This window comes from Chaetodon auriga, chromosome 18 (assembly GCF_051107435.1).
Source record: "Chaetodon auriga isolate fChaAug3 chromosome 18, fChaAug3.hap1, whole genome shotgun sequence".
Classification (NCBI taxonomy): Eukaryota; Metazoa; Chordata; class Actinopteri; order Chaetodontiformes; family Chaetodontidae; genus Chaetodon; species Chaetodon auriga.
In genome coordinates, this window is record NC_135091.1 from 10,587,993 (window position 1) to 10,641,044 (window position 53,052).

Genomic DNA, 53,052 nt, shown 5'->3' on the forward strand with positions numbered 1-53,052 from the left:
ACTTTGGGTCTTAAAAGCTGCCGGTTCGGGACGGAGGGACAGAGTTGAGGGTTTCAGGTGCGTGTCGCTCCTCGCTCTGTGCCTTTGTCCCCGCTCTTTGTAGTGCTGAGAGCTTCTCCATCTACCCCTGGGGTGAGTGCACACCTCTGACCTCGTATTGTTGCCGTGAGAGAGGAGCTAGATCACTCAAAGGCAGGTGAACATAGAGGGAAGGAGCTGTGTGTGTGTGTGCGTGTGTGTGTGTGTGTGTGTGTGTGTGTGTGTGTGTTGTTTGTGGGGGAAGTTGCACTTGAAGCAGAATTAATGAACGCCTGTGTTTCATCTTACATCCACCGCTCTCTTCGCTCTTATCTTCCTCCCTGTCATGCTTCTGTTTGTATGTATTCAATTATCCATCGTTTCAGCGACGCTGTACTTTAGATTGCCACAGTATTCTGATATATTCAAGTATCAACTGCTTTTGAAATAACTTCATAATGTCATTTACACCTTGTCAAGGCTAATCACGCTAAAAGCCTGACATAAGAACAGGCTGACTTCATCTCACACGAGCTATTCAGTGAACAGTGCCATAAAAAGACAAAAAAAAAACTATGCATTTTTGTGTATGTTCACCAATCCTGAACAGGTAATTAGACACGTAAGATTCATGTCACGCCTGGACAAGTGGCTCTTTTAGTGGTAGCAGTTTAGTTGTGAAAGCTGGAGTGGCTATAGAAACTTAGCCGTTTTAAAAACAGCAAGTCACACACCTGAAGGCCACACGTCTTCTGCATATTCCTACACTTCTGCGCCGTTTACTTCATGTGTTTCTGCAGCTCAACTCCTTTTCCGGCAGTGTTGCCAGACTCGATAGGCTAATCACTACAGCTGTATAGAGAAGCCCACTCTGATGGCCCTCCATTAAAACCCCAAATCGAAACACTTTCCAGGCAAGTTGCCCCAGACCCCGACCACAAAACACCCAAAATGAAATTAACAAAACCAGAGTCCACCTCAGAGGCGGACCAACATAAACAAGAGTAAGGACAGGGATGGGAAATAGGGGTGAAATATTTCAGAATCTAAACTCTTGTGGAATAATATTAATAGCAATAATTTATTTTTTTTCTGCAACGGCATCAAGGGACAAACAAATCTCGAAGTGCCAATCTTCAGCAAGCAGTGATGACAAATAATCATAAACAACAATAACAATAATAATAATAATAATCAAAATAATAATGTACAGCCAATAAACACAATGCCCTACTTGCGGGGAAAACACACTTCAAAACATGGTAGAGCTCAGTAGCTATTTGAAACCAGTCCAAGTCCCACAGACTAGTACAGACCAGTACCACGAGTCCAGTCTTAGTCCAGTCAATAACCTCACTAGGCCTTGTTTTTGTGTGCGTGTGTGTGTGTATGTGTGTGTGTGTGTGTGTGTGTGTGTATGTGAGACTGTCCTGTTGGGGACATCTTCAGTAGCACAGTCTATTGGGCACCCACTTCACAGGGACAGTTCATTTGGACACCCACTGGGTTGGTGGGACCCCTCCTGGGTGAGTAAAGTCTTTAGGGGACCCAGCCTATGTTCTTAGCAGTGCCAATGGGAGCTCCTTCCACACGCTGAGGGCTTAGTTAGTGTTGATCATAAAACAGGCCAAAACGGATGAGGGTTCACGCGGTCCAAAAAACACCCAATAAGATGAGAGTCTCTTCAGTTCAGAATCATAGAAAAACAAAACAAATTATAACCGTCATGGTAATTATCATAGAAGAACAACAACACAATAGCTAGGTCATTTAGGAACTGCCACAGAGGCTTCAGATTGGGAATGCTACTTCATAACTTTCATACATTCAAAAATTTCAAAATAAAAAAAACAGGAAATCAGAAGTGAAGTTGGGCAAGAGGAAAAACAAAAGAGAGTATCATTTTGAAATTCTATGAAATCAGAGAAAATAAAAAAAAAAAAAAGCGCAAAGCGTCGAGCGAGGAGGAGGAGGAGGAGGAGGAGGAGGAGGAGGAGGGGAAATTTACTCGTGTAGAAGCTCTTGGAGACAGTTGGGGGACTTGAAGACCTCGGGGACCTCGCTGTCCAGTTTGCAGATGACCTTGTAGATGGCCTTCTTCCAGGACGGGTCCACGTCTTTGCCGGCCACGATGGCGTTGAAGAACTCCCTCAGTGTGATCTCGGCCACTTCCAGGAAGCGATCGGGGACCTTTAAAGACACGAGAAGGACAGAAGTGTCAGATTTAAGAGTCCAGTCCTGATGATGCGCCCGAAGGTTTCTGAGCGTGATCTCAATTTTCTCTGGCTGCTTCTGTTTGGATAGTTCATAAAAGCGGAAACAGAGGAAAAAAGAAAACCCAGCATTTGGCACTATGATGATTTTTTTCCCCACTGTAATCAATATATCACAACATAGAAACAAAAGAATGTCACTGATCACTTAGAGATACTATAAGTTTATATTATGGCCATTTTTCCTGTCAGTTTGATATAGTGGATACATCTAAACACTACAATACCCACAAGCCTCAGCTGCCAGCTAGATGAATGAATCAGAGCTGTATCGTATTCAGGAGGCTTTGCAGGTACGAATATGAACAAAACACCATGTGACAGTTGCCAAAAATCATCTTGAATTGACTCAAAGCTGGAAAATGACTTGTTCAAAACTGCAGAAAGTTTCAGCCCAGCAACTGAATATTTCTGAATTTCTTCTTGGGAGTCGTAGTTAACTTTTCCCTTTACTCGTGCCTTTGCCGTGTTATCAAAGAAGCAGACATTTTCTCACACAGCTGCTCATCTTTTGTACTGATGAACCAGGAGAGTTTCCTGTTGGAGCCTTCAAAGTGCTCCAACATCGAACGGGACTCTCACATCTGGAACCCTGCATGGCCGGCAGAACTCCTTCCTCTTCCCAGCTCTGTCATTTTGCAGCAGTATTTACTTGCATCACACTCAACACTCCCGTCTCCTCCCTTGTAGAATACGTCGATCTTTTCACAGTGGATGTAAAACCATAAATCTCCTTTCTCTTGAGTAGCTACTTCCTGAAAAGCCAATTGAGGCGTCGGCCTGAGAAAAGTCACTTCTTGTGATTTCTCAGGTTTCTCACACCTCCCACTTCCCTCCCCACAACCCGGTGAGCGTGACATCTTTACGAGTCCTACTGTAAATCTGTGACCAAACAAGAAAGCGGAGCTGAGTGAAGAGCGGCAGAGAGATGCTGGCGAAAGAGGAAGTACTAAATGCTTTGGGAACGGGGAGACACGCCGCCTCTTTAGTGTGCCTGACAGCAGCGCTCACCGACACCATGGAGATGATTAGTCTGGCAAAGATCTGTGACACCTTCCCCCAAGCCAACACTCTGTCACACACACACACACACACACACACACACACACGCACACACACTCATGCAGGCGTGAGCACACACACCAGTGCACACACCTCCTTGTGCCAAGGAGATGACACATCCTGTACTGTTACAGAGCTCTACATAATGCTTGCTACACACACACACACACACACACACACACAGTAGCTACCCTGGTGTATTTGGCTGAGTCTCTTTCCTCGACTCAAAGCTCCAGGGCGACGCAGCCTTCAGGGGTCACCTGCTTGGATAATGCTGACTGTCTCCCTGCCCGCCTCCCTTGATGCTCACACACACACACACACACACACAAACACACGCACACACACACACACACATATACAGCAGCTTGCCCAAATGCCTGACAGTGCGCACTCCGCTCCGCTCCTCTCCTCCAGTGTCCTGCAGATACTCATCAGGAGTGTCAGGACACAGCAAGGTTAGTGGCCACTGGAACACGCGCACACACACACACACACACACACACACACACACACACACAGCCAAGCACACACGTCTCTTCACATACACACTTGCGCACACATGGGACAGCCACCCACCCCCCTCAGGGTGATGAATGGAGGCTAAGATGCCCGTGTGTTTGGTGTGTGTGCATATCTCTATCCAGCGCTCAAGTGAAAAGGTGAGTCGTGAAGAAGTGTGTGTGTGTTTGGCAGAGAGAGAGTGAGAGAGAGAACACACAGGCTAACCCAATTCCCCAAATATTGAATTCCCCTCTGGTACGATGGAAGTGGATTTAATTCATTGTTTGGACTGCTGTCGTCTCTGAAATACTGGCACAATGACCCCGACGTGAGGGCAACTTTGTGTGTACACGCTGTAAGTGTCTGTGTGGGCATGCGCACCCTTTTCCCAAAAGACTAACGGGCTAACGGGCCGGCGCAGCGCAGCGCCCTGGCCGTTAGACGCAGGGAGTGCCGCATTACTAAGAATATTCCTGCATGGAATTTCTCCTGACGTTTTGACTATAAAAGGACAGCAAAACGCTGACTGCAAGGAGAAAGCAATGTCAAGGAGAAAAGGGTATTGGTATTTCAGATCCTCTTGACTGAGAGAGCGAGAGAGTGAGAGCGGGAGGGAGGGAGAGAGAGATGGCGAGAGAAGGAGGGGCTGAGAAGAGTCTAAGGAGAGAGAGCGGAGCGACAGAACAGAGGGAGTTATTCCTGTCCCACAAGCCTTTGTTTTGCGAGTGTGTGTGAGTTGTGTATGTGAGCAAGCTGCCTCCTGACCAGCAGTGAGCCTTAACTGTTTGTAACCCCTCCCTTGTCCCACACTCCCCCCCCCCCCCCCACACCCCCTCTTCATCTCTCTCTCTAGGGTCAGCTGTTGGGCCTTTGTTCCAGAGGCATTGTGGGGGATTATCCAGTGTGGCCGTTCATTCGCTCGGCTGTCCGGTAAATGGGGCCAATCGCGTGGCTCACAATCCTTCATACATATTTCATAGGGCTTTTTAACAACTTCTCAGCAGAGCCCAAAATTAAAGGACAGATGTACAAAGAGGGGAGGAGAGAGGGAGGGAGGGAGGGAGGGAAGCAGAAAAAAAAAAAGAGCATAGAGCGATGGATGGAGGGTTGTGTGTGCGTGGAATGATGCCTGGAAAAGGCAAACAAGGTGACTGAGAGTGCGTCCACACTGCTGGCTAAATGTGAAAACGTGCCTTTTTCTCGTTGGCTTTTGGTCCACACAACGCCAGAGTTTTCCTCATCTGAAAGGAGCTTTTTAAAAACTGTCTCCAGGGTGGATAAATCTGAAAATGCCAGCTTTGCCTTTTAGTGAGGAGCTTTTGGAAAACGATGACGTAACCTGCTCGGTCACGGTCGGCGGCTGCGTGGCAGTAAAGGCGACTTTCTGCCACCTCTAACTTTCTCTGTGATCGCCCATTTTAAATGTCAACAGAGACCGTCACGTAACACAGCTGTTGTCATTAATCTGCATTTGTGTTTATTTATGACTTCGCAGTTATGAGATCAGATCAGCGTGGTAGCACAGGAGGCACTGTTCGTGGTCATAAGAACATTAAAATAACCAACAGCATTTTCGACTTCAGCGCGGATGAGCCTGAATTAAGGAGGACGAGCAGAGCTGAGGTCGACCTCTTCCACACTATCTGCTGATAAAATCATATGGCCTTCAGGAAAATAGTGGTTTTGTTTGAGAGAAGTTGTGAGAAACACGGAGAGGATGGAAGTGTGTGTGTGTGTGTGGAGGGAGGGGGGGGGTGGGGGTCCAAAAAAAAACAAAAGCTTTCATGAAAAGGGATATTACTGTTGCTCTGCCCCTGAGTAACATAATATGAAAGGAGGAAGACAGAGAGGGAAAATAGAGAAAAAGAATCAGCAAAGAAAAAGCTGGACTCTGATACACACACGTTTCCCTAACCTTTGCATTGTGCTGCGTGTTGGGTAAATGCCAATCACAGGGAAAGAGAGAAAGACAGAAAGAAAGAGGGACTTCTCTGACAAGAGGCAACGATGAGGCAGTTAATCACTCTCATTCACTGACTCCCCCCACAACTCTCTCCTCCATTCTCTCCACCTCTCTCCATCTCCCTCTCTCGTGACAGGTCGCTTTGAGACAGAAGGATAAGCTCTTTTTCAGAGAGAGGGAATCGGATTTCCTGCTTTTTGATGAGATAATAAAATATGACGGAGGACAATAGGAGCCTGTGGACGGCTTGCTGGGAGCTATTCACTCCAGCAGCGGCTCCTGTCTTAAGACTGCTTAGACAAACGTTTAAAAAGGTAGCCGGAGGCCCAAGCCCTCAGATAAAGGCTACTGTTACACACACTGTGTAAGTGCATGTGTGTGTGTGTGTCTTTGCCTGTGTTTCGGTGAAGCCTGAGAAATCTCCTCTCTCTCGTTGACTCAGGGTTGGCTGTTTGTTTGGCCAACGTGTTTCTCCCCCTTGCTTTTGGGAACTGTCAGGAGATGTATTGCACCTTCTATTTGCACAGCGTTGGCCAAACAAGACGAGACCCTGGAAGATAAGGCTGTGTGTGCAAGTGAGTGTGTGCGCTAGTGAGCTGTAGCCTTGAAGGATGAAATGCAGGGACACAACAGAAGCCCCCGCTGCCAGCCAGGTTAATTCCTAACCCCAGTTCAGCCTGGGAATACCAATGCTTCCCATGCTTTTTCGGTCATTGTGTTTGTTTGTGTGTGTGTGGGTGTGTGAGACAGGGAATTTATAGATTTTGCAATGCTCCGAATGCCACAGATGGGGGTCATCTGGCATTGATGTGTAATGTGTTTGTTTGCAGTTTCTTAAGAATATTCTCACTTCTGCTGGCAGCGAAACACACATTTCAAAACAAAAGTTCAAACTGAAGTTGAGCAGGCCCGTGACATTTCAGTGAGTCAAGCCAGAGCTTCCCGAACCACGAACACACACACACACACACACACACACACACACACACACAGGCCCCTGTGCCTCACGTATCTGCTCTGATCAATAATCTACAAAGGCCTTGATAAGCCCTTGGCCCACACTGTCACTTTAGGCAAACACAACCCATGTCCCCTTTCTTCCTACCCCTCACAACGCTTGTCCCCAACCCCCTCTCCCGCTGATAAGACTGTGCCATGGCTGAAGAGTCCAAACGACTAGCGGGGAAAAGAATGGGCACAGTCGCGGTGGGTCCTGCTTCAACCATTTCCTTCCCAAGCGCCTCATTTTCTTCATACTCTCAATCATCCGCTTTTCCTGATTCCCCCTCAAATCTCTCATGAGGTGTGCGTTTTTCTCCGTGCTTACGCGGCTACTGGGACGGGAAACGGGCCTCAAAGCTGAGCAAACACCAGCCACCCTCACTCCACTGATAGCCTTGAGAACATGGAGCCTTGAGGGGCTGTTGCATACATATGTGTGTGTGTGTGTGTGTGTGTGTGTGTGTGTGTGTGTGTGTGTGTCTTGCTGTCTGGTCTGAGTACGTATTTGAACGAGAGCACTAGCGTCACATGGGCTCTTCTCAAGGTGCACCTCCGCCGGGGAGTCAAGGACGGGACAGGGTCAAAAACACCGATGAAGTCGCTCTCCTATCCCGTCTTCCTCGCTCCTCCCTCCACCTTTCCTTGCCTCAACCCCCCATCCTTACACACACACACACACACAGAGGCTCAGAATTCATATCATATCAGGGCCTCTTTGACATGTCTTTCCTCTCCTCTTGCCATCCCCTCTCCTTCCCTTGCTTCATAGAAATTGGGGGTCGTTGCGAGGGTGTTAGCTTTATATCAAGTCAGACAACAGACTCAGACAACGGACAGAAAAATAATCTGGACTCAGAAGAATTGCAAACAGCAGGGGAAGCCAGAAATCACAGTTCAAGCCCTTGTTTAGAGACTTAAAAATTCATCGTCTGAGCTTGTATGGCGGTCGCAGGCTGAGAGAAAGCGATCTGAACGAAGGGGGGTCACAGAGCGCTGTAACAGGGCCTCTGGAGGTCAGGAAGTCAACCCAGCTCAGAGATACCGAGAGAGCAGGAGGCAGAAGGGAAAGAAAAGAGCAAGGGAGTCTGGAAGATAGGAACAGGACATCTGGAGAGGAGGAGAACAGAGGGAGGGAGGGAGAGGAAGAATAGAGGGGTAGGAAGAAGGAGGGTGTGGGTGGGCGGGCAAACAATGAAGGATGGAGAGCAAGGAGCTGCAGCGAAGGAGGGAGGATGGAAGATGGATGGATGGATGGAAGGAGAAAGGAAGGAAGGGCAAGTGAGAGAACAAGATGGCAGGAGAAGAAAGAAAAATAATAAACTGCAGATTGGATTCGAAGGAGGGAGAGTTTGGCATCGGCAAGGGAAACGGGAAGTGTGTGCGTGCATGCGTGTGTGTGTGTGTGTGTGTGTGTGTGTGTGTGTGAATGGGGGGGTTGCTTTGACACATCTGCAGCTCTGATGCACGCCCTGGTCATTTTGGCATGAGTCCCTTTGCCACGCTTCATTAGTCTCACACACACACAAGCACACACACACACACTCACACACGGAGGGAGACCAAAATGGTCCAGAAATAATGACATAATCAGCAGCTGTGCCACAGAGCAGGCTGCCCCTCACAAGGTGACCAGGGACAGAAGGAGGGAGGAGGGGGGAGAAGAAGGGAGGAGGAGGAAGAGGAGGAGGGGGAGTACTGGTGGAAAAGCAGGAAGGAGGGAGAGTGGAGTGTTGGATGAGCACAGTGAGAGGAGATGTTTGTGTGTGAGCAGGTGAGAAAAGGAGAGAGGGGATCATGTAGTTCTTTATGTTTAAGTGATTCCTCGCCACCCCTGGTGCCCCAGGCTCTACACACAGCTCTGGTCATTTAATCAGTGCACAGAATAAAGTGGCTTATTCTCACATCTCACACACGTGCACACGTATGAGCGCGCGCACACACACACACACACAGACACACCACGCGGTGAAGAAAAGACCTGTCAGACTACGTCAAACGGGGGCCCTCAATAGCCCCCGGCTATTCACTGAGAAGCAGATGATCCTGCTCTCTATTCTTTTCTCCCCCTAACTCTTCTCTCCAAGAGTTCTACAAAGCCAAGACAAGTCGTAAATGACGCTCACATCACAGCAGAAATATCAAATAATGTCAGATTTGTTTGAATCTTTTTTTGAGATGCATCTGACACAGAGACCAGCGGTGTACAGTGAGCCAGTGTTCAACCTTTCTGTCTTTAAAGGGCCGGCTCACCCTCCAAAAACACAGTTTTCCCACTAACTTCAAGTAATATCTAGCCTTTCAGATCGTTTGTATTATTCGCCTTGATTTTGCTCCAAAGTATGCCGTCAACAACAATTTTAATGGGGATTATTTCCTGCAGAAAATAGTTCCAATGACAAACGTTGACAGTGTTGACATTGTGTTAGGGTGGCGGCAGAAATTCAGAGACGGATACGCTCAAACTTTGATAAGTAAAACTGACACTGCATAAAAACCAACCGTTCAAGCCTTTAAGCATCACAAAATTCTGACTTCTCACAGTGTCATGACTTATAGTAAAACAGCGGCACGTGTTTGAATGAATGTCGCTGAACTCCCCGTATCATCCATCACATCTGTGATTCAGTTCACGTTGCCAATGATAAATATGAGTTCACAACATAAGACGGCTCCTCTCCTCAGGTCATCATTACTGCCCTAATTGTACCATCTCTGTAGAAGCTGGTGTGTCTGCTTGTTCGCACACACACACACACACACACACACACACACACACACACACACACACACACACACACACACACAACTGCATGTGGGTATACAAGGACGGCCAGTGCTCTGCTCATTATCTGTTGCTGCATATGATGCTGTGCAGCTGTAGAGTGCATGCATGATGAATGCACATGTAGGGGAGTTTGGTGCAACCTTTTCTCAATGGGAGTGATAGAGATTAGGGGACTGACAGCAGATACTGTAGATATGAGGGGGAGTAAGCGAGTTAGGGGAGGTGTGTGTGTGTATGTGTGTGTGTAGTTGACATAAACCCACTGGCAAATTGTATCGGTTGTATTTTTGGCAGCTCTGAACCTAAATCTATACCGCCAGCTTTTCATCTCTCTTCTCTATCTTCTACCTCTTTTTGTCTTCAATCGCCCTTCAAAGAGACCCCTAGAGCCTTTTACTGAAAACATCACACCTGTGCGCAACTAGGTGTTTGTAGGCACTCATGTATGTTTACACGTGTTTGTGTCTGTATCTTTGCCGGTGCATCCAGTGCAACGGCCGTGACCTTTTCACCTCAAACCCCCTGAGGGTCAGGTCAAAGACACACCCCACACACACACACCGTGCCCTATGTGGTGAGAAACACCCCCCCCCCCCCCCCCCCCAAAAAAAAAAAAAGGACAGGAATGAAGGAGTGCAAGGGAGACAGGGAGGGGAAAAGGAGGAGGAGGAGAAAACAGACATTAGCCTCTCTGGGTGGAGAACAAATGGAGCCCCGAGAGGGACGTGAAGAGGAGGAACGAGGGAGCGAGGGGGGAAGGAGAGGTGAAGCACACAATGCTATGGGGCACGGCGGTTGGACAGACAGCATCTGCTCTCAGCTCTCTGTGGCTCTGGTAATGGATGGAGAGTTGGAGAGACGCAGAGAGAGTGGGAAGGAGGGAGACGGAGAGATAGCGGGAGGAAAAGCTGGGAGGAAAAAGAGGGAAAAGGCAGAGGCTGCATGCGAGGGAGTACGAGAGCTCGGGAGCGAAAAAGTCAAACTTTCTTTTGTTATTTCCTGGTCAAGACACAGCGGATAAGTGCGTCTGTGGAGGGGCGTCATCAATTCAAATAGAGGGATGACAGACGGATGGACAGACAAAAGAGGAAGAGGGACAAAAAGAGTGAGACATCTTTCCAATAGGAGAAAGAGCAGCTGATAAGAGAGGACACACGATACCCACATGTGTGTGTGCGTGCGGACGAAGGCTTGTCACCGTGTTCGCTGGTCCCTCCCTCTCACATAGAGATCATAGGGACTTCCTCTTTTAAATGCCGAGGTGTGTGTATGTATGAGTGTGTGTGTGTGTGTGTGTGTGTGTCCTCTGTGGGAGGAGTGGTCACTGACAGAAGAAACTTGGCCTAGTCTGTCTTATGGAAATCTGAGAGTTTCCCAGAGCCATCATAAAACTGCCTCTTTATCAGACCCCACCTCTCTCTCTCTCTCTCTCTCTCTCTCTCTCTCTCTCTCTCTCTCTCTGTTTCTAGCCCATTACCAGGTCACACACATTCCTGTCGTATGAAAGATGATGTGTGTTGTCATTGGGGGTTCAAAGACAGACAGAGGGGGCTGCGGAGTAAAAAAGAAAAGGACACTAAGCGAGAATTTTCACTTGAGTCCTCACATTAAAGCGCTGCTCGCTCAAAGTCAAGGCTTTGGGAGGCCGGGTGTGTTTTCGGAAGACTTTGATGGCAATGGACAGAGCGAATGAGAAGCGGAGAAGAAAGAGAAGAAGAGAGGGGATCAGGAGGGGGGCTGAGAAAAGAGGAAAGTAGAGCCGGGGTCTAGGTAATTAACGGCAAGCTCTTTAATTACCGCTGGTGTTCATTGTGCCAGAAGGAATGTGACAATTATGCCATTAAAACTTCCTAATGGGGGGAAAAAGCGAGGGAGAGGACGGAGGGGGGGAGTAACGGAAGACATGCAAAAGAGGAGGATGAAAGAATGAAAGGAGAGAGGCAACAGAAGGAAGAGAGAACGACGAGAGGGAGCGAGGGAGGAGGGATATGAAAGGAAAAGGGGAAACAATCGCGACAAAAGAGGAGCTGGGAGGGAGATGGGGAGCGTATTAGGGCAGCACAGTGACAGAGCAGATTAGCATCAAACAAGAAAGGCCACAGACGTGTGTGTGTGTGTGTGTGTGTGTGTGTGTGTGTGTGTGTGTATATGTGTGTGTGTGTGTGTGTGTGATCACTGAAACAGAGGACATATTCATTCCAAAGACGCCACCAAGGTGGATGGAACTTTGATGATGCAGAATCTGGCAAAGGGAAAACTCGGTGTGTGTGTGTGTGTGAGTGTGTGTGCGTGCGTGTGTGTGTGCTTGCTGAATCTGCGTAGGCTCCTGTTTCAAGTGGTGGTGCAGGCAGGTAGGGGAGGAAGAGGAGGAGGAGGAGGTGGAGGAGAAAGGGGAGAGATCCACAGAAAAGGGCCTTGGGGGCATCCTGATACACATCCAGTACATTTCCATCTCCATGTTACCTCTATGACTCACACACACACACACACACACACACACACACACACACACACACGCACATTCAAGACGGAAAAACATTACAAATGTGTCCATGCACATGCATAATACACACAAACACACCATTCCCACACAAACATCAAACAGCGAAAAACACACAACCCACGCACCCGCACTCATAAACACACACACACACGGTCATACACACAAATAACTCCCACACACACACACACACACACACACCAAAAGCCACACACAAACACTTACACGCAGAGTCTTCGTGCTCACCAAGGCGGTTGGTTTGTCAGGGGGGTTAGAATTTGCATGGCTGGGCAAATTTTCCTTGTGCTAAACTCTAATCAGCTCCTGTATCTCTCAGACACCTGCCCAGCAAAAAAAACCTTAATATGCAAAACACCTTCCCTCCCTCCTCCACCGCTGCAGCTCCTCAGCCAACAGAAGACTTATTCACCTGGCCTCTCTCACTCTTTTCCTCTCTGTCTGTCTTCTTGCAAATTTTCACATTTATGTATGCAAATAGGCTGTTCCCCTTAAGCCCATTTCAACAGTAGCTTCCTGGTGCCAGGAGAAGAATGATAGTTTTGTGCGAGATATGACTCAGAAAAGAAGGGGCTTATCTGGGGGGGGGGCGGCATGTTGGACACTTTTGTTGGGCGCAAACGGTTTTTGGGAGTTGCTGTTCCTAGAGGTTGTTCTGTCCATACGCGTCATGCAAACCTGGAAATCATTTGGACGCATTTAAGTTTCTTCAAAGTGAAATGCGGCGTCATCCAAAGACATATGCTTTAGAGTGGTGTCGTCCAATTTGCACTTGGCCCCACTCTGCTGCAGTGCAACCCTCATGTAGTTCGATTTACTGATTTTTAAGGCACGAGTACGCTGAATGAAAGTCCACCTCTGCTCAAAAATGTGTCTTGCTTATTGTTTCTTCACTTGTCTGAGCTTGTGCAGAATGATGCACGTGCACAGTCTGTTGAAAGGGCCTAATATGCAACTTACACAAGTGTAATGTCGAACCTCTGCTCGCACATACACTGAGGATGGACTTTTAAGTTAAGTAAGAGAAATCTTGTGTCCAGCAGTGAAGCTTCTGAAATCACAGATTCTGGATTGTTCTGTGAGGGAGAGAGATACGTATACATCAAGCTTTATGAAGCTGTGTGTTTCTGGGACATTATTTCCCAGCTGGGATGTCTATTTCCTGTTGTGGGTGTCAGGTGATTTACCATAAGCAGAGCATAATTTGATATGAAGACAGACACAAGCTTCTGTAGGAAAATAAGCTCCGATTCCAGGACCAGGAAAAATGAAATCTGAATGATCAGGACAAACTCAAAGAAAAATATTATTATCCTTTAACAGTGTCCTCTGTACTGTGATTGGCTTCTAAATGGTGGTGTAAAAATCTGAACTTTGCCCCTTTGCGCCCCTTTGAGCTCACTCCATCTTAAACGTATCCCCCGGTCTCTAAACACATCATTGCTGCAGCCGCCGTAGAAACTGAACGGGGGGGAATCGTCTCATTTTTCTTTGTCCTTTGCTCTGATGGACTTTGGGCTTATTGAGACCTCATATATACAAGTGCTTCTGCCTGCCAGAGTCTTTCAAAGCCTCCCTTAAGAGGGCTGAAGATGGATGTGGGGAAGTGTGTGTTCGAGTGCGCGGGTGTGTGTGTGTGTGTGTGTGTGTGTGTGTGTGTGTGTGTGTGTGTGTGTGTGTGTGTGTGTTTGGGTGCACACAGAGGAGCCCCAGTGGACGAATAACGGACAGAGAGCGATAGACGTCAACAGAGAGAAAGCGAGTGAAGCACTTTAAATGTGAGCCCTGCAAAACTCCCACTGCTCGCAAGGGCACTTCTCTCCTGCACGTCATCTCTCTTTCCCCCGCTCTCCTTCTACCCTTCTTTCTCCCCTTTCCATTCCCCTCCATTCCCTTTCTCCTTCCCTCCCTTCATCGCTCTCTCCTTTGTCTCAGAGCTCTCACCCTCTATCCCCTATCTATCCATCTCCCTCTTCCCCCTCTCCCCCTCTTTCTCTCCCCTTCCTCTCACTAAAACAGTAGGACGCTTAACCTTGATAACAGTGAGATTTTTTCCCCCCTCAAAGTGACACACACACACACACACACTCACACACACACGCTGGAGAAGTGCTTTGCCAGCATGCCAGGCCGGTCCAAGGGACGGCTGTACCCTTCGAGGTGAACAGGACACTGGGAAATGCAGCAACAACAAAACACTCACACACATACACGAACACACACACACACAGACTCTCTCTAACAAATACACACACACACACACACACACACAAACCCAGATCACTCCAGGTCCTTCTTAACACAAGCCTTTTAAAGGTCTATTGTCAGCTGACATTGAGAGAGCACTGGTGATCCTGAAAGGCTTCACATACACATACACACACACACGCGCACACACACACACACACACACACACACACACACGCATTGACCGTGGCAAAAGGAGGAAGTGTGAGAAATGAAACATATTAAAGGTGAAGTTGCCTGCTGAGAGTTTATGATTACAATACATTGGAAGACGGATGATAGGTGAATGAGGACGGGGAAGTAAATTGTGGTTTCTCAAAAACACAGCCGTACACACACACACACACACACACCCATGCAGACAATAACTGAGGGGAAATTTACAGTGAGGAAGAGGCAAAACGAGCGAGGTGTCAGTCAGGTTTCTTCCTCATTGGATGAGAGTTCCTCACATCTCTATAAGGCTGAAGAAGAAAAAAAGATTTTCCTCATATTATTGCTGTCCAGTGAAATTCACCTCTCTCCAAATTTGGTGATTTTGAATTTTCCAGATAAACTGAAGGATGAAGTGGAGGAAATTCTCAGAGATGGTTTTCACAGGACAGCGATCATATACATTATAGTGCAGTGCGTCGAGTGCACAGGATGTATAAGAGACTTGAACTCAGCATTGAGCGCAGTCCCTGCGAGGCAGTGTCAGAGAGGACACAGTGAGACGGTGTCACACTACCCGTCTGCATCACGAGGTATCAGGTGAAAATCACCGTTTTTTGCCTTCGCTCTCGGCTCCTCCTCTCGCTGACAACTTTTACGATGCTGCATGAAATCGCTGAAGGCGTTGGCGTTTACCTCAAAGTCGTTGGCCTTGTTGTAGTGCATGTTGAGGGCTCGGAAGAGCTCGCAGTCGCGGCTGACGCTCAGCTCCTCGGTTCCAGTGACACCGTCGTTGATGGCCTGGCGGGCAAACTTCTCCATCTGGATGTAGTAGAACTCCCTGAAGTTGCTGAACCACTTGATCAGCTGGGAGGTTATGCAGCGGTTGAACTGGAATGAGAGATAAGGGAGAGTTAGGTGGTTAAATCACTTTGAATCCAAAGACATTTTGAGTGGAAATGAATGGGATCTGTGAATATTCTTCATGCAAGCAGTGTAGAGGGAAGAAGGTCGTGTTTAAACCTTATTAAGTATTGAATTTGAGTGTGAACAAGAAGGAGAAGTGCAAGGATGACAGCGTGTCATTTCACATCAGGGAGTCGAGACGTGAGGTGAGAAGTTAAAAGCTTGGTAAAATAAATAGAGAAAGAAAGATAAAAGACTCCACATAGATTGTGGAGTGAAGGAAGATAATAGAGACATTAAGTAAGACAGCTAGCAGGGAGGAGGGGGAGAAAAGAGAGTGAGGGTGTGTGTGTGTGTGTGTGTGTGTGTGTGTGGTTCATCTTCCCCACTGGGAGCAGACCTCCCCCCTATCATAACCCTGAGAGTGGAGAGAGAGAGGGGGGGGGGGGGGGGGCGCGAGACCGCAAACACATAATTGACCAGAAAAACGATTAAGTCATCATCTGAAGCGCCCTGGCCCGCAGGGGGCTCAAACATGTACTTAACCCCGTTCACCAATTACACCCTGATTCTCCTCCCCTCTCCGCACCTCCCAGGCAGAAAGAAAGAAGAAGAAAAAAAGCAAAAAAAAAAAAACAGGAGAGAGAAAGACAGAGATGATAAGCGTTGCGGAGAAGACTGTGGCTATCTGATCTGTGCCGCTCGGCTGGATTCAATAGGACGAGGTAAACCTATTAAGAGCCTCGGCTCTTTTTCCGCCTGGTCTCAGCAGTGAAAACACTGTCTAAACATCCAAACCACTAGATAAGGACCTCGGGGGCTCGGGGTAGCCGCCTCGCCTGCCCACCCTAAAATGACCCACTGTGAAAACTCTGATGGAAACCTTAAAAACGTACAAATAATCCCTTTTTCCTGCAAGACTCCCAGAAATTACATCTCACAAATTCTAAATTCTAGCCTGTGAAATGCTTGATACCCTTAACTATCACCCACACCCTTCATTCACACACACACACACACACACACACACAGACACACACACACAGACACAGGCCTTCACGCCTCCCTCCCCTCCCCTCTGCTCTTTTTGTGGTGCTGGAAGAATGGGGGGACAAAATGCTACTAAACGCTGAGCGGACTGCTCGCTGGGGAGGCAGAGCGGTTTTGACATGGAGATTAGGCTCCGGCTATTGTTCGACAACACACAGACACGCACAAACATGCACACACACTCTTCGCGATCTGGGATGGCAGTCAAACACACGCAAGCACACGAAGACGGGGAGGGCGAGGCAAGGGAACGGAAAAAGACAGGCAGAGAAGTTGGCGAATCACGCGGAGTTGGACCAAGGTGGGACAGGGGAGGCTAAAGGAGAGCGCCGTGCCTTTCTGGAATGATCAGCAGATGACATAATGGCGGAGTGGAAGAATAAGTCCGCTTGACATTGTTTGGCAGGGGTTTGGGAGGGTGTATGTGGGGGGAGAGGAGGGGTAGCATGGTGGCTGTCGTAAAGTGCAGGGTGAGCATAAATGGGGAAATGAGGGAGGGAAGGGGGGGGGGGCAGGGAGGAGAGGAGGATGGGTGCAGGTCAGTGCCGTCGGACAATGGCGTTTTGCTGGAGGGGGGGGGGCAGAGGGTCGGAACGTGAGCAGTCAGCAAGCTGGGGTCGTGACATCGGAGTGTCAAACAAACAAACTACTGACACTTACAAATACATCAGCTGCACGGGGCTATTCTTAAACACACACAATGCAGCAGACAGTCGGAGTGTGACAGCACAAAAACACTATTTCACTCAAGTTGTCGGTGTCGTCCTCGTGTGTAAGATCAGAACAAGTCTTACTGGCTGTGGATCGGAGACATTACCCAACTGGTTGTCCAGCGATGCAAGTGTGCCCGCATGCATCTGAGGCGCGTGCAAGATGGAGCGCTACATCCTGAGATTAAAGTCAGTGAAAGAGTTACCATCGCTCATGCAGGAGACCTTTGGTGTCACTGCAGCCGGGTGACGGATAGATTTGTCACTTTGGACAAGGATTACTTTATTATACTGGCAGCTCAGAGGAAGATCTATTAGGGAGGGTCTGTGCAAGTGAACTGAACTGTCGCTCAATCACAGCAGGGAGCACACAAAGCGTACAATATTTACAGTACATGCAGGTAAATGCACTAAATTACATTATATCTGCATCAACTTGGCAAGTCCCCCTGCAGCTTCCTGCAGTCTTGTTTCATTAAGCTGCTGGTGGGGGACAGAGGACCCCTGGTAGCGGCTAAGGACGGGTGTGTTCAGTGTAAAAGGAGAGAGCCGGTTCAAAGGAGCACATCACTGCAGCTCCTTAATCAGAGCTGGCAGGGGTCAGCCAGCACAGACATGAGATGCAGCGAGGAAAGCGTGTGTGTGTGTGTGTGTGTGTGTGTGTGTGTGTGTGTGTGTGTGTGTGTGTGTGTTGACGCACTGCATTTTGAGCATATAAGTGTGCATAAGGGTGTGTGTGTGCGCGCCTGGCTGAGAGGCAGATGAGAGAGAGACAGCGAGAGCGTGTTTCTCACACTCACACTCAAGAGCCTGTGAAAGGTCAGCGCTTAGTGCTAACAGCACAAGACAGACAGTGGCGCACACACACACACACACACACACACACACACACACATACATATGTTCAGCTCATGCAGAGGCACATACTTAAGTCCAGAATAGGAAAACACTCAAGTATCTTTGGTCTAAACTATATTAGTCGCCTGCCAGAAGTATTCAGGCACTTTGACCATCAGCTCCAAACGTCTGCACACACATCAGCTAATTTATTAATACGTAGAATTACGCTCTTTTTTTTCGGTTTAGGATGAAAACATTTGGCTGAAAAGCATTTGGATGACAAACCAAAGTGTGTCTCTCGCCAACACTTTCCCTGACATAGTGGTCAACAATGGAGCAGAAAGCACACAGATGACCTCAGAGTGCTAAGCTACATCCAGAACAGCCGGAGAGGAGAGCAGAAAGGCAGAGAAGCCTGTACGGGCCTCCATCTCTCTCTCGCTCTCTTTCTCTTTCTCTTTCTCCCTCTCTCTCTGGTAAGCCCCTTCACAGTCATCAGGGCTTTCCAACGTTTCCTGTTTTCGCAGGGGTGAATTGTGGGAGATAATCTCCGGCTGCCTATTGGCTGACTGCACACAAAAAGCGGCCCTGGAAAGCGGGCTTTTGTTACTGCGGCGACTCAAATCCAGCGGCTGGCTTTTCTTTCTCCCCGGCCCCGCCGAGGCACACATACCATGCCACACCATCAGCGAAAAAAAAGAAAAGAGAAGGAATGACATATAGAAAAGGGAAAACCCTCCTGACCTCTGCTACTCCACAGCACATGGCTGTCCCAAATACTGAGGCTTGTCACTAAAAGAGCCACAGAGAGAAAGACAAAGAAAGCAAGGTGTGTGTGTGTGTGTGTGTGTGTGTGTGTGTGTGTGTGTGTGTGTGTGTGTGTGTTTTAGGTTGTCTTTGCAGCAAGGTCCAGTCTATAATTAATATATAGAACATCCATCTATCCCTTGCAAAGGCAAAAACTTTAGCTCATTAATGACTGAATCTTAATTTAATCTGTTGATTAACTTTTCATAATTATTCGCCCTCAATCAAAACAATATCTGCATAAATAATGAGTCTTAAAGCGAGTGGGATGATGCTATAGGCTGTCATTAGCAGCACCAACAATGGTATTATGACACATCTGTCAAAACATTTCACAAACACCAAAAGTCAAGAAAAGTCACAATAGTCTTAAAAGGAGCTTAAGGACGGGGGACAGCAGCTACAGCGTCCCCCGGTTGTTAGGGCAACCCACTTCCCACGTTCATTAGGTTCTTGACAGCCAAGACCTGATTAGTTGAGACCTGATTAGCCTTCAAGACTTATGTCTGAGGACACCCACTCGCTAAGAGGCCGCACTGGCTGAATCTAATTAGATAGTCAGTCTCATTCCCATACATGTCTACAGACTTACAGCTTGAGTCCATTGTCCTCCACTGAAAACAAAAACAAACCAGTGTGACTCATAATCCCCTTAACTATCTTGACCTTGTTTAAGTATCTGATGAAGCCATTCATGAAGAGGCCACCTCATCAGGAGTGATTAGTCAGTAAAACAAGTGATTCAGATCTTAAATGGTAATTGTTAATGCAAACAGCAAATAACACCAATGTCAGATCAGTGGGATACTTTTAATATTGAGGAGTTTTGCAACAAATCAACATTTACAGGTGCCTACCCGCTTTGCCAACACGTTCCCTCACTTTCAACCTGACCAATGAAGGGCTGAGAGAAAATTCATGTGACCCACGAGTCGTGCTCGGTGGCGACGGCGTCCAAGAGGGGGCAGCTGGGAAAAAAGGGGACCTTTATCTTCTCATTTGAATAAGATGGCCTGGATATGTCACAGTGTTTACCCCTCCGTATGGTCCGAGAGGGGTGCGCACACACACAAAACAACAACAACACAAACAAACTCGGTCGCGCACACCACAACGGCCATTGTGTTGTTCTTGTTTGCAGCTTACATATTGTGCTTTGTTTTCCAAATTTCCTTCATTAAACTCCCAGTGGAGCTAACGCTCATCCTCGCCATGTTCCCTAAACCGACTCTTTCTCTTCTCCCCTCCCTCTATCAAACCATCCTCCCTACACCTGCTCAGATAACCACTCCTCCGTCTCTAGGCTCCATCCTCCTCTCTGCCCTCTCCACCCCTCCATTACTCATCTCGCTCTTTATCTTTAGAATACTCATAGGCTCTCCAGCTCCCTCATGTAAACCCATTCAACTTCCTCTTCTTTCATCTTTTGCATAAAACCATAACTTAGTGAGGGAAAGAGCCTCATTTCAAGACAGACAAGCGTACACTGTTTTCAACAGCTGAAGTTGGCACATCACAAATAAGTCCAACTTCCCCTTTTAAAGCAGGTCCGTTGACAAATGCTCGAGAGCAGACGCACCAGAGTGTTATCCATCTTTACACTTGTTACACGCTGCTAAAGAAGCCACCATTTCAAGAAGATTAAGGTCCAACAAATGAGTGTGACAATAGCTGAGCAGAGACAGTGTGTATCAATGTGAAAATATACGCTATTGGCAAATGTTAGAAAAAGGACAGAAGAGGAAGATTTGGACTTACCTTGACATCAGAGAAGAACATCTTGAGCATATTGGAGCTCGGGTAGCGGGTGTAGAAAAACATGAGCTTGGCTTTCTTCAGATGATTGGGAGAGAGACCCTCTTGGATCTGCAGATAGCTGCCATTAAGGACATTAACAACTGTTTGGAGGGAAACAACTTATAGTAGATCAAGCAAATGCAGCAACTGATGTTATCACAAATACAGTATGTGCATGCTAATAATTGGCAGTGAGATTGGCAAGAAATCGTTGTTTGGATGAAGGGAAACCAAATTTCCTTCCAGGCATGAATGCAGGGCTGGTGGGGGTGGAGGGGGGCTGAAGACAGCGCACCAAAGCAAAACCATTTGCTTGCAATTAGCATCATCCGTATCAGGTGTGAGAGCGTCACGGTAAATAAAACGCTGGCCAGCACTACAGCCGATGCTTTTACATAAGGAGGCTCATTTCACAGTCAAAGTAAGCAAACGCCTTTGCCTACACCCCACGCTAACCTCCACCCAAAAAAAGGAAGAAGAAAAAAGGAGACATTTGCATATCACAGACAAAGACAGCAGTTAACGCCAGTGACGGGCAAGAAGGCCTAATGGCTTGGCGACAACACATGCCAAGCCTGAATATGACTGTCTGATGCTGGCCTCATATCAGTGGCAAAACAAGGTCTAGGAGATAGTCGCAAACACTGGCCCGAGCAACATGAAAAACCTTCTCACACTCACAGGCCATATTCAAATACATGTCAGAGGCCTTGTCTTCCTAATGGATCGCCTGGATTGAACAGCAGAGAGGATGGAGATGGGCTGGTGGGGGCACCTTGAGGGAAAGCGTGGTTCCAACCTTCAATTACATCCCCCTCCTCCTCCCTCTGCTCCACCCCTACCCCCCAGCCTCTCTGCCACTGCCAAACCCTTGGAGGAGCAAAAGAAGGAGGAGGAGAAGGAGAAGAGGGGCTCTGAGGCTTTGGACACAGCCAGTGATGGGGGGGACTGAAACACATCTGCGCCACCGAACGGCCCAAGCCATTTCCATGGTGAATTAACGGCCGTATAATGCATCTGATAATATCAATCTGCAGGATAAGACATTGAAAAGGGAACAGGGATGGGGGCGGGCTGCATGTTAAAACCTCAGGCCGTTTCAACAAGGGTTTTCATCAAGCAAAAGCAAGACAGGGCTTTAAATTACACAGAAGATACAGCCCGAAGTTTTCATGAAGACTGTTTACACTTGAGTGGACAAAATACATTGCTTGACATTATTTATGATCTACAGGGGTGGCGGTGATCGTTAAAATCAGTCAAGTGTCCAGATGTAGCTGTAACTATAGAGTGGGAAGAAGGCATCAGCTGCTAGATTGGATTGCCCTTGGCCTCGGGGTTACACCGCAAAGCCAGCAAATGCTGAACCACACTGGGTTGGCTCCTTAAAGACCCTGTCTACTTTGTCTGATTCAGTGAGAGAGAGGGAGAGTTGGTTGTATACGCAGCGAGGGTCTTGTGGGGGAAACCCTGGCAGACTGGTGTTACTCTGTCAGGCCTGGCCAAAAGAGCAGCACTTCACTCTCCACACCACACCATCTGCTCCGAGTGGAGGGGATACAATGGATCCTCAGACACAGAGAGGGAGAGACAGAGGAAAAGGGAGCTCTTTTTCAGCAAGGCAAGGTGGGATTTATTTGCTGTGAAAGCTGTGCACTTACACTCGGATTAATTTGTTTTTGCTTTTTCAATTAGGATTAGCATCGCTTTCCCCTTATCACTGAAATTAAAAATTATTTTAAAACAAAGACGTCGAGGTTTTACCTCTCCAGCCATAAACACAATATCACCTCCCTTCAGACGACAATTAAGAAGCTTCATATCTCCTGATGAGGCATTTTCATCTCCAATTCACTCACAGCTTGCAAATGTAATTGTGATTGGACTTAGGGGTGGCGTGCAAGGCTATTATTTTGTCATGATGGTGCACTCATACCAGCTGGCCCACTGTTCGCCTGCCACATCTGACAAGACATCATCATTCTCACAACACTTCCCCAAAGCCCAAAGTCATGAGAGGAAAATAGCTGCTCCTCTTCCTAATTCCAGGTGTAAGGACAAGAATATTTGGAGTCGGACTGAGAACAAATGAGGAAATTGATAGCAGCCATCTGCTCCATAACGCTGGCGCGAGCTGGTGAACTTGAACACACCTCGCAAAATGTCTGACAAGCTGTCTGTGGTTTCTGAGGTTCCAGAAAAAAAAAAAGACAGCAACGGAAATATGACAAAAATCTACATCAGTGGGACCAGCTGTAAGAGTGCAACTGCAAATGAACTAATTCATAAATGTCAAAGTATAAGAAAAAATATGTGAAACCTGTATGTCCTGTAAATGCCAAACTTTGCCCCTAAACCTGTGGAATAAACATCAATCAAAAATAAAACAACACATGTGGACATGCTGCCCTGCCTATTCTTTCCATTTAGGGGAGTACATCTGTTAATGCTCTGAATTTATAAATGCTACAATGAAAGCCACAGCATCTGGCATATGTGGTTATTGTTTGATTGTTTTCTACTTTCTCTCAGTCTCTGTATGTCTCTCTCCCTTTTCTCTTTTCATCCCTCCATCGGGAGCCCGTAGAAGCAAAGGATTATGGATCTCTGGAAAGCGTTCACCCTTGGGTCAGAAGACAAGACAAGGCGAGGTAATGAAAGATAAACAGCTCGCTGCAAACACCTGTTAACGTCCGCTTCAAAGAAAAGACAGGGAGGAGGGGGGGTTTGCAGGGAGGGAAAACAAAAAAAGAAGTATTTGGCTGCCAAGCAACAGCCGAAGGGCCCCCCGGGCTGTTGACAGATCTTTATGAAATGAAAAAAAGAGAAAAGAAACGACAATGATTGTGGGCTTTTTACAACAGCGATGGATGATAAGAGGAACACAAGAGAAAACACAAGCAATCATAAATATACATCTTTACCGAGTCCTCAGGCGAACCTTTTGTGACATGCACACACACAAAAAGACACAAGCTCGAAAAGGGCTAGGCACTCAGGTACACGCAAAAGCAAAAATAAGGCATCCAAAGTGTTAAATACACGTTAACTAATAAAGCCGTAACAGGTAAAAGGCTGTTGGATTAATTTCTTAAGCATGTAATGAAGGTTAATGACGTGAAGACAAAGCTTTCTAAGGACAACCAGTGACACAAATCAAATTTTCATAAGGGTTAAGGGGTGTTGAATACTTAGGGACTAAGGAGGTATAGGGGAAACAGAGACGGGACTGAATGTATCTGTTTAAGCTATTAGTCCTGAGTCCCCGGGGGATTCAATTTGAGCCTCCCATAGGGGATAGCCTCTTTATCCGTAGGGTATGATTGGGGCACAGTGGGGTTAAACTATAAGGGAGGCTATATAACACCATTGTGTGCCAAGTTTCAGGATGCTATCTCCTTCCTTGTTCTTTCAGGCCATTTTTTTTTATAAAAGGAATTGGGGCAGTAAATGTCATGGGGACCTAATCTTTGTGAGTAAGTGATATGTGACAAGAAAGCTTTTAAAGCACTTAGGATTGAAGATGGAAGAAAAGGCGGTACGGTGCTGTGAGAAGGAAGAGGTATGAGTATAAAAATAAATGCAACAATGCAGTACAATGGAGAAGAGAACAGCAGTGGGAGGAAAAGTGATTCATCAACAATTTCTCAGATTCTTATGCTAGTTTCAAACAGGCTAAAAAAGATTTGATTTTTAACTCTTTGTGGTTCAGATGCAACGTTTCGCACCTGTCTCTGCAGGGAATTACCACCTGAAATCAGATTTTTCCTGGCTTACACAGGCATGAGCGGGTCTCAACTGGACCATGGAGAGTTTAAAACAGCAGGGTCGCTGCCATTCACTTATTATTGCTTTTCAACCCCATTAAAACACACAATCTCACTCTCACACACACTTCACCCAGACTTTCTTAAAGGATACATTGCTGCCTGAGTAGGGTGAGATGTCAGCCATGTCCTGGAGGTCACCGCACTCAGACTTGATGAGGGACAAGGAGAGTCCCTCGGCTGTGCTGCCGGGGTGCGCTGGTGAACAAGAGCGATGGTGGTGTCCCAGGTGGTGACCTGATGACATCTTGGTCCTCAGGCTGGTGGTCTCCCGGGACAGGTCCATGGAGTCTGGTGAGGAGCGGTCCTTTCCTGGGTAGCCACCTGTGGGTGCACCAAGGGGACTCTGGAAAGGGTAGCCCATGAGAGGAAGTGGAAAGGGGTGTCTAAAGGATGGGGGGCTGAAGCCCATGGAGGCAGAGAGCGAGGAGGGGTGAAGGGCGGGGTGGTGGTGCCCGCCATGTGCACCCACAGCTGAGGACTGGTGGTGGTGCTCAGCGGGTGTCTTCCTCACGACTAAAGGCAGTGCCTCGGTTTGGTCATTGGTGGCGCCTGGCATCCCGGGCATGCTGGCGAAGGAGTCTAGTGGATTGGGAATGATGACATCGCCGAAACACTGCAGCCTCTGGTTGGCGGTGTGGAAGTTGGGGTTGTCTCCGTTGACAACAGTGGGAAATCTTTCAGGAGGTATGGAAAGTGGGGGGAAGGCCTGCTGGGGTGTAGGGCGTGGAGGCTTGGCAAACACCTTAACCACGGTGTCGACCACCTGGGTCATGGCTGAATTGAGTTCCTGCTTCAGTGTTTCTGCCAGCTGTTTACCTTCAGCATGCATGGAGGAACCTGGACCTCCCTGTGCTTTGCTCCGGCTGAGCCCCTCTCTTCTGGGCTTCTCCCCGTCCGCCAGCAGGGCCTGCTCTTGAAGCAGTGCTCGTGCCCTGTCTAGAAAATGGCCTGGGTCCAGGTCAGACATCTCATTGTCAGATCGCAAGTCATCCCCACCCCGGTCATCACCGCCAGTGTCAGACCGGGTTGGGCTGTCCTCGGACATGTTTCCTATGTCATTGTGGAGGTCATTGTGGAGGTCGTTGTGTTCTGAGTCGTCGGTTGAGTCATAGATCTGAAAGAACTTCTCCTGCAGCTGACGTAGCTGTTTCTGCATGTCCTCCAGCTGCAGCTTCAGTTGCCGTCGCTCCTCCTGCTTCTGTTCCTTCCTCTGACACACCAGCTGGGTGAAGCTCTGCTGTTGCTGCTGAGGGAGACGCTGCTTACGCTTGTTCTCTCGGCTGCTGCTGCTGCACACCTCACCTCCCCGTGGACTGCTGGGGGCCTGCTGCTGAGACTGAGGGGGTGGGCAGTCTAGCTCCATATCCCTTTCTCCATCCATCTCATGGTCACGCTCATGACGGGAAGCAGCAGGTACCACGACGCTGGGTGAGTGGCTCATACCACGTATAATGTTCTCTACGCGAGCTCGCTTGGCACGCAGGTGTTCATCATTGAGACGTTCGATGTCAAAGGTGGCCAGGCCAGGAGGACGACCAAACGGTGACAAGCACTCTTGAGGGGTGCTGTCCTGGGAGGAGTTACTGCAGGCATCCTCTTGGGGAGCATCTGAACTTGCATTGGAGAGCCCTGATCCGGGGAAGCCGGCATCCCCTCTGTCACCCCTGTCCCCTCTTTCTCCCCTCTCGGGTCCTCCTCCATTTTTAGCCATATTATTCTTGAGAAGCTGGGAGATAATGGTGGTGCCAGGGAAGGGCATCATGGTGTCCTCGTATGAGTTGGCCCTCTTCAGTAGCTTTCGGAGTACATTGGACTTGGACTCACTGTCGCTGGCTGATACAACGCCAGGCCCACCATGTGGCTGCACTACAGAGCACTCCATGGAGTCTGTGTCTGATCCGTGGTGAGAGTGGGAGCTCAGAGAGTTCATGGCACTGAAAATGGCTGCTTTGGCGCGGGCTATGTTATCAGTGGTTGCTGCTGTGGCTGCTGCTGCGGAGGAGGCTGTGCTGCCCACGGTCCTCTTAACACCAATGTCCACACGTCTTCGCTTGGTCTGTCTGTTCAGGAGGGAGTCGCTGTCATGGTCCGGCATCACGGGCTGCTGCTATTGGGCCATATCCCACAAACCCAGTCCTCTAGGATCAAAGCCTCTGAGTACCTGCGGGCAAAAATTCACAGATGCATGACTCACCAAAGCGAAAAATATTTTCAGAGTCTAAATCACTCACTCAGGCAGGACATGTCATAGAACACTTCAGTTCCAAAACTAAATTTACACTGAACAGAAAAGCTTGAAAGTTTTGATAGAATGAAACGATCAAATATCTGTCAGTCTGTGCCAATACCAACAACTGCTCAAACTGACATTATCGACATAAATTGAAGAGTTTTGTCTCAAACCAGTTGACAATCCTTCCTCATATGTTTCTGCAAGTACAGGGACGTCCATGTTTAGATTTAGGCAGTGAGGATCAGTGGAAGAGGGGTAAAGAGAACAGGCAAGATGGGGTCAGAATTAGGCCTTGGCACAACATTCCAGGGCAAAGTCCTACATTTTATCCTGTCCCCTGTTACACACCGCGCGACACTGAACCAGTTCCCACGGAACACAAAGCTGCATAAAATTATGGTAATTACTTAAGTACTTGTCCTCATTTCCATTTTTGTGTGGTGTGAGCCAACATAGGAGCTATTAAATTACAAAATAAAATTAGCAGAAATAAGGTTGAGAGTAAAAAATTGTGGCGAACAAGGTGAGGCACTGCACACTGTACATCTTCATGTAAACTTTATAAAATCCTGTTACGTTACTGAGCTATCGTTTGATCAATCCAACAAAATATTCTCTTTTTAAATCATGTTTGCGCACTGCGTAATTTAAAAGTGCAAGTTCTGCATCCACATTAATCAATATAGCCATCATATCTTAAGCAATGGAGAGAGTGACACATAAAAGAAACACAAAATAGGCCTATTGATTTTGGTGCCAGCGTGAGCTCACTTCTGTGTTTTTTGTTTGTCTTTTCATCTGGCAAGGGCAGTTAATTCTGCTCAAATGAATAGGTCACGAGGGTCAACTCTGGCAAGGAGCAACGTAAAGCGCTCTTACAAAAACCCTAATGCCCCTCTGAAAGCAAAACGTTTTGTCGGTACAGGCCTGCATCAATAATGCTATGTAAGCAGCGGTGGCAGTGTCTTAGTCAGAGCCATATAAGATGCATCCAATCTCAAATGCAGTGATATTATCAGAGACAATTTAATCTGTATGCCTCTCTTTAAAAAAATAAAATATGTCTGAGGTTAGTAAATTTATACATTTGATAATGTTTCCTTAACAATATAAAAGTGGTGCAACAATTCACATTTCTCTTTTTACACTCTTCAGGAAAACACCAGCTCTTAACAGGACTCACAGTGGCTCAGTGACAAATAATAAAATGTACCAAATATAAATACAGTATTCTTTCCGTCACTTGAACTTTACAGGTTGTAAATATACTCAAATATTACACTGATTTAGGCACACTTTAAGAGGGATCTGCAAATTAGCTGTAAAAATGTGATTTTTTTTTTTATTAATAGTCAAATGACTGATTCAGATCTGTGTGTAATTTTGCTAAAATATTCTAAGACAGAAGTCATTCAGAGACATGTCTTTAAAGACTCAGTGTAAGTGGTGACAATCAACAGAAAAACTGAACTCCAGTGAGATTTCAAAAACATTTTCTCTAACTGTTTTTCTGCTTGCTCTAACTAAAAGAAAATTGTGCCATCTTGACATTATGGCCGCATATGAAAGGTTATTTTAAAAAGACGCTCGTCTTTCTTGTCACTTAACCTCTCACACACACAAGCGCGCACACACACAACTTTGCTGTTGGCTTTGTTGGACGCTGTCTTGTGTGATGCACCGCACAAGTGATATGCATTAGCAGGTTTTTCCACCCTCAAAAACATTTTGTAAATTGGCGTTTTGCAAACTCACGAGCTAAAACTAGAAAAGTCCAAATGTGCTGGAATAACAGGTAAATGTTTCCTCCTAAAAAACGAAGTAACCCACTATTCTAAAATATATCCCTTTGATAAATGGCTTTGGCTTAAGTCTTGACAGCCATATCCAACAGTTCAGACAGGAGGTGATACATCTCCAAGAAAAAAAAAAAAACTTGACTTGATCGCCTCAGGATCTCAACAATGAGCTTGAAATAGTCACCAGCACCTGTCTTTTCCGACGGCGCACCTGTCTCCCATTGCCCATGCGCACTCACTCTCTCCCCCTCTCCTAAAAATCCTTTCAACAATTTCGAGCTATGAACTCCAACGAGCTGTTGATGTTCACCCCGACTTTTATAGATCTTCACCCCATCGTTTGAGCCTGTTTCTTTGCTGGAAGCCTTATGTTGTTTGTCAAATCCCTGAAACAAATCTTGATAGGAAACCAAAAAATGAGTGGAGTTCCTTTTTGAAAGTTGGCCTAAATTAAAATAATCTACCGTTTCTGTAACTTTTAGGAGGTAAAGTTCAACAACATTTACGCGATGAGATGTTAAAGTGAGTCCTGGCTGTTCCTTTGCGCATTTGATGGTCAATGGACAGAGGAAGATATCAAAACTGATGAGACACAGTTGCGCACTAACAACAATACACACAATTGTCCAAAAGTGTTGCCGTAGAGGAAAGACACCAAATTCACCGAACAGGAGAAGTGACAAGCTCCGCAACTGGCCGGAGAAAGACTTAGTGTCAGTAAAAAGGGACGTATGAGGCGTTAAAGTGAGATTTAGTCCACAGGACAAAGACAGCATGAGCTTACAGCAAATTCACGCTTTTATACGAAATACAAGTAGGTCTCAGTTTTCGACTAGAATCAACTCATGTTTTACATCACGTACCCAGTTATAAAAAGAAAAAGACGAAGAAAAAAAAAAAAAAAAACACGCTTCCCAAACTTACTTCGCAGAGTTGCAAATCAACTTGATCTCCGCTTTGATGAGGAAGGCTGGGCTACCGTCCGCAAACCATCCTCGCAAAACACACGGGCTGCTCACACAACTCTTTACCACATATCAAGATGAGGGGACCGAAAGAGAGCAAAATAAATGCCCCATAGATATGATTAGCTGTTGATCAGCAGAATAAATTTCCTCGTTAATGATGTTTGATTTGTTTATTTTTTCCGCCCACCGTGCGCAGGCGAGGCAGAACAAGAGAGGGAGGTATCCGAGGACAAGGTTACTTACCCTTTAGATGAAGAGGGGGACAACCTGAACTCCTACGGCGGAAAAAAGAGAGAATATACGCAGAGCACGGCGGATTGCTGGATTTCTGGGATATAACAATTTCTCAGAGAAGGGAGAGCTGGAATAAAGTCGGCGACGCAAGCGAAAGGAACAAAACAGGAAAAATATAGAAGATGAAAAGAGCTCTTGCGCGTCGGTCTCTCCCTCTATCCTCTGCTGTGACTAAAAGAGTGAGAGACATAGAGAGAGTGCAAGGGAGAGGGAGAGAGAGAGAGCGAGAGAGAGAGAGAGACTGCGTGTGTGCGTCTCCGAGGCGCACTGGATGCAGAGGACTGGATGCTGGAGCGCTCCTCCGCCACTAAGATTCACTTTAAGACGCGGCTGAAGGAAACAGGAAGACGTGCGCGTCATGAGCGGCGTGATGTAACTGTCGCAACCTACCAATAAGAAGCGTCCGTCCGGTCCGGAGAACAACGCACTGAACTTGACCAGAGAATGGGACTTGAGCATGCAACCAAAGAGAGAGAGAGAGGAAAAAAAGGAAATACCACTCTTACTAATCTCTTTCTTCCCAAATCAACGACTGCGCGAGTAAGAATCGTTCCGCACTTTGACATTACACCACCTTTGCCGCAATAAAACACATAGTCTGCATCTTATCATGTTATTTATTAATATTCCAGTCTTAAATGGGAAAGTTTTTATAATATCTGGTAAAGTGTCACTGCCGCTTTATTCCAGGAGATTTTGAATAAAGTGTCAAAGTAAGAAAAAAAAGGAGTATAAGAACAATTTCTCGATAATAACAGTTAAGAAAACACATAAAAGAAGTTGATTTGTTTGGCAACAAGTGAGGTAACCTCCGGGGTGTTGTGGATTCACTACATCTAAGCGTAAAAGCGTGTTTTTTTAAAGACGAATGCAAAAATGAAATTAATTACTAAGGCGGATAGTTTTGTGCCGTTTTAATGCAAATGTTTTCAGGCGCCTTCCACGCTTCTTTGTGGCAGTAAAATTCCAAATGAACAGTCTGTTTTACAATCCAAACGACTTTTTCATCGCTTCTTAACGCACGTTTCGATTGTGTCGGAGAATCTATTAAAACGCATCAACATTCCGCTCATTTTTAATAAAAAACAACTTTGTAATTGGACCTTTTAAACATGCCTCAACAACGTTTAAACATCAGCATATAGATGTTTTAGTGCAAAGACAACGTGGTGCATATTTAGATTGCGCTGCTCAAAGGGAATAACAGCAGTGGGTCACTTGGGTATTGGAGGTTCAAAGTGGCATGTAGAGATATTTTGCGTGCAGAGTTTTCTCATTGGTCGCAGCAAAGTCTGATTTATGAACAAGCAGAGCAGCGCAGAGGCTCTGAGCTTTGCTTTGGAATTCAGATTATCCAGGGAAGCCAATATCTGAGGAGAGCTAAACGTCTCTTTGTGAAACGCTCAGTGAAGAGCCGAAAATCATCATGAAACGTCTGTCACTCGGAGCCACAGCCTGCCACTAAAATATCCCCGCGCGTAAAGAGTGCACTGTCATCAACGAAATTCTAATTAAGTAAAGCTGATGGTAAATGAAAACAAAAATCCACCTTTACGTTTGCAGATCTAGAGATTTTCCATGAATTGTTAGGGCTTTTTCTCCCTTTGGAGCTCGCCCACCTGTAAGGCAGAACCCTGCGGACACTGACATCTGATCCTTTCCCCAGAAAAACCCGTTTGACGCGTCTGATTTCTGAAATGATGACGGCTGCTCGCCCTCATCCTCCTGCGTTCTTACAAATTGGATACTTAGAATTACACTGCAGTTTGTGCGCGCTGCAAATATTTCAACCTTCGACCTTTACAACAGGTGTATGCACCAATTGTTTCGTATTATTATTTAGGAAATTATCTTTTTTGTGCCGTTGAAATTAATCTTTAATAAGAGATTTTTTTTCATCGCGTCTAAAGATATTTCTGGATAATACAGGTCACATTCATCTGCCTCAGCCTGCGTTTCTGCGATTAGAGAAAGCGTAAGCTGCGTAATAAGCAAATTACCTATAAATTCATTTCATAATGAACGTATAAAATCTGTTTTAATATTATTAATATTGTATTATTGTTATTATTATTATTGGTGTCAGTACAGAAAAAGCGTGTTCATGCGCTCCTCTTATCAGACCAGCGTGCTTTCTTTTGCCCTTTCCCCTCCAGCTTTTCACTTTGGATTCATTTGTTGCACGCAGAGTCTTCTTTTTTTATCCTCTGCACAAACAGGATCCTAAAGTACTTAACGATAAATCTTATTTTCCATATGCTCCTCTGTCAGGGGCCAAAAAGGAAAAGGCGCGTCTCTTTTCCATGCCGCAAGCAAGTGTTTTTTAGGACGAACGAATTGCAACGAAGTCAGCAAAGTTTAGTGTCTGGAGTGTCTTTTCCAAAGCAGGTGTCCCGGCCCCCTGCTCTCCCCTCACTGGCCTGTGGCTGATTTGGCCTCGGCTCCCCTGGGTGCCGTCGGTGCGCACACAGGCTGGAAAAACAGGCCGGGACATTAAAGGAACGCGTGTTTGGGAAAGGAAGACTCGGATGAGGTGTAGAGGAAACGTGTTGGTTAACACTGGCTGCTCTTATCGCGGCCCATTCCAGGTGGATCAACCCGTGCGTTTATTTCAAACTCACTTTCCCCCCTCTTTTGGGTCGAGTGCGACACACCTCGATGCCCAAGACTGATAATGCGCTCTGGCATTGCGCACTGATGGCTGAATTTATTGACATATTTATTAGAGTTGGGCCCAAAAGCAGAAGGAGGGAGGCAGTGAAAACAATATTTCTCCCAGAGGTGTTATAATGGTGCTTTTTTTTTTTTTTTTTTTTAATCACATTTTGACCACAATTAAGTGATAATAAGAGCCGGCACGCGGTGATGGTATGCGGGTGTAGAGAAGAGCCAGTGGCCTATTTTTCCTCAGTATTAATTTTGATCAACGACGAAGCAACTGTCTATATATTGTTATTATTATTATTATTGTTATTATTATTTTTGTTATTATTATTACTGCAACTACTATTACTGCTACTGCTTCTTTGTCTTTCGTCTTATTCTTGGAGCGAATTGAATCCAGAAAATCAACAAACATTGCCAATCCTGAATTTAAGTTACCTGAATTATTATGGAGAGAATGAATATTATTCGGGAGAAGAAGCAATCTCTTGAGCAGCAGCGGTTATAAAATGGCATTAATCAGATAATGATTTGATGAGCTCCTACAACAGCTCCATTTCTTTTCACAGACAGTTTTTTCCTTTTTTTTTTTAGAGAAATAAGAGGGAGAGAGAGAGCTATTTGCGAAAACACAAGCAGAGAGAGATGGTAGCGCTAAAAGCTGTTTTGTTCCGGAGAGGTCTCCGGGTCTCTGAATAAAAAGGTTTAGGAGACAGGACAGAGGAGAGGAGAGGAGGATGCAGGATTTGTCCGAGTGGAGTAAGTGAGTAGGCGTCTGACTCTCAGAGCCTCTACAGTCCCTGTTGGGCCTCATGTCCAGCACTTAATGTATTCAGCTTTCAGCATCAAAGATGAGGATGCTGGAGGAAAATATGTATCGCACTTGTTACTGTTGTCAAGGCAAAACCCATTTGGAAAAAAAAGGAGCCTGCGTGACCTGAACGCAATACAAGAAAAGTCTGCAGTGAAATGACAGAAATTTACATAGATGTTTTTATTAGATATTACTTCTTGGCTGCTATAGGACTGTGATAGCTGTCTGGCCCCCGATGACCCACATCCCTCTTTCTAGGCGATTATAGAGGCGTGTGTGTGTGTGTGTGTGTGTGTGTGTGTGTGTGAGGGAGAGAAAGAGGAGAGAGAGAGAGAGAGAGAGAGAGAGAGAGAGAGGATGGTCGTCCTCTGTGGCCTGTTTTACGCATTCAATGAGCGATGCTGCATATTACACACACACACACACACACACACACACACACACACACACACACACACACACACTCAAATATGCTTTATTTGCATGAATGGGTATTGACCATTGTTGCAGAAGCAAATGTATGACACAATGTAAAGAGAACGAGACAGTGAAAAATGGGAACATACACAAACACTGAGTAATCTAATGATGAGTAATCAATAACAATAAAATCAGCACATTTATGGCACACACACAAACATTTCTCGACTCTTATATGTAAAAAATCCCATTTATATCAGAAACCCATTCTTTCTGGACCATTTCTGTTTCCTCAGGGAGTTACACACACACACACACACACACACACACACACACACACACACACACACACACACACACACACACACACGGCCCCTCACAGAGTGTTAAAACACACAGCACTGCAACACTTTTCTAGATTTGAACAAATCCTGTTTTTAACATGTGATAAAAACATCAAATAAGGCTTCATGTCTGGCCTGCGCTGGAAATAATAGGCAATTAAAAGAATGCTGCTCAGAGAGGCTGATGGGAATATGGCTGCAGCCAAACTCATTAAAACCACAGATATATTCTAAACATCGTAATTAGTCGTAGCCGTGTGTAAAATCCTCGAAATTAGCCACACGTTTGGCATTTTTGAGCAAGAAAATAGCGCAGTAAACTCTGCAGGGGCTGAGCTCTTTCAACGTGTCTTACGGACAACCTTGAAAGTCTGCAAATTTTTAGAATCACTGCTTATGAAAGGGGTTAGGCTAAAGTCAACGGGAATGAAGGGCGCGCGTGCACGAATGAGCACACGCACAAACACACACACAGTCACACAGACACACACACACAGAGCGCCTTGGAGGTGCTTGGGCGGACAGACATGCTGGGAAATCGCCTGGAACTGTATTAAGCCTGACGTCCTTAAAACAAACAATGGCACCATGAAATAAGGGCTTATGCGCTCAAAGTCAAAGAGCCCCCTCAGCAACTCTCCCTGTTTATCTCTCCCTCTGTCTGACACACACACACACACACACGCACACACACCATTTCTTGGGGGTTACACAGTCAGGCTGGCAGCTCCATTGGGAGGGGACCAACTTTGCTCCTATGAACTCTCACCTGTCAACATGGAGCAGAGGACTTTACTTGGTAAACACGAAAGGACTTTAGCTGTTTACTTCTGGCGGTGACTTAGCCTATTTTATTTACGACAAGGCCGCGGTCACAGCTGGTTCTCTGGTGCTTTGAGTGCGTTTCAAGGCGAGGTTGAACTCCACGCCAAACTCCGTTTAATAATGACACAATTTTAATACGGTTGTTCTCCGGCAGCGTGTTTTGTTACATGTCTTGAGTTAGTGCTTTGACAAGGTGTGCTCCATAGATAGGCTACATCCGGCATACGTCCAAGTTGGTTTGATTTGCTCATGGATCAATTTTGATCTGTGGATCAACTTTTAAATGTTGCCCACGCTGCTCGCTACCGCCCCACGCTGTTGGCTATTTTGACTGACGCTTAAGGGAGCAACGGGTTACCAGTTAGGAAAGTTATAATTACTTTAAAATAAGCGTTATTTCTGGGCATTTAATGAGGGCCGAATTTAAGAATGTGTTTCAGTGATTCATACAATCCCTTAGTTGATTTTCTGTAATAAAAAATAATTTCTCCAGAAACAAAGCAACATGAATTTCCGCATTTTTCAATGGAGTGTGGCAGCAAGCCCTCTACCACACGCAGGATGCAGATCTCTGCGTTTTTCCTTTTTAGATGTCCATAGCCATCATCCTCCAGTGCGACTATATTTCTAAAAGAAAAAAAAAACAAAAAAAACACGGGCTGTGGCAGATAAGCGGCGGTCTGTTTTCGCTCCTCTGATCAGCGGTAATTATATTTGTTGGCGTGGAGGTAAGTGGTCCTCCCCGGGGGGCGTATTGTACTCGACTCACTCCATGTCATAAAATAAAATTACAAGGAAAGGAGAAGATATCCTACAATAACAGAGGCGAGTCGTAAAATCAAAGAGAGGCTAAATTAAATCTGAAGGAAAAAAAAAACCCTCACGGAAAATGCATTAGGGGTATGATGGACGGGGGCAGGGGGCTTCAAATAAAACGCAGGTTAATGAGTTTTTAATAGCCTCCACGACTATGGTTGTTTAACGGGCGCGCGCGCGCGCGCGCACACACACACAGAGCTTTCTGTAGCTGACTCAGGCAATTAAGAGTAATTAGTGATCAGTTACCTGTGCTTCAGCCTTTCTGCACTTCCCCAAATACTATAAAGAGAGGCGTCTATAGGGTATGAAGTGACATGTACAAGGCTTAAGTAGCTTTAAAGTGCCTCTCTCACCACACGCATTAGTCTCCAGTTATAAGTTTAGCTCTCTGCAACAGTGTGCTCTCCTGTTACAGCAGTGGACATTCACACACGTCTCGTACCTGTTGGCACCCTTTGTCTGGTTTATGTATCTGTGTAACCTTTGACCCCCAGGGTGGATGTCTGGGCCCGGCGCTCAGTGGGCCCCCCGTACTACAGGGGCCTTTCGCTGGTGACCTCTCTTGACCTCTCACTGACCCTTCGCACCAGAGGAGATTGGGCTGCCTCAGGGGAGGTCAGGAGGAGGGTAACGCTGGTATAATTGGCCTGTGAATACACACAGACACACGCAAGCACACACGTAGAGTGAGGTGAGTGTTGTTTTCTGGTTAATCGTCGATTCAAGATGAGATCTGTAGCCTCATCAACCTAAAAATGAATCAGTGTATTTCTAATGATGGAAAGCTAAGCACTGTTTTACTCCACAATGCTGTAAAACTTTAGCGGGATAATTATGTAAGAATTTAGTGGAACCTTTTCTCCTGAACTTACACATTTTATTCATGTCAAATTCACAACTCATGAAATGAAGTTTCTAGAGAAACATGATCAACAGACATCCCAGCATGCATTGTCCGACCATTAAAACTCTCCAGAGACTCTTTTTGTAGTTTGAAGAAAACAGAGATGACGGACACTTGCTCTATAATCTATAATTTGTGTCATAATGGAAACAATGCTCACCACAGTGAAGATTAGTATCATATTTGGTCCCTCAACTCCTCATGCTTGTAATATAAGACGGGAACTGGGAGCAGCCTTGCATGTTGTCTTTAACTCTGGTAAAAGTTCTTTGTGGCAAGTGAACTGAGAAAATATGAGCGGAAAAAAGGCAAAAAGCAAAGCAGGTCTGTCAGTGTGACTGAACAGGTGTTGATTCAAGTTTATTGAACTGGTTTTCTCAGGATCAGTTGAATTAACTCACTTGGTTTTGCGTTTTCAAAAGCATTAATTGCTCAACATGAGTTCAGTCAACACATTTGTAAGACAGCAGGGCGACTTGCCTCAAAGTTAAACCAGCATAAAATAATTTGCAGTGTACTTTTACTTATAATACTTCAAGTACATTTTAGCACTGATACCTTTTGTACTTTTAATTAAGATTCTGAATGCAGAACTTTTACTTGTATGTGAGTTTTTTTGCACTGGGTCGCCATATTGTTTTGAGAGCAGTTCTGTGCATTGCCCGTAGGATCCAGGCCTTTTTCTATAGCTTGTAACGTATGTGTGCAGCTTGTGATTAATCAGAGGAGCTTGACCATCTATCCTCTGTTGGGCCATGCATGAACATGCTCCAACCACAGGTTAAAAACCAGCAGCCTATAAAGTGAATGCACACATGAAAAGGCTACACACAAGTGCACGCTCAAGTGCATGCTGTGTGTACACGCAGGCCTACATTCATGCAAATGACTCCCGGCGTTTTCAAAGACTTCCCTGTGGACGCAGGCGTCTGCCAGCGCTGCTATAAATCACATTGAGGCTGGTGCTGAGGGCAAGGCACACCTTGTCCACGTCGCCCCCACTCCTGGGCTGAATAAACCATAACATCCTGCCTCTCGTGCTGCCCGACGCCCTCCGAGCACGACCTTAGAAGACCCCCCTCATCATGCCCTCATCTCCCCACCTCCTCCTCCTCCTCCTCCTCCCTTCCTCCACCTCATCTCTCACCCCATCCCTGCCATTGTTCCTCCTCCTCCTCCTCGGACTAACGTATCTATCTTTAGGAGTTTTTAGCCGTTGCTGTGGATGTTTTTGGGGAGGGCTCTGCTTGTTTGGAACAACTCACGACACCCCTCCCCATTTTCATTAAACTCTCTTTTCCATTCCAATGACTTCCTGCTCGAAGAGTGGGATGAGAGAAAGAAAAAGGAGAAAGAGAACAGCAAAACAGCAGGAAGCAAGCGTTTAACAGGAGGATGCCGACACCCTCATCCTGTCGTGTGCCAGCTTGGTTCAGGTGCTCTGGGCCAATCAGCTCCCTCCGCTCCATTTACCTCAGGGTGTGCCGAATTTGGCTGAGAAGGTGCACCTTTCCGTCATGACCCCCTCTGGAGGAAGTATAATGTTTCTGGAAAGAAAAGGAGATGATTTTACTGCCGGTCCAACTGTACAGGATCATAATAGGGCATTAAACCCCCTCACCACCCAGCAGAGACATAAAAGTGAACAAAGAATAAAGAATGCATGGAGTGTTGGGTTATCTGCTGATTATTTCCCTTGATTTTTACTGCTGCAGAGGGAAAAGCTAAGCAAACAGTCCAGCCCAGCGTTTGGTTCTTGGCATACCACTTGAAGGTCTTATTATAGACAAAAGCAGACCAAAACCCACCTTGGAAAAGAAAAACCCTGCTGTGTGCTGCTGGGCACACAAATGATTACCTCCTGTAAAATCTAATTTCAAAGTAAAAGGCTCAGAATTGCCAGTAAATTCACTGATATGCAACAGTGTGTTTTAATTTGAAAGGCCATTTTGTTTGAGAAAGGTTGTTTTCGATGTTGGGATTCAAATTTTGGAACAAAACTGCTCCTCAAGTCACCCACAAAAAACACGCACGTACATACATGCTCCAGCAGTATGTATCTGTACATTCACACACAAACACAAACACACACACTGAGGTCCAAATCTCTCCCTAACCCCTTGTATGCCTGGGTACATCCACCAGAACGCCAGAGGAGCCTTGAGAGGACAAGAATAGCGAGGCATGTGCCTATTTGTGGCATCATTGTTGTAGAGATAAAAGATCTCAGTGCTACGCTCACACACACACACACGCACACGCGGACATTGAAATGCAGAGCAATCATGCGCTGTGTTTCATGAACATAACATACAGTCAAAGTGAAATATTTACTCATACATACTGGTCAGGACCCTGAGGTACAACCACAAAAAACCCCCAAAAAACCAACTCAAATATCCACTGATGCATGCGTGCACAGAACGCCTCTCTCTGACACACACACACACACACACACACACCCGCAGACACACACACATTGTGCAGGCTTTAGCCAGCAGACACACAGGCTCACTGGGCAGTTCTTAGAAGAGACAGTGGAGTAATCTCCTCTTTATACACCCATACGCAGCTTCTTTCACTGGGTTACATGCAGTGTGTGTACAGTATGTTGTGTGTGTGTGTGTGTGTGTGTGTGTGTGTGTGTGTGTGCGTGTGTGTGTGAATGCCACACCACAGCTCCATGCCTTAACAATGGGCTAACCTGGCTATAAATGAGCCATGGTGGCACCTGTGCCGGTACGGATCCAGTGTTAGGACAGAGGAAAGTCCCATTATAGGACGCTGTCTCTTTTGTTCTGTTGGTATGAATAACTGCTCTCAGAATAATGTCCAGTCCTGTAAATGTTCTGACATGAACCGTTTCTGTCTTGAGGTGCAGCTTGTGTTTTACACAGCAGGGAAATTAACCTGTGGGACGTAGGAAAACTCCAGTGTTTTAAAATTAAAATGCGATCACTATTTGAGGAAATGAAAAAAATACATTTTGCATCAGTTTTCTTAGTTCAATTAAGGATAGTTCAATTATTCCATAAGATCACACTGTATTTTTCAACCAGTGATAGAGTCTATTAAATCTTCATTTAGCTTTGTAAAGCTACATCATTTGAAAGCACAAGCCTCACAGGAAATTAAAGCCCTCCATTTTTAGCCACATGAATGAATCCACGACTTGAGTCCAGACTAAAATATCTCAGCAACTATTCCACCAGTTTCCAAGAAATTACAATTTTGTTCACGCATCCCTGGTGCCCAGAGTCCTACTGACTTTGGTGATCCCCTGATTTTTCATCTAGCGCCACCATGAGGTTGACATTTGTAGTTTTTACTGAAATATTTCCGGATGATCTCTAATAACTCTGATTCCCTGATCTTTCATTTAGCGCCATCAGCAGGACTAAATTATTATTCGCCTTTTTGTGCAAATCGCTACATATTAGCATGCTAACACACTAAGCTAAAATGGTGAACATGGTAAACATAACACCTGCAAAACATCAGCATGTTGGTAATGTCACTGTTAGCGCGTTAGCATTTCTCTCAAAGCACAAAGTACAACGTCACAGGGCTGCGAGCATGACTGTAGACTCTTTGATAGTAAACTCAAATGTTACAGTTTAGAACAGAACAGGACCATATAATTAATGAAGTAAAGGTTAAGGGAGATAAAAGCAAAGATCTTTATTTCTTGAGCAACAAAAACCCCTGAGAAAATCTCCATGTGCTGTTTGATTTTATTAATGGAGCAGAAAGAGTCAGTGGGTGGTGTCTCAGATAGCTGCCTGAGATAAAGACGTTATTGTATAAAGTCTAATAGAAACTCACCAAAAAGACTTTAAACCAGCTTTTACTTTTAGTATTTTTGTGACGTGTATTATGATTGAACCATCTTGTCACTTTTAATGTTACAACTGCAAAGAGTTGGTTTCAGTATCTACAATACAATTCTACAATTCAATTATTCTGTTTAAGTGTTGGTTGTATTACTGATCCCCAAACCCCCCCACACACACACACACACGCACACACGCACACACACACTCACACTGCTGTTTTCAGTGTCTTTAGCTAAGCCAAAGGACAAGTGATGCCCGCGGCCGTTCCTGGTCCTCCTGGCCTTTTCCTTGCAGGAATCTCCTCTTCCTGTGCGGAAGTTTATCGTGGTCAGCCTGCCTGTCACTGACGCCTCCCAAAGGAAAGTGACAGCAGCTTTATTCACCCGCTGACCCGTGAAGAGGACAGCGGAAGAAAAGCAAAAACAAGTGTATGTGTGTGTAACCTGACTAAGGGCTTCTTTTCTCTCCAGTAAGGAGGTGTTGATGAATCTTGTACAATCAGCACAACCTCTACATGTGTCACGTGTGTGTGCGTCCGGCGCCTCGTCCTTTATCCCACCCCACCGTCGTGAACGCATCTTCTCTTCCTCTCTTCAGCCTCTTTGGAGTATCCACATAGAAAAAAAAAAACTTGGACAAATCCCCATATCGGCCAAGTGGCGTCCTTTTATCTGCACTCTAAACAAACAGATTGGTTCTTATCGTTTTATTTTTTGTCTTTCCATCTCAAAGTCGAGGCCCCGCAGCCTTGAAGAGAGAGAACAAGATAGATAGATAAAAGGATCGAGAGATGATGTCCATCTGCTCTGATGATCTCTCTCCAACTTTGTTTGGCATCCGCCTTTTCTCCATCCCACTCTGGTCCCATCAGCCCCAGAGGATCCAGGCACTGGCCTTTTCTTGACCCAGTTTAGGACTTCCATTCTGGGCTTTCTGATCCGTCCACTCTGCCTCTGTGTGGGGGTTCAACAGAGAATCCTGAGATTATCTGATGGTCACTTAAGAGGGAACGAGAGAGAGCGAAGTGCTGTCCACTTAGCTGAAGATTATCCTTTAAAAGGAAGGGATGGCGGTGGAGATGGAGGAGAGAAGGAGAAAAAAGGACGTGCTTAAGAGGTGGATATAGAGGGGGGCGGATGGAGTGAGAGATTGCGAGGACAGTCAGAGAGATAGAGAGAGGGCAAATGAATCATATGGAGATAAAGTGTGTGTGGGAGAGGGTTAACAAAAAAGCGAGGAGAGAAATACGGCACCAGAGGGAAACGTCTAAATGAAAAGCTGAGATGGAGGTGAGGTGACGGAGCGAGAGAGAGCGGAGGAAGGTCGGCAGAGAGAGGTAGAGATGGAGAGATAAAGAGAGGAGGAAACAGGAAGGATGAGGACAAGAGCTGGATTAAGCAGTAAAAACAGCGATTGTGAAGTGTCCACTAACCGAAGTGCAGACCTTCTGCTGTGCTTTTTATGGGTTGTGGGGCGTACGTGCATGCCAACCTGTATTTGTCAAACATCAACAGTACAAGTGGCAGCCGAGAGGAAGACCTGATTTACAGTTTGATTACAGAATCAAAGTGAAATATATACGTATATATGTAGTCTGTAATTTCAAGATGGTGCCCGATTACTTTAAAGCGTTTCAGGTTTTTCTCTTAAAGAATAGAAGACTCATTTAGTATAATTTCTATAAGTTTATGAAGTTTTTGCTGAGGTCTGCATCACAGTGACATTGCTACCATAAAGTGTAATGGGAAAAAACACGATCATACGAGGTGTAAACAAGCTAACAGGTTAGCTTGATTACCATCCAAACTTTAGTTAAAGAATGGCTTTTTAACACATCCGTCACACACAGAGCAACTTTAGCATTTAGCATTTGGAGTCGTGTTTGTGTCCACCTAATGCATGGAAGTCCAATATTCACTCCCCTTTTAGCTCCATGTTTGTTCTCTACCAACTCCTGAGCATAAATACTCTCAGCTGCTCAATGCTCCTCTGTGTTCACCAGCTAGCTGTTAACTTTGTGCATCATTTGGTGACGGCTGCCTGCTGCATTTAAAAACGACAGAGGTGCAACAATGAGTTGAAAGAAGCTAAAACACTTTGTAGAGCTGAGAGGAACTGCAGAGTTTGACGACTCCTTGCACATACCTGCAGTTATTTGATTCATTATTAATATGATAAATATTGATTATAGCAGCTTTAAAGGTAAAAATAAAAGTGAGCACCACCAGAAATATCAGAAATAACCCACCATTGCACAGGGAAGCTCACACAGCTACAGTATAAGTGCACTAGTTGCTTTTTTAGGAATGTCGCCAGCAGTCAACACATGGTCATAATGTTATTACAACGAATAGATAAAATAGGACCCAAACTATAATAAACTGGAGTTATTCTTGTTGGTTCTTGGTGCATCACAATTTTTATTATTTCTTGTAAATTGCAGCACATATTAGCACAGAAAACAGTTTCTGATGTCCGTCTCCATTGTGTCACTCAGGAATTAGCACAGAACTGAATTCCTTAATCACAGTCTACCTGTGTGTTGTCCACTGTAAAACGTGCTTTTGTCCTGACGGCAAAGATTTAAAAGAAGTGTGGATTAGGATGAATAATAGTTTCCCTGTTGTGTTGTTTGTTTCCAGTTTTGCCTGCAGCAGGTATAGAGTGACGGGGGTGAAAGGAGTGGCTTTACTGTGAATGCAGACTGCTTTAAAATCCCAACAGCATTCAAACTCCATTCATGACTTTATGAGTGAATGAACCGTGTGTGTGTGTGTGTGTGTGTGTGTGTGTGTGTGTGTGTGTGTGTGTGTGTGTGTGCGCGTGCGTGCGTGCGTGCGTGCGTGCGTGCGTGCGTGTGTGTGTGTGTGTGTTTGGGGGGTATCACTGTACAAGAGAAAGAAAGAGAGATCATTCCCCATGATCTGATTGGATCAGTGGCCCTGCCAGTGTCCAATTATTGTATTCCCCTGATAGCACACACACACACACACACACACATTCCAATGGACACTATCTAAATACCCCCCCCCCGACCAAAAACCCTCACCTCCCATAAGATCGCTATATATTTCTCTCTCACTGCGAGTATGATGGGAAAGAGGACAGTCTCAGTGGAGGAGAAGGGCGCTACCCTCCTCCTCCTCCTCCTCCTCCTCCTCCTCCCCCCATGTTAATCTCCTCATTTTCATTTCTCTTACCATGTGGGATTAGAATGATTTTATTTAAAGTGTCAGCTTGAGCTACCGGATTGAGAAATCTGGATTTCATAGGGATTATTATTACAGAGAAAATGCACACACACACACACACACACACACACACACACACAGATTTTTTTCTTCTCTGTCACTCACTAATGACCTGCTTGACCAACAAATGATATTTATCCTCAAATTGAGTGCAGGGGAGACGAACAGACATCGTGATACACTTCAAAGTGTGTGTGTGTGTGCGTGTGTGTGTGTGTGTGTGTGTGTGTATATACGTGTGTGTTATATGTACAGTATGTGCACTATTAAAACCCCACTTTTACTCCATTAATGACCCAAAGGTAAACTTTTTGGACCAAGATGTAGAGTCATATTGCGCCCGCACACACACACACACACACACACAGGCAGAGTTTTTTCTTTCTTTTTGCTTTTCTTCTGTTTTCATTTTCAGGGCATCACACAATCTCCCGTCACCCTCGGACGGGCCAAGTGAAATGAGGTGAACAGACTCTAACCAAAGCTTCACCCTTCTGTCAGATTTAACATCTAATCTACATTAGGATAAGGCTTTCACCGCTCAGGAAAAAAAAAAAGAAGACTAAAAAACGCCATCACCTTTTCATCCTAGGGCCAAGCCTTTTATTCCGCCTCTTCTCATTACATTAAAGGATGAGGCAGGCCGTACAGTGGCTGAGCGGTATTTAAAGACACCATCCCCTTCATCTGTTTAATTTCTCTTTATTTAAGAGACTCCCTCCTCCCTGTGCTGCTCCCTCCCTCTGTTTAATTTCTCTTTATCTAAAGACTCCCTCCCTTCATCTGACTGATTGATCTTTGTCTCACTGCAAATGACATGGAAGAGTTAGTTACCGCAAGGCCCTTAATCCAACCTTTGTGACGGGGACGCTGTGTCTGACTGGAGACGGGGTGACTTTAGCTTTACGGATCCGAGCTCTGTATGAGGAACCGGCATTTCTTTTTCGACCTGTTTTACTGTTGATAGCACCTTTACAGAAATTTCATTACATTAATTATTTTTAAATGATCCTCGACGTATTTTTCTTTTATAAAAACTACACACACCTTCATGATGCACTGACAGAAATCATAGAGAGGATGTTAAGACCTAAAAAAAAAGAAGCTTCTATCAAATAGTTAATTATTGTTTTTATGGAGGAACATGATTTTTGTTTTATTTTGTCTCAGTCCGGATCAGATCAGAATGTCCTGATCGGTCGATCAGATGTTTTGTTTTTTGTCTTCAAACCCTCATTTTGGTCATCATTCATCAGCTGTAGTTGTTGTCAGTCATGATTCATACCGTATATTTAAAATTATTTTTAACAGAGAAGACATGTTTTACATGCTCTTCAGATAGCTTTTTTTTTTTTTTGCTCACATCCCCTTAGAGTTGCAGACAGAGTGAGAGAAAAATACTTTTTCCAAGTAGTTTTGAGTCATTTGGGCAGAAAGAATCTTTCAAGAAAAAGTAAAAAATCAGCAGAAATACAGATCGAGGGGATAAGTTTTCAATATGAGTTGATAAACATTATCTGTGCTGCATCTAACATGTGTTTTCACTACCAGTCAAGCTAATTATTTCCTTATTTAATCACCCTATAAAATGCCAGAAAAAAGTAAAATGTAACATCACAGTTTTAATTTTAATTGCTGGTTGTCCAAAGACACTCAACTTCCTGTCAGATGAGACAAGGAAAAGCAGCAAATCCTGACAAATGAGAAGTCATTGATAAATGACTTAAACAATCAATTGCAGATTAATTGAACTGACTATTAACCGGTAATTTGGCTCTAAAGCTCACCATCGTCATTATCATCAACCCCACCAAAATATAATCTTGTGATCCGCTGTGGAGGTTGAAGCCAGGCTGTAACCTCACTCAAACAATACAGCTTGAAGAACAGACACACATTATGTTACTCCACTCTGAGATGTCTGACAACAAAGTTCACAAGTGGCATTTTACAGGCACAAATACAGGCGCTGAAACAAGTATTGAGAGTTTATCCTGATGAATAAACACACACACACACACAGCCTTTTTAAGAGCAAGGTCTTGGGAAGTAGGTTAAGCAGGCCGGGATCACCTCTCGCTGCTCTCTCCCAGCTTAGAAGCACCGAGAGGGGTCGGGCGGGAGGGATGGGTGACGGAGGTGGAGAGGCTGGGAGGGGGGACGACGAGATGGAGAAATCTTCCAGAGGACATCTGTCACAGTGAGGCAACTTGTGAGCTGCTTTTTTCCAGCCCGCTCTGTGACCCACAGATTCTCTTGCATGACTGACCAAGAACTATGAGAGTTTTATAGGGGGCCTTAGCCCCTGTGCATGGCCTGGGAGACCCCATACGGACCCGGTTAAGTAAGATCTCTATCATATGGAGCGGACATGGAGGATAATACTGAATCTGCTCTGTCTTTGGACATTTGTCAGTGCATCTGTGGGCTGTGCTCGCAGCAGCGTTCAAGTCACGAGAAAATTACACACTGACAGGAAAGTGTGACAACTTGCAGCTCTCTCGTGTCACAAATCATTTTATTAAAACGCCATATGACACGTCTGTTGCTGTTTTGCGACCATTTGTCCACATTTGAGGATGCCGTTGGTGCTGTACGGAGAGCTGCACGTTGTGAAAGTGCATGCATGGGAACGTTTCTCCCCCTCCCGCAGGTGTTTAAGCCGTACAGTAAACAATAATGCTTTACACACACATACACACACAAGCACACAAATACAAAAGGCTCATTGTGTGTTGCTGTGTGTCCGCTAACCCATCCTTTTTAATCTGGGATTATGGTATTCCCATTGTGACGGCAGCAGAGGAAACAATGCTTTATTTCATGGGAGGAAATGTGCAATAATGATGTTAACACCTCAATCTGCCTTATTTAACCATTACATACGGTATCTCATATGCACACACACACACACAAACACACACACACACATGCAGACAGAGTTTTAGTATTTGTCTCTCTCTCTCTCTGCTAAACAAACCTTGACACAAACCTTAATCTCTTTAGAAATTAAATCCAATCCAAATTTCAAAATTTGTATTCCAATTTTTCAGGAACAAAATATTTGTGTGTGTGTGTGTGTGTGTGTGTTTGAGCGAGAGAGGGAGTGACTTTGAGCCTTATTATGAGCTACAGTGTATGTAGAGTATAGCTGCTCCCATGGGCTGTAATCTGACACTAAAAACGTCCATTAACACACTATCAAATCTATTCTTCTCCGTTGTGTCACACTTCCACGCGCCATTTGTGGCTTGACTGCTTCGGCTATCCAGCCTCTTTGATGTAGTTCACAGTGCACAGTAATAAGAGATCTTTATAGAGAGAGTTTTCAGACACTGACTGCGTGAGTCCATAGCAGGACAGTACATTATGTTCGAGCCGAGTCAGATTTTAGATTCTATAGTTCTTGATTTAAAAACCATCAGACAGATCAGAGACTGTTTGAATTCAGGCGATCACAGTGGGCACTCCTTGTGTTTGAGAGGTAACGGTGTGCTGGTCTGTGAATAAGACCTCTGATGATGGCTGTATTTTTATTGTGAGGCCCCAGGTGCTGCCAGCGTCACACATGGACACTCATGGCACCGGTGTCCTGGCACACAGCAGCCAACCAGAGATGGGCCAAGACGTGGGGTGTGTGGCTGAGAGAGAGTGTGTGGAGATGTATACGTGCATGCTGCATGGCTAAAACAAGTTCTGGAGTTGTGAGGTTTGACTTAGGTTAAGGTGAGGCTTAGGGTTTGGCAAGTAGTGGTTATGGTTATGATTATGGTAAGTCTCAAGGAAATGAATGTCTATGTAATGTCCACAGAAGTGATGGAAAGACGACTGTGTGTGTGTGTGTGTGTGTATGAGAGACTGTTCTGCCTGAGAGATGTCCAGTATTTGGTCTGGAATGCAGATGAGTGTCATGATGATACCCCATGCTAATGCTAATCCATCTCTTTATATGACAAATCTAATGTCATATCCTCCCGCAGGGCTTTATATAGGGCTTATTTAGGTCATGCAATGCATTAAATGCCAGTTAGAATAACTAAGTGATTACTGCATCAACAAAAATCTATTTTATGAGCATTACTATGTAAAGAAATAACAACAAAGCTTCTTAAAGCCTCATAAAATTACTTTTCATTGTTTGTGTCTGACCATTTACATTAGTGCGTTTTAATTTCAGGAGCATTTCATTACGGTAATAGCGCAGTTGTGAGTGCATGTGCACGTGCATGTATGTATGTGTGTGCTTGCACATATGTATGCACGCAGGCATGTCCGTGCATGTGTGTGTGTGCACCAGCTGTCTGATCAGTAATCAGTTAGCAGTGGGCTAATGCAGCCTCCTTAACCCAGGGGCCTCATAAGACTGCCTCTGGCCCAGCCCCTCTCTCTGCCAGGGACAAATCCATTACCCAAAACAAGGACATCAAATGTCAACAAACACATGCACACACACATGCAGATTGTATGTACTTGTCCAAAGCGCAATTGATTGATGCCACGAGAGGGAAGTATCTCCATGAAAAGCTAGAAGAACACACAGTGGCTATAATAAACACGCCTTTGTGATTAGTTTTTGTTGGATAGATTGTTAGAGAAAAGATGGCGGCGCTAATGTATCTTTACACTGTGGATGATTGATTTGGGCGTTTTCAGAGGCATCTTCAAGCTTGTCACAATTCCACTGCAACTCTAAAATGAGATCTTAATTTAAACTAAAAATAAATAAATATTGAGAGAGAATAAAAATGACCCGCTAAGTGGTTTTTTAAACAAGGGAAGCCGCCTTTAAAGGAAACCTCTCCAAAGGGATCCGGGCATTTTGTCAAGCGCTATGCGACCAAACCGCTGTACTACAAAGGTTAACATAAATAGCATATAAACTGCACTGAAAACATCCCCTCAGAAGTGGCACAAAGACTGCGGCGGCTCCCCAAGGGCCTGATGGTAAGCAGCAGCGTTTACATATCAGTGGCCCTTGTAGCATGTACAGTGATCTGGCAGGTTGGAGAGCTTTGATGCTCCGTCACCCAGCAGGTCGGGTGTATCGATCCCCAGGGCGGCGCTGCTTTCTGGGCTGGTCTGCCTGGGTGACAGGGCCCCCTCCCGGAAACCTCCCTGGTGCCCGTACCCAACAGATGGCCTCAAAGAGGGACCAGAGACACAGGGCCAACATCCAGCTCTCAAACAGAGGAGCAGAGGAGCAAATGGCCTGTTAATATTTCATACAAACACTCTCACTCATCTCCGAGCAAGGAAACGGACAGGACTGAGAGCGCAGCGTGAGTGTGTCTGTGTGTGTGTGTGTGTGTGAAGAGGCAAGTGTGTGTGTGTGTCTGGCAGAAATCAAAGACATTTTGATGAAATATGAATAGTTTTCCCACTCAGAGGTGCTTCACAGCTAGACTCCTTGTGCATAGTAATCAGCAGTCACACACTTGTTTGTCAAAGGTGAGACTTTGGTCAGTGATCCAGGAAGAAAGATGGACACAATGCTTAAAAACAGCTTTTCAGTAAGAATAATAAAACATCTCCCTTAATGCATGAAGCCCCCTTTTCTCCGGCACACACACAGACGCACACACACACACACACAATCCCAATTACTCTCAGCACCAGATCCTTCCTTAAGCCTCTGCTGTATCTTTTGAGCGTAACCTGTACGCTAATAGCCCATAACCCCTGTACAGATCAGCGGAGGTTATGCTATTTGCTGGTCGGTAATTGCCCTCTTCATCAGTACTCTGTCTGCGCAGGCAGCCACGCGGCCAGCCCCGGGGTCCTCCTGATGTCATTAATGTGTGATTAGGGCCGGTGGGGAGCAGCAGTTAGGAGGTTAAAAAGCCCCTGACAGCCCTCATCATCGGCGAGGAAACCCTGAGACTGATGCAGGGGCCGCGCAGATGGGCGAGAGCGTGTGGCTGCCAAAGCTCTAACTTGTTATTCCTCCTCACCTCCAACAATCACGCCATGCTAATAAATGGCACTGACATGGGCATGCACGTGCACAGCCACACTGACACAGGTACGCGTGCATCCACAAACAGACACACACAGTGTACGCCACACCATCAAAGCGCGTTCAAGCTCTCGTAATCGAAGAAGAAATCATACTGTTTGAATGAAAACTATTAGGAGAGAGACTGGGAAGGCTGCCAGAGTGTTCACCAGAGTTTAATACACATAAATGCCCAAAGTTTTGCCATTCTTTAAACTTGATGACACTGATTGGACTTGAAATGACGGGTTGGTCTTGGGAATAGGAAGCTGACAAGTTAAACTTGACACAAGCAATCTAAACTACAACCAAAAGTGTCTGCCTAAGTGCTCAATCATGTCAGGGCTTTAGGATTCCTTTAAGTTGTCATCTTTAATACATGAGACGATTTCCAGCCCCGACTGCGCAACAAAGTCATTAGACTGGGAGGAAAGATGAAATATAAATCAAGCGTCTCTCTCTGCCCCCTCCCCTGTGAACAGGTGGCTGAGTTGAATGAGAGGGTGCGCTAACTTGGCTGTCACCGTGTTTTCCAACAGAACCGCTGCCTTCTAAAGCCAAACCACCGTGAATTATACATCTATGGCAGTAATTCTCTCAGAGGAGAGAGGGAGAGAGAAAGTGAGAAGGGGGGCTAAGAGAGTTAGAGAGATTAATGGCTGGAGCTGTTGTTTTTGACGCAGCGATCCTTGGCTCCGCTTCCCGCCTGCCGCTTATTGGCTTTTCAGAGCACATTTATTTATTTCGTTAACAAGAGAGAGCGGCCACGTTGCTGTCACTCTCTTGGCTCGCTCAGTGCCACAGCAGGCTTGTCATCTCCTACACCGTGGCGTGCGCCTTTGAACCCTGCCACGGACGACAGAGTGAGAATATTAATAGTGCAACAAACAAGACTTTAAAAATAGCAGGGTTCTGTCAGAGGCCGAGTGTCACTGACACTTTTTGTCCCACAGACTGACCCGTAGGAGGGAAAAAGCGCCACGTCTTTTGTGGCAGGCTTACCAGGACCTCAGAGGTGAGCAGTCAGAAGTCATAAACATCTAAACAAATGCTTGTTTTGTCACCTTGTTTTTTGGTTAAAGCATGATTGAGATTCATTTTACTTTACTTTTCACTTTTCTCCAACATTTCTTTCAGCACACATTTGAGTGCGGGAAAGAGAAGATGGCTGCAGTGATGCTGCACCCAGACCTGCAGAAAGGTAAAAAAAAAAAAAAAAAAAAAAAAAAAGGGGGGTTTTTTTTTACTTGATTTTTCCAACAGGTGCCTGTAATCAACTGCAGGAGGTGTAATAGCTTATCCTTCCTTTGGCATAACAGAGAATACTCACACTTTGATTTCAGTGAAAATAAACCATAAATAAGAATCACTGAATTTATGTGTAACATTTTTAGTTTCACTTTAAAAGGCGATAATTAAAAGCCTGACATATTATTTTACTCGTATGCATAACAACCCCTAAAGAATCAAGCCTTCTTCGCATCACAAATCGGACAGAAAAAAAAACTCTTTGACAAAAAAAAAACGAAACCAGAATGAAAAAAGCATTACGCAAATAGTTTGAAATCATCTGATTTTAGTGCAAGAATTCCTCCGTCTAAAGAAAAGACACTAAGTACAATCTGATATGAATAGTCAATCCATGGACTAATCTGTATTCAGCCTCCCAAGGGAGTCGGGACAAAGGGCCATCACCGGCTTAGCCAATAAACTTATTCAAGTCAGTTTCAACACAGCGCGGCGTGTTCCAACATAATCTGTCCGGGAGGTCGTGACCTCCACATCCCCTGCCTGTGGAATAAAGAGGACCTCAGGCCGGGATGACAGGAGAAGTCTTCCAAGGAGTTCATGTTACCACATGTCATAATAACAAGAAGCTACTGTTCCCCCGCCAGGCTCCTTCCCCCTTTGTCTTGGAGGGGCTCTGGACAGGGGCAGACAGGACGCGCTGGCAGAGCTGAAACTGAATATTATCATTGGGGGGAATCTTGTTTCATGTTACTGAGCGGCTAGGCCAGCTAGCTGGGTGCACCGTCACTTCACCTGACAGGAACAGTTCACTTTTCAAACACTTGGAGACAAGTTTTATGTACACACACATGCAGGCATCTATTCAAAAACCTACCAGTTTCCCTCCATGAGCGACTTATTTAAAGGCTTTGCACACCTTTCACACACGCATGCTGTACATTCACACACAAGCGTTGAGCGCTTTACTCCCCGGCTCACCCTCCATGGCGATTGAGAGGTCAATATCTCACTTTACCGCCAGCTACACTTTCCTCTGTCACTCACAGCTCCCGCTCCATTCAAACAGCAGGTTAGCCCAACAAAGGAGACCGCAGGGGAGCTGCCCGAGCCTTCCGCTTACACACACACACAACGCACGCACACAAACACACACATAACGCGGACCGTGCAAGCCGCGGCACAGCTCGGAGCTTGACGGGTGCTTTGTGCTCATCCGTCAGCCGGCCCTTGGGTCCTGAAGATACCTTCAGTCAGCGAGGCCGGCTCCCTGAAAGGAGGGATTCACACAGCTCTGAAATATTGATACCTGGAGCACGCCGACCTTTTGACCTCTCCTTTACATTCTTAGAGGAGGAGAGGAGGTGGGGATGGAGGGAGGAGGAGGCCGGAAGTGTGAGGTGTGGCCAGGTGGAACAGCCAGGCCACATTCGGGGGAGTTGGTGTTGCTAACGGTGTGAAAACGTACAGATAAGGCAAATTGTTTGAATGTGTAAGACAGCCAGTCTGCAGGAATTTAACCAAAAAGTTTATGCATGAATTTAAAAAGGATTTAAGAGAAAAACAATCACTGGAGGACAGATAGCACAGAGTTAGCCTTTGACTCTAGGACAGAGAAATGGAGTGATGAGAGAGAAAGATGGAGAGGGAGGGAGCGGGGAACGGGTCGGAAGTTTGACATTCCTGTGGGCGATGTGTGTCTCGTCAGTGAACGCGTTTGGATTCTTTTAACGGGAGTCGATACCCCCTTCCGCTTCCCAAGCACTCACTGTGAGCTGAGCCGGGGTAATGCCATTGAACAGGGACAATGGGGCCTCTTAAAAGGCAGCTTTTAACTGGGCGTGTGCACATGGATATCAATACAGCCGATAGTTTTCCATGTAAGAAGATCAAACGCAGAGACACTGGGTGAATTCTCAGTGAAGAAGCAGATAAATAAATGAAATGACTAGAGGGAGTTTATTTAACAGAGAGAAAAGTGTTTCTGGTTTGCTGTTGTACAACATACAGGCGCTCACTTTCTGCCTCCCCCCTCTCCATTTTTTCCCCTTTTTCTCTCTCTGTCCGCTCTCTTTCTTTTTGCTCAGACACACATGCTCCAGCGTAAGCTCTTCAAGTTTAAAGCATCCTTTTCAAAGGCGCTTGGGTGCCTGTATCACCGCTTTAGACAAAA

The 53,052-nt window shown here is 45.7% G+C and overlaps 1 protein-coding gene across 1 annotated transcript; it reads right to left on the reverse strand.

Annotated features, from left to right (window-relative positions):
- Positions 1-1,395: 1,395 nt before the first annotated feature.
- LOC143336470 (prospero homeobox protein 1-like) lies at positions 1,396-30,024 on the reverse strand. The gene is made up of 5 exons (XM_076756669.1): positions 29,709-30,024; positions 24,557-26,626; positions 20,597-20,704; positions 15,222-15,416; positions 1,396-2,208 (listed from the first exon to the last, which is right to left on the reverse strand). Exons 2-5 carry the CDS (start codon positions 26,558-26,560, stop codon positions 2,023-2,025), a joined length of 2,493 nt encoding a protein of 830 aa, XP_076612784.1. The 5' UTR covers positions 26,561-26,626; positions 29,709-30,024; the 3' UTR covers positions 1,396-2,022.
- Positions 30,025-53,052: the final 23,028 nt, after the last annotated feature.

What these genes read in the sequence shown, in the direction of transcription:
- LOC143336470 (XM_076756669.1), bottom strand. Translation starts at nt 26,560, where the DNA reads ATGCCGGACCATGACAGCGACTCCCTCCTGAACAGACAGACCAAGCGA. An exon ending in CACCCTACTCAGGCAGCAAT is followed by an intron (nt 20,705 to 24,556) that starts GTATCCTTTAAG and finishes AGCTATCTGCAG; the next exon opens with ATCCAAGAGGGTCTCTCTCC. An exon ending in TGTTCTTCTCTGATGTCAAG is followed by an intron (nt 15,417 to 20,596) that starts GTAAGTCCAAAT and finishes CTCTCATTCCAG; the next exon opens with TTCAACCGCTGCATAACCTC.